General features: G+C 36.5%; 2 protein-coding genes across 5 annotated transcripts; one reads left to right on the top strand and one right to left on the bottom strand.

Annotated features, from left to right (window-relative positions):
• Positions 1-8,748: 8,748 nt before the first annotated feature.
• On the bottom strand, positions 8,749-34,269 carry BRD9 (bromodomain containing 9). 3 transcript variants are annotated; one of them, XM_057379053.1, is made up of 17 exons: positions 34,148-34,269; positions 33,101-33,321; positions 31,378-31,510; positions 29,658-29,718; positions 28,634-28,778; positions 26,627-26,737; positions 25,684-25,796; positions 22,570-22,702; positions 20,232-20,307; positions 19,127-19,222; positions 18,241-18,373; positions 17,341-17,452; positions 15,608-15,646; positions 15,110-15,181; positions 13,738-13,840; positions 11,881-12,048; positions 8,749-11,193 (listed from the first exon to the last, which is right to left on the bottom strand). In XM_057379053.1, the coding sequence occupies exons 1-17, from the start codon at positions 34,218-34,220 to the stop codon at positions 11,093-11,095; spliced, it is 1,890 nt and encodes a 629-aa protein (XP_057235036.1). In that variant the 5' UTR covers positions 34,221-34,269; the 3' UTR covers positions 8,749-11,092. The 3 variants fall into 3 exon arrangements, with proteins under 3 accessions (XP_057235036.1, XP_057235034.1, XP_057235035.1); XM_057379051.1 differs by having other exon boundaries at positions 8,750-11,193; positions 25,684-25,859; XM_057379052.1 differs by having other exon boundaries at positions 8,750-11,193; positions 25,684-25,799.
• A 41-nt stretch (positions 34,270-34,310) lies between these two features.
• TRIP13 (thyroid hormone receptor interactor 13) lies at positions 34,311-45,755 on the top strand. 2 transcript variants are annotated; one of them, XM_057379055.1, is made up of 14 exons: positions 34,311-34,435; positions 34,687-34,789; positions 36,378-36,543; positions 36,838-36,967; positions 38,233-38,288; positions 38,884-38,974; positions 40,210-40,282; positions 41,254-41,317; positions 41,571-41,657; positions 42,480-42,586; positions 43,223-43,376; positions 43,558-43,670; positions 44,855-44,924; positions 45,476-45,755. In XM_057379055.1, the coding sequence occupies exons 2-14, from the start codon at positions 34,698-34,700 to the stop codon at positions 45,569-45,571; spliced, it is 1,299 nt and encodes a 432-aa protein (XP_057235038.1). In that variant the 5' UTR covers positions 34,311-34,435; positions 34,687-34,697; the 3' UTR covers positions 45,572-45,755. The 2 variants fall into 2 exon arrangements, with proteins under 2 accessions (XP_057235038.1, XP_057235037.1); XM_057379054.1 differs by having other exon boundaries at positions 34,311-34,789.
• The last annotated feature ends 5,255 nt before the right edge of the window (positions 45,756-51,010 follow it).

Genomic DNA, 51,010 nt, shown 5'->3' with positions numbered 1-51,010 from the left:
CACACCAAAAAACCCAACACACAAAACACAAAGATGAGCAGCCAAAAAAACCCAACACACAAAACACAAAGATGAGCAGCCAAAGAAGCACTTTGAAATGGAGAATTATTTTCATTATTCTTTGTCTGAAGTACACACATTTACTGACATTAGACTCACAGACACRTGAGGGGCTTCATTTGAAGCAAGTGCATGAAGATCTGCCCAGGCTGCTAGAAAATTAAACCCACAGGGTTATACCTTACTCAGTTCAGTTCATTCTTAAGTCAAGCTACAAGGGCAACCTGAATTACAGCAGCAACACTGCTGCATAGCACAATGAGTCCCTGCAAGCCASTTTGTCTTGTAATAAACTTCAAAAYTGTTCTAGTCCCTGTCCATCAGCATAGGCCAGGAGATTATTTTTTTTCTGGAGCTTTTCATAGCATTTCTGGCAGCAAAGTRCATTGTAAGAACAGAATGCTAGAGCTAACTGTTATCTCAGTTGCTAAGTTGCTGCTTGAGTCAGGTAACAGTTCAAAGGCCAGTATAAATATTTATATTTTATTAACTGGCCAAGCCCCAAGACAAAGGAAGCACCTTAAAACAGAGGACCTAAAGAAGCAAATAATTTGAAACAGAAGCTACAYATTACTTAAGAAAGCCTGTGCACAAAGTAAGCATTAATTCATTCATTTTCATGAGACAGAGGATTTTGACTTTGGTTTAAAAGCAGGAGTGAAATGTTAATCCTCCAAAAGTTATTCAGTAGTTTCATTGATCAGGAACAGTGTTACAAGTTTTCTGTGTGTCTTATGTCAGAAGCAATTTAACCTGTATTGTGTGAGTTCAATGGGACAGGTTTCATTTTGTAGTTTATTGACCACAAGATAAGAAAACAAAACCCTCAGAACTCTGGCTTGGAAGTACCAGTATAAGAACAAAAAATGGGAAAGAACAAGAACCCAAAAACCTTCAGTAATATTACAAGCTTCAGACTGATTGTTCCCAAAGCACAGAAGAACCTTTGTTACAGCTTCATGTAGTACATAATGGGATGAAAAAGTATTAATTGGAAGATTTGACACTACTTTAGAAAAGCAGAACCTGTTTGTGCCTGATAAACASAGTGTAGTGTTTGTTGTCCAGAGATTTCAACCCTATGTATTCCCAATTACRACCCTATGTATTCCCTATAAAGGATGTGGATATTTAAGTTTGGGGCCATTTACCTGGATTAACCAAACTGACCAACAAACAGTAGACCTAGAAATGGAACCAGCTTTCTGCACGCTCTGTGGTGCCCACTCAGCTTGGCTAAATGCACAACATGAGCAAAAAAGCATAGAAACGAAGCGTAGAGGTCCAAGGAATCTCAAACATATTTGAGGAACTACCATTTCACTTCCAAGTGTCAAAATGCAAAGTCCAGTAATTTCAGCTCTGCCTTTGCACAGCATGGCAGAAAAGGGTCACTGTCCACTGTTACTTTACCAAAATGCTTACTTCTCTTCTCTCTCCCTCCTTCCTACATTTTTTCATAGCAACATCAATTACTTTCCACAGTTTTGCTCTTTGTTTGATTTTTCAAATATCAATCCTTTCAATAATGGTCAACCTACAGATTTTTACTACTTTAGACAACTGCTGCTTTCCTTAGATGGGGAAAAGAAGCAAGAGAGAAACACCATCTGGTTGTTCACAGGAAAAATGACTCAGACTAAATGTGAAGAGAAGACCAAGGCATATCCTGCCCTGTTTTCCCTATCACAGGTTCCTAATATGGTGTCTTCTCCTCTCTCCTAGATATTTTCAAATTCTTCTGACCAACTTCCTCATACTGTTCAAAGTTCAGCAATACATAGAACAGAAAAGAGCACTCTAGAAACCTGCAGCAAATTCTGCCTCCACTTAAATCAAATCAGCTTCACTGGGACTGACATTTTGTCTATCGTGTTGTTACAGAAAAAAAGATCAAACAAGGTACAGAGATACATAAGATACCAATTTCAACTGTTTTCTGTTCATACAAATCTTGCCTGTGAACATTTGACAGAATACTGTATTTTTTATTAGACTGGTATCCTTCGGTTAAGTGGAAAAAAAAGACAAACATGGCTCTTCAAAAATTATTTGCATAATAGATATAATAGATATTTCATCCAGATTAATATTTTAAAGAGTGAGCCCTGTATGTAGAAATTTTTAGATTAAATATCATGTGTACTATCAGCATAGAATACAGAAMATTTTCCAGTTTTCTCTATAAAAACCAAATATATACATGAAGTTACAAGCAGATGGTTTTAGCTTTGTTGTATAATATGCATTCAACACCCAGCTAACCCAGCCTTAGAAGTTCAAATGTCATATTGCTTCTGCAACCATGCTAAATGTAAGATTGAAAGGCATTTTAAAAAACTATCCTTGAAAACTTGCATGGCTCGAGGAGTGCTGTTATTATTACTATAATTATTATTTTAAAAAATATTTCCATATATGTTCCAGAAAATGAGACAGAACAAATATTTATATAGTGCAAGAAAAGTGCTCAGTGAGTGAAGGAGGTACATCCCAAACACTGCCCATTCAATATATTTCACACCCTTGTGAGTAACYCACACTGTTCAGAAATGGGGTAGGATGACTGTGTCATCCTGGAGCACAAACCCAGCAGAGTCTGTGCTGGTCCCTGTGCTTTCACCAGGCACTGAGCTCTGCTTAGCAGGGTGAACATGAATCCATGCCAAAAAGAAATCCAAAGCTTATTCCTATTTGCAGGACTGGGGGGACCAAGGAAAAGACAAGGTTTTGAATGAAAAGCTTATCTAAGAGAAGCAATTCCATTAAATCACTTTTCTTGGGCTTCCAAATAAGTTCTGYAGTTCCAGTTTTTCAGAACAATTGACTCCAAATTCTAATGATGAGTTAACATTATTCTAAAACAAATCAAACCTGTTGGTACCAACYTAAAGATAGTTACAGATAGACTAGAAACAAACTGGAAACACAGTAAGAGCTAAAAATTCCTCATCTTTATGTGGAAGGGAAGTGAAATTTTTGAAGCTGCTTTCTTTATAAACCACTGAAAAAAGGCTGATGGTATTGTTTGTTTTGCAGTGAATGTGGTTAACTCTGCCAACAAGTGTTATGCACAAAACCACTAGGAAGAGAGAGAGYGTCTCTCATTGATTGTAAAACACACATCAGTAATTTGTGGCTTCCACAGAGTAATTCAATCCCTTATTGTGGTCATCAAAGTCTGTAATACCCTCACTATAAGAACCTGGATGGCATGTGCTGGCTTTTGGCTGCCTGAAAATGGTTGAGGTAAAAAAAAAGCCCAACCTATATTTAGCATGTTGTATTTTGGTATAATATACAAATATCTAATGCACAGATCTCCTACAACCACCTGAAATGAGGTTGTAGCAAGGTGGGAGTCAGCCCCTTTTCCCAGGAAACAAGCAACAGRACAAAAGGAAATGGCCTCAAACTACCCAGGGGAGGTGCAAGTTGGACATCAAGAGGAAATACTTTGTGGAAAGGGCTATTAAACATTGGAATGGGCTTCCCAGGGAGGCRGTGGAGTCACCATGCCCTGAAYGTGTTCAGTAAACAACTGGACRTGGCCCTCAGTGCCATGGYCTGGCTGACARGRTGGTGATYGGTCAAAGGGTGGACTTGACACTCTCAGAGGTCTCCAACCTGATTGATTCTGTGATCCCAGAGAGTGAAAGATTTGCTTACTGTGCACTATATTATCAGTCAATCTTACAGTTAGCGACTCCCCCTTCTTCAGCTCCTCACCTAAATTTCAATCCCTATACAATGATCAGTTCTCCCTACTGCCTTGGCAAGCAGTAGGCACTGCTTCCTTTTAGTACTGTCTAAATCAGGGGAGRAAGTTAGCAAAGATTTAGCCTTAGTTTAACAAGTATGATAAAAGCATGACTAAATTTGACTAAGTTTCAAGGCAGATACTGACACTGCAGTGGCCTAATTCTACAGAGATGGCAGTGTGACAGACTTTAAAAAAAAATTATAGACATACATAAAATAGATAGAAACAGTGCTTTAATCAATTTCATACCTTGAAGCAGCCAATTTATTTTTAGAAGAGACTTCTAAACATTTAAGAGCAGAACACCTTCTCTCTGCTTGTGAGTTTGCAAATTGTAGTAAAAAGATGCTTTAATAAAAAATATGGAATTTTATAGATATAATGACAATATATGTATGAGCACTTATAAAGTTTGTTAATATGGTCAAGCCATCAAGAAACCTCAAATTCAGAATATCCCCAAAACCTGGAACTTGTTTTCTTAATCTAATAATTTATAAATTGGCTTTGCAGAGATAAAAGTGTTGATTCTTGATGATATGTGCATGTTTATTTCTGTCAAAGACTGAAGCAGAATCATTCAAGCTTTTCTTAGCAAATTTTTTACTGCTGGGTCAATTGTAGCAGCAACAGGTGATGACTGGAAAATGAGGTGATGACTGGAAGACCAGGGACGTGTTAAAGCAAGTTAAGAAGGCATTAAGTGTAGTAATGACAAACCCGCTCAAAGGAGAGCAAACTGTGACCAAGTGTGTGCCCCYTCTACCAGTTTTGTATCAAATTACTTAAAATGTCTGCCTTTTTGGTAATAGCTTCAGTATAATAAGGGAAAATGAAAAAAAATTACGTAGCATAGCTYAACTTCCTCTTGTGAAAGTTAGACCTGTTTGTTTTGCACCTTTCCTTCTCAGYTGGCATGAGTGGGTTTTTGATATTAAGAAGGGAGAATATTTTTTTTCAGATTTTTTATACATACTGACGGAAAGCTAAATATCACTCTCCACTCTTTCTCAAATTTTACGTAGCCTGTGACATGCCATGGAACTGYGTGGATTGAAAAATCTAATTATTAGTACTAGGAACTAATTCATCCTCAATTACAATATTCTATCACCTCTTTGAATCCTGCTCCCTGGAATCAAACCCAAATATGGTAAGGCCAGCATGCCTTCTTCAGAAGCACAAGTAAATCCACACTCTAAAAAAATCCCTCAATGTTCATTTTCTTCCCCAACTCAGTAGAATTACATCCTAAGACAATAGTTTACTATTAAATACTCCCTAATATGCAGGAAYAGATGAAGTGCCTTCTTCAGGTTTGGATGTTTCTGGGTGTTCTTTGCAATGCTTATAAGTTATTGTTGGCTGGTGCAAAGAAGGCAGAGAAAAAAATGCATTACCATTAAATTGTTATTGCAAAATCCCAAGAAAAAAGTAATATGAAAGCAGTGCACTCTTGGTTCATAATCCACCCTCATTCCTCACTAAAATGCTCCTCCATGCCAGTTTATTTCACCTTCCTTCCCACTGTTTTCTTGGCTGTTTTGCGACAGCCATCTGAAGAACTTTTTTTTCCTACAAGTTGCAATGTGACCACAACTTCCTGTGAAGCTCTTGTGGTCGTTTTGGCTTGGTTCATCTTTTGCTAAAGAATACAAGGGGTGAAATTGCCAGAGCCCCCAGAATTCCAGTGCCAACCCCATCCCAGCTAAAGAGGTGTTCAGAGTAGTGCAAAGAGCTACTAGGAGTAAGCTGATCACTCTGCAATGTCATTCCCCTCCCACCTGTAAACCTGCTGCCCATCTGTCTGAAGAAACCCTGACAAAACAAAACAAAACAAAACAAAACAAAACAAAATAAAACAGCACAAACCTCCACACACACCTGGACCATTGTTTAAAAAAAAAATATCCATGCCATGCTTAAGCTAGAGGACACCTCTTGTCCTGGTTACAAACTAGAGTGTTTTACAGCCAGGAGAGATATCACATGTGCAAAGCTGAAAATAGTTGCCACGCCATGTTTTTGTTTTGTTACCATGACAGCAATTACCAATATTTTGAAGAGAATGACTGCTCACTGACACAACACAAGGACTATGGGAAGGTGTGTTTTCTTCACCAGTCCAGGAAGTCTCATTGTGTGCCCAAATGCAATTATTTCCTATGATGTCTAGGCAAAGTTATTATTCATCAGAAACAGAACAGCAGCTAAGCTGGAGGAAAAACATCTGATTCAGAAAGGACCAATGCAGAAATACAGAAGTTTTAGGATTTTGCCTCTTCAAATATTTGTTAAGAGGCAGAAATTTAAGAAAAAAAAACTCTCAGTATTTCCTGTATTTGAATCCTCTGTCAGCTAGAACATASAAACATTTTGACAAATAGGTGAGAAATGCCTCTTTGTGCTGCCTTTTCTTCTATAGATTCGTCAGTGTTAGAATCACAACTTCTTACTACATTCTACAGCTGGTATGCACCAATTATATTTTGAAAATAGCATCAAAATGAGGCTTCACAACAGCTAGCAGGATTCTTCAACTCTTCCTAGCTTAGACCTATGTGCTCCTCCAGACAAAGGGATAAATRGGAAGTCCTCTGAATGAATGGGACAACCTCACCTGTCGTCTCTTCCAAGAATTCCTGAGCAAGAAATGCAGCATGGTACTGGATTTACAGGTCTGTGTCTTCCTTTCCTGGATCTTTCCAGCATTGTAAATGGTTATGGAACACAACACACTTAACAATAATAGAAAGGATGCAAACGATAGAAAAAGCAGATTTGCAGGAACATCAGAGCTTCAGCAAGGGTGTTACTCATGCATAAAGGCATGACATTCATCAGCAACCCATTTTTTCCAGTGTATGTTCAAAAGAAGCAAAAGCATGGACACAATTAACACTCTTCTTAAACACATTGCAGAAAACCTTAGGCATTAGACCTGCACTGGGTTGACTGCTCAACCTCTGTTTCAAAACGAGCTACAGTGCTGTCATAAGAGTGCTCCATTGACACMCTACCATTTCCTAGCAACAATCTATGTTTTGTACATAAAAAGTGAATGAAATACTGCCTATCAGTGTTTTCTTTCTCATTACACTGTTAAACCTTTCTCCCTCTCCCATGTAAAATGAAGAGTCTTATTTGGACATTATGCAGAACTTCAGACTGTGCTCTGTCATGTGCCAAAGGAGCAAACCTAATGCAAAACAAGGTGTTTCATGCTATCCAAATTGACCCCTCTAAAAATAAAGTTAGTTTTAGTTCATAATTCCACTGCAGATTCACCAAGTTTTAATCCTGCAATGTTGGACTGAGTGSTCCATAAACAAATGGGGAGTTAGGCATTCTGTAAGAACCCCTTGCAAAAATAACATCCAATCTTACTTTCTGAGATTTATAGTAATTTCTGATCAGTCTGGGAAAAATCATTCAACTGCAAAGCATTGCCCCCTGGCTTCCAAACAACTGTGGCTCTTCTCGATCTCCCACTCCCTGCCCCTTTACTTCCAATCACCACCTAGTTAAAGGATCTTTAAATACATAATTCAGCATATTATTTACAGAGTTACATACTCATATGCCTTCCTGTAAAACAAACCCAACTGATCGACATGAACTGAGTTCTGCAACGGTCAAGTGAGTGTTTAAACTCACTAGGAATAAATGCCATCCCTCGGAGATGTCCTCACCCTCCTTATGAGGTGGATGGGCTTTTCCTCCCCTCCCCTTATCAGCACACAGATCAGCATATATAATAAAATACATTCCAAGAAGGATGGCAGAAGGGTGGAACAAACCAAACCAGAAAGAGCAGTGCGTTTCCATCCACATCCATCCATATGGAAGTAATGGTGTGCAGACTCCAAATCCTACTGTAGCCAGGTAGATAAACAAGAGTAAAGCAACAAACACAAAAATAAGTGGCGTGCTAAGGTTCAGCCCTTCGCTCTGGAATGCAGGGGTGGAGAAATCAGGTTATTTCTGCTGGTCAGCTGTTCAAGTCTCATCTGCATAAATCTCTCATCACAGCAATTCATCTGCCAGAAAGCAAAAGAACTACATGACTTTAAAAATGTCTTTGTGCCTTTTCTATTTTTTTAATAAAGAGCAAGCGAGAAATATTAGAAAGATTTTTAAATTTTTTTTTCCAATATTTTTAGGTAAATTCTGTCCCTGTACTCGTGTATCTCTGACAGTGGAATAAAGTTGCCTCATGCTGTTCACAAAGACGTTTGCAATGTGTGCAATACAGTCTCAACATTCCCTTTGCTGTCACTGAAGATGACAGAACTAAAACATGAGATTGATGATAGACACACAAAAGAGAAAAGAATAATCAGTTATTTAGACCATTTTACATTTTCATTGATCTATTTCTACCCTGTGGAAGAACAGAACTAAGATTTCTCTTACCATTGCTTACATTCTTAGTCTGACTTTTTGATACAGCAGTCATTAGAGCAAAAAATAGAGCAAATGTATTTCATTTTCTCAATTGTTTTTAGAAACYCTGGGCTGATTTTACATAACCCCCTGGGAAATTCCCCTCTACTTCAATGGCAGCATCAAAAATATTCCAACTGATGGGAACTCACCTAAAGTTGTTGACATATGGTGCCACCTAGCTAGATGTTACACATCATGTACTACAGATTTAAATGGAGTCCCACAGACACACAGCCCTCTTCCAAATGAACCAAACATGAAGTATCTACCAGAGACACAAGAAAGGAATGGTGTTTATCTCTGATTCAACAAATAATGATATATGTTAAATAAATCCACAGAACTAAACGAAGGTTTTCAAAATCTTAATATTTAAATAGGACTGTAAGATTACAKGCCTTGACTGGTTAGTTCAAAGCTTTCCTTCATATATGAACTTACCCATCTGCAGAGACAAGAGCAAATAAGACATAGCTTAAGGAAATTTTTACCCTTGCTTCCTAAGGCTTTTTTCAGATAAACCAGAATCATTTGGAAAACACAAGAGTGTACCACTGGTACAAGCACAAGCACRTACACCAACAAGGAAGAGGAGCAAAAGATTCTCTCAGCTTGAGAATCACAGCTGCACTGTGACAAAAGTGACTGAAAGAAGTTACTTCAATCACTTTCTTTAAAATTTTAGAGTTTTTTTACCAGAGGTTGCCAACTCAAGATTTCCATTTTTCTATAAAATATAGAAGAATGAAATTTCTCAAACATGAAAGGTTTTCTTGAGGCATTTAATGAGCCCAATCATGTGTATGTACATTAGCAAACAGGGCACAAGTCAATGTCYGCCATTTATGAGAAGGCACCACAGCAAACCACTAGTATTTGCTTCTGGGAAGAAGTTTTGCCCTAAAAGCATTTTTTACCTGGGGAATGCAGGCAGTAGGCCTATTGAAAGGATTGTCCAGCACTCATGGAACCGCARCTGGAGATTGCTGTGCATAACTAACATTGCTCAAGGGCCAGATAGGCTGAATAAACATGCAAACCTTCCTTAGGCACAAAGTGCTCTCTGATACAGTAATGATGCAAACAATATCCATCCTTTYATACAACCAACTCACGGAGCCCATAAAAGCTGATTTACAGAATTTCACAGAATTTGAATGCATTCTGTCTGAAATCCAAGGTGAAGGCATCTAATAAGATWCTGCATGTTATTTCAGTTTTTCAGTAGCAAACATTGAGGTTTAAACAAAAAGCAAAACCAACCAGCACCTTCCTCTAAAGGAGTATTTTAAACATTCTACTGTGGAATTTTATTCAAGCASTAAGGCAGGCAATTTAACATCAAGTGTTTCAATAAAGATTTCCTCACCAATTGCAACTRTAGAGTCCATTACAGGAATCAATTTATATTTTCTGTATGAAAAATCAGACCTACTATAATAGATATTGAAACCACATTAGTTTTAAAGACACTTTTCGATTAAAATTGTTATGGAAGTTGCAGACCGACACAAGGCTGTGTGTCCATGCAAACCCTTTCCAACAGCACTGTCACAGTGCAGCAGATCATCCATGTCACTTCCAAGAACCCACAGTCATGATGAGTCAGAACGCAGCCCAAGCATGTTGCCACACAAATTCCTAACAACTCCCAGAAAAAAAAAAACCCTCGCCCTTGCTTTCTTTAGCACTCCTGCTTGGAACAAAACAATCTTCCTATTAAATCAAGACTTTGCTATCAGTTATCTGACTGACTTGCTTGATGGATCCTAAAAACTGACRGGTTTTTTTGTTTATAGGTAMATGAAATTAATGAAAATGGCATGATGAAATTAATCTTTTGAAGCAGCACATTAATTCAACCCCAAACATTTTCGTATTTCAGACTTAGTAAAGGCAGGAAATCTTCACTTGTCAAGAACAACATATTTGTTATACATCAAAACTGCTTTTCTATTTTTATTAATATTTACAAAATAATGAAGGTTCATAGCATTTGTTTGCTTGCACATAGTCATATACAAAACCCCTCAGTTTCAGCACTGATGTATTACAAAAGTTTAATTTTGAAATTATTGAACAGCATACTTTATCCAGTATTTTTTCCATGAGATATACACATCATATTAAAAAATATGAGTCTTTTCTTTTGTGTTTCAAGATACAAGGGAACACAAAAACATTCATCTTTTTCAAATCCAAGGCAGAAGTCTTGTAAATGAGCATTTTACTGCAGCTACCAAGTACACTTACTCTCAAATTAAGTGCTCTCTACTTAATCTCTATTGTGATCTAAAAAAATATTTCAAAATATGGGGAAATGTTAAGAAACAATTTCTACACATTATTAGCATTAGGAGATAGAAAACATAATAATGATCCCAGTTCATACAGCTCTTTGCTCCTCGTTGGAGACAGCAGGTAAAAACCTGAACAGAACTAGTAGACAATTGTACTGGAAACATTTAATGACTGCTGCCATGATTCTGGGAAAATTATTACTTTTCAGTTTCTATAAAATACAAATTTTTCTAACACATTACTTGCTGTTTTTCATTCAAGATTCACATACCTGGGGATAACAACCTCCCTTAACAAACAAAATGGAAAGAAGTTTTTGGTAAATTGCCAACAACATGATGCAGTAATTGGTTTGGGATTGGGGTTTTTTTAACATTTGCTTGTTTAATCCTGTATACATGATAATATTATACAGTAATCCTCATAGAAAAGAGGATAAAAATGCAGTTTCTGTCATGGACAAAAACTTTATAAAAAATAATACAATTAAAATACAAAATAAATACAGTTCATGTCCGATTAGTTACTTGTAGCATTTGATATTTCTGGAGACTGCAGAAATTCATAGGGATCATGAACCATGTCTTGCTGTTCTCCAACACTCAGATGTGAAGGGCTTCCTGCAGAACATGAGAAAAAAGTCAAAACCTTTAAAAGTACAGAAAAAAAAGGAGTGATATTTATACATATATAAACAGCATGGTTATTTTACATGTTCCTTTTAGACTTTTAAAGCAAGACAAACATTTAAATGATATTTAAACAGAAATCACAAGATTCTTAGGAACTTAGGTAATTTTGGGAAAAGTAGTCATTATGCTATTACTCTGAGTTGAAAAAATTATACAATGTGCAACTGAATATCATCCATCCAATGTATCCTCGCATAAATGGCACCAAATTATTATGCAATATGTCATATGCAGTTGTAGAACCCCACTTGTTACTTGCTGCACACAACTACGCTAAAGTAAAATAAACATTATACAGTCCTCAGTATTACTAAGGACATTAAATGCAAGTGTTTATAGTGATCTGCCAGTGAGTATCAATTTACTTCACAATTAATTAAATCATACCTAATCAAAAAATAGGAAACAACAATTAGTGTCCTTAATTCTGGAGGACAAAACTATGTCTTGTTAGTTTTCTTTGCCACACATACTTGAAAACTAAAACATGATCAGTCAGCACACTGTTTTATCAGAGTAGTTTCCCACTAAGATTTATGTACATCACAATGTAAGTTTAAACCAATTTCAATTAGAGTACAAGTACTGCAGCTTCTGCGACACAGCTAACATTACCAAGGTGATGTTGATCTCTTTCAGAGGTATTGGAGAGGGAACTCAAATTGGATGATGGGCGGGATCCCACTCTGTCAGCCTGAGCTTCATGAAGGTCCTGAAGCAACTTAGTTGTTTCATCCAGATGCAGATGGTTATCATCATGATCAAGCTCCTTCTTCACTTTCCCTAAGAGCCACCAACCAAAACCCATAATTAGCACAGGTACATTGACCCATGAATTACCAAGTCACTATAAAAAAATTCTAAACTTAATTAACAAAAGCACTGTCTATTACACAAATTACCTCAATCTTGCATTTTCCTTCACACTTCTAAAATGCAACAGCTGCACATCCGTGCATTACAGGAAGGTGACAGAAAGTCCMATAGGGAAATGAAACTGAACTGACTGACTCTGAGTATTTAAACAGCTCTAAGAGCTTAATTTATCCTCTTTACATGTTAAACTCCAAAAATGGATAGACTGGGTTCGAAGGGACCTTAAAGGCCATCTTGGAWCCAATTCCTTGCCATGGGCAGGGACACTTTCCACTAGACAGGTTGCTCAAAGCCCCATCCAACCTGGCCTTGAACACATCTAGAGATGGGGAACCCAAAACTTCTCTGTTCCAGTGTCTCACCACCCTTACAGTAAATAACACATTTAGTTTGCGGCTAAAAGAGGGTCAGCAAGATCACTTATATAGTTAACTTAAAATACAGTTAAAATAGAACATGAAATCTATGGAGACAAAGAAAACCCCATCACAGAAGGTTCTTCTCCAGCTACACTGATTTTGTAGTAAGCCAAATAAAATCGTGACATTGGAAAGAACTACAAGTATGTGCCAATATATGCTATTCTTTTACATGAAGACCTAAAAAAATTTCCTTCAACTTTAAACAGGAAGATAAAYTCCTTCCCTTCTCTTTTTTAAATATTAATTTTGCAAGGATTATAATAAGAAGTAATGCTGGAAGCCAACCAACCTAGAAGTATGACTATTTACYGAAAGGTCAAAGAAGAAAATAGCAGCAGCTTTTAGTGATGAATTTTCTATAAAATGGATATTTACTCATTTTTTACTGAACTAAAATAAACCTAAGGGTGTGACAGCACAATCAGATCTTATAATTGCTTTTTAAACTGCACCTAGSTGAGATACATGTAGGCATCTTTTCCCCCTTTAAGTCGTCAATTAGTTTGGCTGTTTTATAACAGGCACTTTGGCATCTTTCACATTCTGAATTAGAAGCATCTTAAAAGAGAAGCAGGTTGTTTACTTGGATGACATTTTTTAAGACATTTGACCAGCTCAGCTGCCTGCAGAAATGGCAACAGTACTTCTTGTGTCATTTGAAGGGTAACTATCACAGGCATGTATTTGAAACAGCATCTAAATTCTTCTACACAACTGAACATAAAGTCTATTCAAYAGAARTGTCTTCTGACTTTTATTCTAGCAWATTCCAAGTGGCAATAWGATCTAGTTTCACATATTTAGCTAATTCCCAAGTTATTTTAAAAGACATCATATGAAACAACATCATTTCTGAGTAAAAGCTTCACACTGATTCTTAAAACTTATGTTACTTAGAACATATAAAATAACAAGCAAAGCTACCAAAATAGTGAAGTACGAATACTTTGGTTTCTTCGGTTACACAGAAAAACTTAGCTTGCATAGCCCACAGATGTCTCAAATGAAAAAAAGAGCAAGGTTTCATTTATCAGCCCTATACTTTAACCTGTGTCAAATGTAGACCTAATACTACTTTTCAAACACTTCCTTTAGTCTTAGCAAATCCAGCTGTCATTTTGTCTAAATGGTACAGCTAAACCATAATTGAYGTCTTGTATATTTAGTTAGTTACCTAATGAACTCAACATAGAAATATCAAGAGATACATCTGAGTACGGCTTCATAGAGAGAAAGTCCAAGTCAGAAGTGTTACTGTCTCCAGCAGATTCTCCAACCTATTAAAATACAAGAAACAGAAAGACTAGCAAGAGTGACAAGCTGTCATAACAACTTTTCAATGTTTAAGGCACAAATCCATTATCTCAGAATTCTCAACATCTGAGACTGGAGCACCTATAACCATCTTGGCTAACCTGAAATTCACAGACAACTCAAAGAGGTTCCTGGACAGACCAGTCACATGAATGGCCAGGGATGTGCACAGCACTCCAAGTCTTTTACTTCATCATCCAGGACTGGTGAAACTCAATTACACACTCAACTCATCCATGTCTCACGGTAGAATCCTGGCAGCTGGAAGTATTACCAGTGTCCTTCTTCTCCATGTGTCAACACTGGATTTAYTGACATTTTTATCGTACCAGCTGGAACTGGCCTGTCTAGTATTTTTTCTATACATTTGGATAATGAAATACAACCTGCACAGCACAATTCCCTTTCTTTCCACACCTATTGTAATAYTGCCAAGGTAATGGCACAAATTAAGAAACCAGAATCAGTAAGTTTCAAAATCAATTCTAAGGGAAATCTCTGAGGATGCAGAGAGAAATTTCAGCTCTTCCAGCAGGAGAAATGAGACACCCAGGCAAACATGCAATCAGGTTTTATCTTTCAGAAATATGAACATGAAATGCAGCACTTTCAAGAAATAACCAGTCACCTTCCAGAGAAATCCACACCTTTCCACAAAATGTAATGAATATTTATAGAACTATATATATTTTTAGTTGCTATAATATGATCCACATAATTTTTCACTTGAATTGTCATGGAATACAATGCATATCTTCTGTTGTAACAAATAATTTGGAAGATAAAACCTGTACCACTTAAAGAAGGATTAAATTAATGCAGCAAAAGCATGAGATATGCATTATCTACCCATACTGTCTATAGACATTTTCAACACATGAGGTAAAAGTGATTAATGGTTTTTTTTTCCAATTTTGCAGCAGGCTGAACCTCAAATATCAGTCAGCAGATCAAATATATTTTTTGGATTCATATGTGATCTTTCTGCCAGTGAGATTTAGTTACTTATGCTGAAATAAACTGGAGGATACAAAACAATAAAGCCACAAACTAAAACAGACTGAATGTCAGAGAATTAATTTTCGGTACTGAAACTTTTTCCAGATACTGAAATTTTAACATGCTACCTCAGACCACACATGTAAACAAAGAAATGTCTCAATACTACTTTTTGTTTGTTTTATGTTTCTTTTTCCTGTTGTTTCCCTTCCCTAACCCCCCAACCATTTTACCATAATCTGTTTGGAAGAATCCAGACAGTTATTACGCAACTTGTGTTCTTCTTTTATAAGAACTGGCAGAACCTAAAGAACAAAGAAATACTTTAGATCTTAGCACTTCATAGCATATATTTACTGAGAATGTTCCCTGAGAATGTTTGTGTAAGTTACTGGTTTTTACCACAACGAGCTCCTGCACAGAAGACTGTCAAATTTTGTGGTGTTTGAGTAGAATCTTCACAAAAAAATAAAGACCAGCTCTTCTCTAGGGCAACCACATATAGCCATACCAACAATTTGTAAATAACCAGGGCAGCCTCTCTAGGAATAACGTAATCCTCTTCTYTGTCACATACTCCACTCATCAATCTTCTCTGTATTACCATACACATTAAATAAAATAAAGAATTTGAGTGTAGGAAGCTCACAGAACATCCCTTTCTCTACTTTAAATACCAAAATACTTTCCAGTTAACAACCCCAAACAAACTGAGTATCAGCATAACTTACTTTAACTTCATCCAGTGGTTTTACTGGGATGTTTCGCCTCTGGAAAGAAAGAATACCAACAATTGTTTATATTCAACATACGAGAAAGAGTTCTTCTTGTACCATTTCAAGTATATTCAAACTTCACACACAAAATGAGGCTAGAGACAGCTTTTCCACATATCTGTAATGCAATGACAATGTAATAGTTGGTTCTTAAATGTTTTAGTATTATGCATTTTAACTAATCTCTGAGTCCCCTTACATTATTTCTTCTGCTCACAAACTTTATATTCAAATGCAGTATCTTAGTCATTACTTCAGTAACTTCTGATCACCAAATCTTTGCATTTCATAGCATATATTTACTGAGAATGTTCCCTGAGAATGTTTGTGTAAGTTATTGGTTTTTACCACAATGAAGTTATCAAGTAACTTCTGATCACTTCTGAAAGTTGTACTTTCAGAGATACTAATTCTTACCCAAATACAGCAGCACAAAATGCCCAAGCATAAAACACCATGGCATGTGATCACTGAAACAGACTTAATTGTGTAAAATCAGTGGGTATCCACATATGTCACAACTTAACAGCATTTTCGAGTGTGAATAGCCATTGACCATTTGAYAGGTCTTCAGAAATTCTCACCTGGAACAATATTCATAAAAAAACATGGCAAAAGGCAAAGGAACATTTTATTTTAAAGCTAAGTTGCATATACACATTTCTATACGTAAAAGAGTATTCAAAATATTGGGTTTTAACTTTCTGAACTAATCCTTTACATTTCTTCCTGCTATATGCACAATCTTTCTCCCATAGGAAAAAAACAGCAAGAAAATTCTAAAGGATTGTCAGTATTTTTCAATTGTCTCCTTTTGTCCAAACACCACCCAAMCCTATTCCACATCTAAGTCTGCAAAGATTTAGCATAACCTCATTTCCACTGTGTCAGAAAGTCTAAGTACCTTCCATTTTCTCAACCTGCCTCCCTTTCTTTATTCTTCAATCTTTCAGAATGCTGGCATTTTAAAGAGCAGACAATTATTTCAAACTAAGAGTGGTTTCAAAGTGAAGATAACATGAAACCAGATTTTGCAATTTCTTGAAGCTTATTTTATCTTGGGAATGCAAACATCCTCACTAGAATCATACATATTTCTGAGAAAACTCTCTTCTCCAATCTTAGTATGAATCTCTTCAGGAAAGTGCTTTTTTAAGTAAGTTAAAGGCTTTTCTTGTAGACAYGCTACATGAAGGTAGAAGTTAGTACTGGGGGCTAACAGACACCTGTACAGTGATAATTAATCTGTTCTTTAATTTTACTTCCACATTCCAAAAAATTAATCCTTCCACAAGAAATATATTTTGCTTTTCAATTAGGAAAAACCCAAAACCTTAGCAAAAGCACTGCAATATMACTCAGAAGTAGGTACGTAAGCCATGACATGGAGCGACAAGGCTGCACCAACACTATCCAGCTGGTTGATCCCTGCTAAGTTGCATCCCCTGCCTGTTCCTTTCTGCAGTCACACAGGGATCCACACTGGAGAACTGATCTTGCTGGAGAAAAGAGCTTTCTCCTCTGTTGATTAATTCAATCTCCAATTTGGTTCATGGTTGCTTGTGCTGCTAAACTTGCACTGCTTAAACTGAGAGTGGAAAACAAAGCATCTCACACAGTATTAAAAAGCCAATAGAATCATTCTTATTCTGACAAATTTGTGACATTTCAATGCACCCAGGACATACCTGCTTTAGCTGATAAATAGTTTTGGAATGGTCACCACTAGTGATCTGGTCCAGAAGATCATCAACTATTTTCTTGCTGTAACTTCCAGCATCCTTCACGAATTCTTGTAAGCTAGCAGAAGTGTAGATAAGCATTACAGAAAATTTTTATTTTCATAAATACTTCAACTTAAAATATGGTTTACCCCAAATAAACTGCATTACACCTATATTTTCCTCATTCTTTAATTTTTTTTTTGCTTCTTCAGAAAAGCAATTAAGGCCTTCAGGACACAAAGTTCCTTCTTTTTTTTAATAGCAGAGTAGAGCTGCACCTTGTTTTTCAGAAGTACCAGCAAATTTTGACTTGAACTATCACTTATGGTGAYTTAGTGGGTCAAAAAACAAAACACAAGAGATAAAAAGCTTGTAATTATTTCCTTCCTTCCAAGACCAACAATTTAATGATAAGCAGTATTTTTCTTTCCAAGTAGTTTTAACTCTTTCAAAACTCCTTGAAACACATATATTTTGAAAGCCACTGAAATATATTACTTGCCTTTTTAACTTATTTAGTGCTGAGTTTAAAGAAAAACACTAAATCTGTAGCAACCTATCACAAACTATGGTTGAAGACCCTAACAACAAGATCCACAAAAACCTTGCAATAAAGTAGGATAGCTTAAACAGACAAATGGAAAAAACACCAAAACATTCCCCACCCCCAAAAACCCAAAAGCAAACAAACAAATAAAAAAGAAAAAAAAATCAAGAAATATTTCAAACTTTATAGTGTTTTATTTTTAAAATAAATTTAAGGAAAAAAGATCAGGATTTGGCAGCTCTTAGYTGACATTTAGTTTAAATTGCTTTGCACAAAATTGCTATGAGAAGTCAGACTTCCTATAAGGAAGCATTTACCTCAAGGCACACTGGATCCCAGTTTCATCACCATATGCTGAGTACAGGAGCTCCATCTCATCTGGTTTCAAATCATGAAATATAGAGTTGTTTTGCAAGGAAGGTGCTGTATTGGCACTTGTAAGAAAGGTTACTACACAGGCAGAAGGAAGACACAACAAATTAGCACAAGTGTAAAAGATCACTTGGGGATGGGGGCGGGGGGAACAGACTGAAACAGATACAGAAGGTGCCATGTATTTTTTTTTTCTCCAACTGAAAGCAAGAGCAGTATCTCAAGGACACTTCCAGACTCTAGAATCAGCCTAACTATTTTAACCATATAAACAAACATACTACTATTTGAAAAATCAAGAACTAAGTTATCCACCCCAGTCCCAGAAGAAGATTTATGGCCACACCCCCTTTAACATTTCTGCATTTTGTGTGCATCTACTTTACTGCTCATTGCCAGTCAGTTTCTGGAGAGCAGATTACAAACTATTAAAAACTGTCAATAATACCAGGAAAAAACACCACAGTCTGCAAAATCCCTGTCACATGATGAAAAAATGCAAATGACTCAAAGGTTTTTTTTCCTTGACTCTTAAGCACAGTTACTCCGGAAAAATGGTTTCTTCCAGGGGAAATGAACTACCATTACTGGAGTGTAGTTATAATATTAAGGTAAAATATTAATCCATAAACTGCTAATTAAGTTCTGTTTAATAAGAAAATTAATTTTATTTAAATAAAAACTGCACTCTTCTGTTAATGGAATTATTACATATTATAAAAATAACCAACTGAATTTACATATTGAGAAAATAACTGAAATTATTTTATATCAAGTAATTGCTCAAACATTTAAGAAACGCAAAGTCAAAACACAGTCTTTGGTATTTACCTTTATTTCTTCGTTCATCCTTGAAGCCCAGTGTAGTGAAGCCAGGTAATAATTTGCTTGACAGTGAACTTAGATCCACTGGGTGAGTTTCTTCCTCTAATAATTTGATTTAAAAGAAGGCTTAGAAAAGCATTTCATATTTACAATTTAWGGTGAATACTTTAATTTTGCTATTTTAGAGTTGTAAGTAACATAAAGATTAATCTATACATTAGGGGCTTTTAATCTATACATTAAGGGCAGGCACTGTAATTCAGGCTCCCCATTTAAATATCAAACACAAGCTAAAATATGCTTCCATGTCTTGTTCACAAGATCTGTGGCTTACTTAAGTTAKTTCACTTCTAAAGTATACAGCAGCATCTGTAATTATTTTAGTAGCTGATTCACAAATTGAGATACAGGTATCAATGAAGTGATAAAAGAAGTTTCTGATGTTGACTAAGTGGTTGTTTGCTAATAGAAATTCATTACCACCACTCTTCAAATTTTCAGCAGCATAACTTTAGAGGTATTAAATCTTTTTTTTTTTTTTTTTTTTTTTTTTTTCTTTTTTTTTGGAACAGTCTGAATTAATTTATCTTTTTAAATTTGTTTTGTTTTTTTTTTTTTTTTTATTTTTTTTAAGAAATATGTAATAGGCATGATAGAAGCCAAAACACTCAATTTCATCCCAGAGAAATTTACAACCAAATGAAAAAGAATTTAGACTATAATAGTTACAGGCTTGTGTCACCCAACATGATAGTCAAAAGCATTCATCGGTGAAACAAAGCAAAGCTGTGAACAAATTCTAATCTCAAAAGGTGCAGAGAACAAAGTGCTAAATCAACAGGATCCAGCACCAAAACACTACAGCATTTAATTTGTTACAAATTTTCAGAACTTCTGTATTCTGGGCTTGAAATTAAAACAAAGAAAAAGCATAAAACAATATAAATATGATGTAACAGTAATAAAACAAAAAAAAAACAAGAGAAAAAAATCAAGAAGCAATTTTAAAACTCATCTATACTACACAGGATGTATATCTACAGTTAAGACTTCAAAATCTGTTAGAACATTCAAGACTAGAAATCTTTGCTTGAAAGAGTATGGCTTTTACCTTCTGCTTCTGGATCAGATGAATTTACTACACTAAATAATAAGGTTCCATCTCCATTTTTTTTCAGATAACCAATCTGTGAATAGAACATAAAGATATAGGAGCAATCATTCAAACAGTTCATAACCAAAGAAGGAGTTTTCCATTTACAGAGAAAACTATAAAAACATTTTTAGCTGTATTGAGATCCGGCACTTTGGTATTCCCTTTTACATACAGAGAATCTTGGGTTACAATTATTTAACACCACTTAGGAAGTGTTTCAGAACAGAAGACTTAGGAGCAGAATTTCATGTATCATATGTACAACACCTTACTCATCTTTCTAAATCAGATCTAAAGTTTTCACCCAAGACAAACCCAATTCCATTATCATTAGCATGGAGCCAGCCTTTCTGACTGCAGTGGGTAGACAATACACATTTGTTTTAGAAGCAGAACTGTAACTCCTATCCACAAACAGAGTCACTTTATTTTCAAATCTAGATTGAACTGCTTGTTTTCATGTCWCACCCACAACTTTCTCTAATTAGAAGTACTTTTATGAACATRCTAGCAAATTCTTCAAGAGGAAGAAGTGCTGTGATTGACCGGTTGAAGCACAGAAGCACAATGCTAAAAAGGCAGAYATGAAAGACAATAGAGCACACCAGGGTCTGGAAAGACAGAGCCAGATCTGATGCAACAAGCAAAGCTGGTATCAGAAACTGACTACACATGAACTGAGAAAAAAAGACTGTAACCTCTCAATATAAAGGGAAAATGAAAATGGTTCTCTCCCTACAAAAGTAGTAGCAAATACTTCTAAGGAAATAAACCATAAATCTACCCTATTTTGTTTTTTATCCCATTCCATCTGAAAAAGTTTAGAACCCTCTCCATACAGGGGGCCAAAGCTRATATTGGCATACAATAAAAATAGAGGTGAGAGATGCTGGAAAGAGAATGAACCAGAACAATACCTTCAAGAAATGGCAAAAGTAAGCACTGGCTGAATTCTAAGAATGTGCCAGTGTTACCCAGATTCAGTAGGACATGCAGTGGGGCTGTCTAACAGCCTAGGCAATTAAAAGCTGCACACTTTGAGAAATTTCCTTGAATACTGCAAAACTCACTGCATCAGCATAAAAGACTGCTACTGCTTTGAAGAGATKTAAAAAACCACTCTCACTTTGGAGATTTCAAATAGCCTTCAGKCCTAGCAAGTCTTCTAATTATCCAAAGAAACAGAAATACACTGAATCTAAGCCTTCACCCTCAATTCTTTGCAGCTTTACTTCTTAATCAAGTTGAGCCTAAGATGACTCCATAATAAGGACYAATAAGCCAATCAGTGCCCAAGAAATAGACTTTTAAGTTTGAAGACAGAACACCACAAATGGTTCAAAGTGAAATTTCTTCTGCAATAGTTTTTAAAATAATAGGCAGCAAATGAAGGATGTGGCAATATCCTGGTTCTTTTCTCGACTGCGGTGGCCACTAGAGTGACAGATGAGAAATGGGAGCAAAGGTGGGAATAAGTCTCRACACAATTCAAGGGAGAATAAATGTATCTCAGCATAGATCTGTAGTGAATGCCTGGAGCATTCACTCCAATCCTAGCGTGAAGAAACAAGAGGAATCCAGCACAGAGCTAAAAAAACCCATTAACAGAGCTTTCAGAGAAAACAGCAACACCAACAGCATCACTGAGCTAGAACTTCTAAAATCCTTCAGGTTTTGTCTTTCTTCCTCTTGGAAGAGCAAAAACCCAAACACATGGAACAATATCTAAACCAACGGAAGACTGTCAAAYCTGCTATCTAAACCTAGTCAATAAAAGATCTTTGTATTTGTACTCATGCTACAGCTGACAGCTACTACTTGCAAGAACAAAACTACAAGAGGTTACAGACTTTTCTCATTAAAAATAGTAATTTAACACTTAAATATTCATTAATTCTTTGGGTGGGGTGGGAGATGGGGAATTCTAATAGCCCTTCAACCTATGCCATAGTTTGCTTTTTCTGAGGTTTCAACAATAAGAAGTGGGATGTTATGATAATCACTTTTAATGCTAGGGGCTGCAATTCAAGACAGAGCAACATTTCATTGTTTCCTGCAAGTGAGCTTCCAAAGATGTTCAACACACAATAGAACTTGAGATCCACTTAGGATCCTCTACAATGGCTTTCAGGGGAACTAACTGATAAACAACAGCCATATTGGTATTCCACACAGAACATACATCCCAGATGTTCCAGTCTCAGAAAGCCTAACAGTAAAGCCTATTTCCTAATGTGAAACAACTCAATAGTCAGGCACAAACTGGAATTGCAAACTGCCACGTGCAGTAGACCTTGCTGTTGGGTAGATATCGATTGATCCTATCCCGAGCTTCATCTGCTGCATGTTCCACTAGTGCCAGGACATGTTCTTCAGCAGTGCTGTCTGTCAGGCTGCACGCATTTCCCTCAGGTTCAAAAATGCAGCTAAAAAAGAGAAGAGGAGGAGGTGTAGAAATTAAAAAAATTAAATTAAAACAAAGGGCTGAAAAAAATTAAAACAAAACAAAGGGCTGAAATCAGGCTTTGCTTAATAGAACAATCGATCCCATTCTTCTCCCAGGGTCAATCTACTTCAGCATTTAAGTGGAATTATAAACATATGAAGTTACACAGCAGAAGCTGCAAACTACTTAACTTCAAAAATTTAATTGCTTCCGTACCTTGACAAAAAATTAAGCATAAAACAAAGATTGGGAGTAAAACTGCATTAATACAGGGTGAATGCTGTATGCATCCTTAGTCTCCCACATGCATGAATATGTTATTTTCAAGAATTCCAATAYGAAGATGCAGAAAAGAAATTACGTGAGGGATAGAAACAGTAGCTAATCAGAGAAAAAAAAAAACAACAGGTTGCATTTATGATGATTATGTCACTTAGCTGCTTGCAGAAGTACAACAAAACCCCCAGTCTAGCATGGAGTCCTTTAATTCCTATGTTTGTTAGTATTGGCAACTAGAATTTCTAATCTGTATCAATCACACCCCTGCTTGTAATTGAAATTACAGAAATTAGCATTTTATCGTTCAGTAGATCCATTTTCATCAAAGCACCAAAACAACAAACTCTTACAAAAAAGCATACCAAAGGATGCAACAGGACATAGCTATTACATAAAATCAGAAAAAAAAGTAGTATTATAAAGAGAAATGTGAAGATATCATAGAATATGGAAGTCTTCATTATATTTCATGTATCMAATAAATGTTGTACAACAAAACATTTCAGGGCATTATACGGACATTAGACACTAGGGCCAAACACCTTAGGTACTGGGTAGAGCATCTCCTCACACCAAATCCATTTCTTTCTCTTGGGTTATCTTCTTCCATTTGCTTAGCTAAGAATTTCTCTCTGTATAGATTCAGATCCAATACACAAGTAAGTTTTGCTAGTAAAGACAATAAAAAGATCACAGGATCATACTATTATGAGACAAATGTGTTATACGATTTTGTTTCATTGAAACTTTAAGAAAGGGTGTACACAGCAGGAAACTCCTCAACAACTGGCACTTTTCTATCACACTCCACAGAATATTTAAAGGACAAGAATTTTGAGAGAATGTTCAAAAAATTGCAACATCCTAAATAAAATTTTCAAAAACTATTTAAACATTAGGATGCTCAAATGATCAAGTCACTTTCTAAACTGAGGTCTAAGCTGCTTTAACACTTTCCGAACACTGACTTCAGCTCCTTCTCTGCTTTTAACCATGAAACATGAAGGCAAAAATATCTGCTATTAGGTCTGATTTTCCCCTTCCAAGGGTCTTACTGTTCATCAAAAATACASTATCAATCCTACAGATGCAAAAATACAAGTGTTTAAAAGTTCAAATTAATTGGAAAAAACCCCAAATTAATGCCAACTACTAAAGTTACATAAACATTGAAAAGAACAGGAAAGTAAATTTATGCCACAACTGATTGCAGAGAAACTGGTACCAGGATAAAACTAAAGGTCATGACTTTTACCTATCTGAACTGTTTGTTTGGGTAGATATTAAGACAGAGCAACAACGTAAGATTTGGCACTGTCAATTTCTCGCTCTGTGACAAAGTACAAAGTTATTCCTGTAGTAGAGTTTATGCAAGAATTAATCCTTGGCACCACACAAACCAAATCATTGTGTCTTCTAAAAAAACATGAACAATCAAAAACCAAAGCACCTCCTCCTCAAGTCTGGTTTACAATAAGGTGCTTTCCATTGATTCCTATACACAATGCATGAAACAAGGGACAAATTACACTTTCTTAATCCCTCATTATTCATTTCTGTATTTATCCTTAGAATGGCTTCCACAAAAGAAAATTACTGTTTAAAATTATTTTTGAAGATACATTTTGCAGTCTTCTATTTCTGAAAAACAACTACATTAGAGAACTACTTYTTCCATCAGATATTAAGGATTATAAAAATGATGAAAGTGTAAAAAATTAAAAAGTGGCTGATGAGAACTCTAAAATTGACTTTGAAAAAAACACAAGACAAGGTATATTTCACTTTTTTTGTTTGAAGGTTTAAAAAGGAATCTGTGGAACATATCTACAGGATCTACATATTGAAGACATGACTAGTGGTGTTCTGTTGCAGTATCTTTTCTATAAAATTCCAGCCGATGTAATGCTCTACAATGTAAATTCAGAATCTATCTTAGGATGTCTATGCAAGAACACTGAACAATGTAAGTTGCTTGTCCACATGGCTTCTGCTAAAAACTCATTAAAAATTGACTAAATTTAGATTTAAAAAAAACTTTACTAAAATAGATTTTAGCTATAAAAATATTAATTTGTGACATGAGGGTGCCTATTAGTTTGAAGATTACTATTTCACTAGCAATGTATTTTACAAAGAAGCTTAGTAAGATTTCATTGGGGAGATGTTATAATTTGCTCCAGAARTAATCTCCTGTACCTTCATAACCTGCCAGATAAGGTTAAAGTTAAATAAAATCATTCACTGATCTGGGGTCACTTTGCCCTCCTGGAAAGAACCAGTTACATTCTGATGTAACTTTTCTGGAAAGACAAAAAAAAGAAAAAATGCAAAAAGTATTTGTGGACATATCCAATATAAAATAACATTTTAAACTACCATGAGCTACCACAAGAAGAAACCACTCATTATTTAATATAGATATTAAAAAAGAATAGAAGTATCTATATAGATATTAAGTGTATAAAGGAATAAGTCATCTTTTGAATAGTTCACTTTAAGTTCGGATTCACTGGGTTATTAACCAAGTTTATAAATAAACAAATAAAATACAATAAAATTTCCCATTTATCCTATGAACCTCAAAGAAAAATGCTGAAAGGAGATTTTTTCCTCAGTTCTTTGCTGCTAATACCACAAAAGCTGCAACAAGCCAGTAAGCATGCCCATTAAAACCTTTACCTAATAACTTCTTTATTTTGCTTTTTGGATTTCTTGGTAGTCTCTGCTTGCACAGGCACAACTTCAGGAACAGGTTCTTCAACTGCTGTGTCTTCATCACCCAAAAGAGCTGCCTGCTGAGAAAAATCCATGTCCTGCATAAACGACATGCTGCGCTTCAAAGCTAACAGCCGTTCCTAGAATCAGAAAGGACAGAGCGGCAGGGACTTAACCTTTCCCTCATAGCCAAGATGCTATGATAATGGGATGGGATGGGAATGGCCATGGCCTTATTTTGTTCTTAATGTCTTGTTTCCAATGGCGATGCAACATGATTTGGTCATGGTAGCATGGCATCAGAATTTCTGCAGCCCAACTATCGAGAGAGAAACAAACAAACAAACAAACAAACAAACTGCATTTGCAAAAACAACTGCCTATTTTACACAAAACTTACCATCACTGTAATGCATGCAGACACACACACAAGCACATGCACACACGCAGCGCAGCTCACAAAAAACCGTTCATTTGACAAGCCAACCACTGCATTTGAGTAAAAAGTACTTGCAACACCTCTGAAAACTCCCTTATACCCAACACCTTGAAAAATTCAGAGTTTTCTTGTTTATACAGAAATAAAACTTAAATGAGATACTTTTTTCAAAGTTTCAGCTAGAATTAAGATTTTATAGTAGTTTGATATATGTGAATCTTAACTGCTTCCATTGAAAGAAGCTCCTACAGACTTCAGTGGTGCAGGTAAGGTTGAGAATTAAGTAAAAAGTATTGATTYATAACAAGAATGCCATCAAGCCATTAAATATAGCAGCACTAACTGGCACTGCTATAATTAATCACACATGGATGAAATAACATTTATCATTGTTACTATGTTCCTTTTAAGTATGATAACATAAGAACTCCCAATGTGTCTGCTTTTTGTTTTTAATAGGTCTCTTACTTTGCTCATCATCTTAAAGCCTGTGTGCAGTATCTTCTTGGCTAGCTTGTAGTAAACAGTATCTGGTCTGTTGTAAGTCATTGCATTATCACACATCAGTTTAAAATCTGCCTGTAAAATACAAAACAAAAGAACTTTAAACATTTCAAGTCCTTTAAATGTCTGGAAGATACCATTCCATCTTGTGTTCTGTGAAGAATAAGCTAATAATCTAGCAGCAGGCTCATGAATGCAAGCCAAAAGCAGAATTGCAAAGGCCTGAGCCTTTTTTACTTCTCCAAAATACTGAGTTTTCTTTGGAACTGGATTTTTGATTATAAAAAACATGCTCTTTCCTGAATGCCAAATGTAACATCTTCTCCTTAACAAAATGGACCAAACAGAAGAAATGGAGAAATCACCAGAAGAACTGAGCCACCAAGGTAATTTTTCACAGAATTTAAGCCCTATGCTTTCAATTAATGAGACCATCACAAAGACAATAATTGAGAGGGTGACATGGAGGAGCAAACTAAAGACCAAGAAGCAGACAAAGAAGTGCGTGTAAGCTACACCTCTAGTGATGGCCTTTCAAGTGCTGCAGAAAAGGCAGTCTTTTGCTTGTCCAACTTTGAAAAAGATCCTTTTTTCTGCAGCAAAATAAGTGAGTTTTCTGAAGCAACTGCCCCTCTTCTAAATGCAGGAAACAGTTCTTGCGGATTCCACTCTTAGATTATTTATTATCTTGTGACTAGTCTCAGCTAGTTATAAGAACTATATCAGAAATGAATGGTAAGCTTTAGAGCAGACCTTGTTTCAGAGGTTAAATACCTASAAACTTCATTTCTATATTAAGCTATTGCCTTTGTAGTTCTGTGTAATTAGGTATCCTCATGTATCTAGAAAGGGAGTCCCACTAATTTTTCACTCTAACATGGGCAGACTTTTAGCAAACTTTTATTACTCCTTAGACCACCAGCAGAAGCTAAGAACTTCAGAAAAAAACCCCAATTTGTCAGTCTAACCAATACTGCAATTTTAATTTTTTTTAGGCTTCTATCCCACCAGTTTCAATACTGCATCACTGTCAGTAACTAAAGTCACAGAGCTCCCACTCAAACTGCCCTTTCAAGTTGAATTAGACAATCCAACAAGGCAGAATTTAGACACCTGAAAGGATTACTGGTGGCAATACTATTATAAATATTTTTTTACTATTTCCTATAAATTTCCATAGCATACCTAACAGAACAGARTAAGTTTTGTCAAAGCATCTGTAAGAAATGCAAACCATTCTTTGCTCACCTTGCTGGACCTTTCAAAAGAAGAGATTAACCCTGAGAAACATGCCAATGCTCTCTGACATCACTCTAAGAAAAAGCAGTTCTGAAGGCASATTATACATCTTCATGAATCATTAAAGGAAAACTCCTCTCCTTCAGGAGCTGGTAATACCATGAAAATATTTCTTACTGTATTGTTGGTAAAACCATGGTGCATCTAATAAATTATTACATCAATAACAATGCATTAAATAACTAAGTTAAGTCACAAATAATCTTGCCAAGTTTTCTGCCAGAAGAACATTTCAAATGAAGTTATATGAAAAACGGGATAATTAAAGATAAAAAAGATGTAKTTGTTACTGACTTTTACACAAGATGCTTCAATATATCCACAGTTTTCTTGCAGACAAGTCAAAACCACATTTTAATCAATCTAACCACGTCTAGATTTAAAAAAGAAAACAGGTGAAAAAAAAAAGAGCTCAGTGGTTTAAGTCTTTGATAGTCTTACTCCTGTTTAAGTTTAGCAGTGTGAATTCCACAGAACTTCAGAACATGTTCTTGGTTTCCACAGTAATTTATAGTAGATTATAGTAGAATGTGACAGAGTATTTATACAGACACTGAATATACAAAAGTGCTCAGTTCTGAAAAAAGAAGAGTATAAGAMAGGCTTCCACAGTTAAAAAGAATATTCAGTTTCTTAGTAGTTGTGGAATATCTAAATCTTTATTAAATTCACCTTAAATTCAGTGACTGATTTGTATTCATTTGCTGCAATTTTTTCCTTCATTGTACCAAAATCCATAGGGTGTTTTATTATCATGGAATATCCTGGAGCAATAGCATCCGTGACAGGAAAAGCAAAAAACCCATGAGGATCTTTCCTAAAAATAAAAACAAACATTTAGATTTATAGCAGCGAAGAAAATGGTCCTTGTTGCTATTAATGACATAATAGTACTACTTAAAATATAAAAAACACTAAAAGCATTCTCGTAAAACAGTTGCAGGCTCCTGACAGAAGACAGCATTTTGATTTCACATTTGTAGACTTCTGGAAAGATATTAAAAATGTCTTTCAATTCAGTATCAATGATCAAATGATCAATTCAAGCTAGTTCTTGTATTTCTTAATTAATTYTCACATGCTCTCTGTATCTCTACACTCCAAATTGGTCTTTTTGCTTCACTGAGTAAACATATCAATTCTTCTCGTTCATAAGGCCTTCTACAAATAAATACAATGTTTAATTCTTTTTTAATTAGTTCCAAATTCAGCTTACTGCTACATAAGAAAAAATAACGTATTTTTTAAACATGATGTGCAGGTTTAAGAAAACAGTAAAAYAAGCCTCTCCAAATTAAGAAGATTATCAAATGACCAGGTCTAAATTTGCCTTGTRTCTGACAGAGGACACTGAATAAAASAAAATTTAATTAACACAGTTCAATTTTTTAAAGTATTATAGAGTCATACCTGGCTTTTAATCCCTAAACTAAGTCATTACTATTGAATAAATTTATAATGGCAATGTATCCTCTACCCAAAACACATCCCTGCCAAATTCTAGAATTGCAAAGTTGATAATTTTCCTCATCTTTAAAAACTATGAGGTCTATAGTGGCAAAGGTTAACAAATATATCAAAGTCAGTCTCTAGGCCCTATTTTCAAATAGAAAACCAGGATAAGAAGCTGTAAAGTAACACATATAAATATGCATTAAACCCTGCCAACACAGCTGAACACAATAAGGTTTACTACCTTTGGAGCTGGCGAAGGAAGTGTTCCAGTAACTGCTGGATCGGTGTACTCTCATTTTCAGCTGCATTTTGAGATGAAACCACAGATAAGTACAATGAAACAGAATACAGGTATACTTGTTTATTTAAAAATACAAGTATCAGAGAGAAAATCTTACAACAAGTACAGCTTGTACTGACCTGAAGCTGAATGTGAAAGGATTTCAAAGCAGAAGCACATCAGGTTTCTAAGCATACAGTACCTACTTCTTCTAAGCTTTTTTTCTGAGCTTTTTTTTTCATTACATTAAAACATAGTACCTATTAAATCAGACGTAGTGCTTAGTCTAGTAGATCTAAGAATATGTATTGATAACAKTAAAATAAGGTATTATATATTTTTGCAGGGAAAGTGAAACTTGGTTGCTCAGATACTGCAGTTGGGAAATCCACATTCTTACAACATGTTAGCCATGCAGTTTTAATGGTTTATTTACCATAAACCCCATGCAATCAGCTTCTCTGAACCTTTAATCATAGAGTGACAAAAAGATGCAGATTTGCTGGCAAAAGAGGTACTGATTACAATTTCACTTCCTGTGCAGATTACACAATAAACACTGCGGGTTAATTACCTATTTCTTCAGAGACACTGGCTTTAGTGAAGTTTGAAACATTAAAGAAGCATCTAGAATTARAACTACCACTCTTTATCATGAAATAGCAGAGACATTTCCTTTCTTACCCAGAYTGGGTCAGGTAATTTGTATGCTTTTCCATACCATTTTACAAGCAGATGAGAAGAGAATAATAAAGGGACCAATTGTTAAGGTTCCTGACTACCCAAAGAGTTAAAACTCTGACCAGAAAATTTCAGTTACCTTGACAGTTGATGGCTACMATTCCTGTGTGCAGTTACAATTTAAAAATTGCTTGGAATTACAGTCAAAGGGCASTATTGTATTTCAAAGACAAGACTCACAGTATTCCTGAAGACACAGTTTTTTGCTACTAGGTTCCATGTCTAGGTTTATGCGTAACTAAGATCATGATGTAATTGAAAATTCTCATCAGTAAAGGTTTCCACTGAGTAATGCTGGATTTTAATAATCAAGCAATGGCTACAGGTAGAAAAAGCATGGCAAAATGTGAAAGGATTAAACATGCAGAAGTTGCCACACACAATTGACAAATATTTCAGYTGGTGATGAGAATTAAAGATCTGTAAATGAAAAACAGGGGTGGCAGGTGATACCTACAGTCTTTAAAAGACACACTATCACAACTTCCTTTTGATGAGAATAGAGATACTAAAACTCCACATAGGTTAGARAACACAAAAGAAAAACATAACAGTACCTAAGAAGTTTCCACTAGAGTTTTTTCCTTTGAACTAAGCAAAACTTGGTTTCAGACATTCTGATCACTGTTGTGTAAATGCTAAAGAGAAGGAATTAGGGCAGCACGATGCACAATAATACTTTTATAATTACGTTTATTCTGCCAAGTAACAGAAGCCAGAAACAGATGTCCTTGGCAACATCAGTCAATAAAACCTGGAAGCACCAAGAGGAATTTTGACTTTTCAGATAGCAGAAAGTTCTGAATGCTGGAAAAAGTAAAGTCCCTAAATTTCAGAAAACCTTTGTGAAAATTCTACATTTTGGTATRTTTGACAAAACTTTTGTTTTGTATGCTTTTAAAAAGAATCAAACTTATTTAATTTTTCACATTGTGCTCACCTGGCTGAGTTCTGCATGCTCTGACAGGACGATCTGGAGGAGGCTCAACCTCCACCTTTTTCCCAGGATCAAAGTCATCAGTTTCTCCTTCAGTGTCACACTGTTCTTTCTCCCTTTTCCTCTTTTTCTCTTCCTAGCATCACAGAGAAAAGACATATTTTCAAGGGATGTACTTGAAATGTGCAATCCCATACACCAAAAGGTAAGAAACAGTGATGTTTTTTTATGAGTCAGAGTATTCAACATCTGAGTCATAATATGGTTTAAACAATACTGCACACATTTTCACTATCACTTTTTCAATTTTTTTCTCCAAYTGAAACTACTGTTCATCTTTTGCTAATTTATACTTGCTATAGTATTGTTCCATCATTCCTGCCCTTTTAAGAAAAGAATGGTGAACTCTGAAGCTATTCATATGTAAAACTGCACAATAATAATCTACACCAGAGAAAAAGAAAGTTAATTTACTCTTCAGTAAAGATCAGTCTGTAGCTCTGCTCTCATCAATACATTTTTGTTGTTTGGCGCATAAAACAGAATTGAGTAAAATATGTGACAATTCAGCCAACAAAATAATCGTAAGAAATGGTGATGGCAATTAATGATCTCTTCCTGAGTTTCAAAGCAAAGGCATGCCTAAATCATTTCAGAAATCCGGCATTCGTTATCCACATTTGTACAGAAAAGCATTTTCACTAATCTTCCTTAGACTACAGTTTGGTTATTTAGCTATCCATCAGCTTATTTTGAACGCAATAATAATGAAGTTCTGGGAAAAAAAATCCAAACAACCCCCACCCCACAACTTAGTAAAGGCAGCTGATACTGCAAAATCTTGTATGAAGGACAGCTAGTTTCGCTACATTTCAAATCCCAGCCTGAAACAATTATACTAAGAAAATTGTGCTATCGTGCTGTATTCAAGAGCTTCTGAACAATCCTACAAGATATATCACTTTCTAGTCATACAAGCCTAACAAAAGAATCAACTGAAAGTGACATATGTTAGTTACAAAAGCACACCAAGAAGCACCGAAACACCTGTCACAGGAGAACAGCAAAACTACATGACAGGAAAGACTTAAAAAAGCAGAAAGGTCAGCGAATCATTATTACATGAAAGAAAATACTATTAAAATTAAATTGTACAAGCAACTGTACTGTCAATGCCTTCTTGCTGATTTTAATCAAACTCCCCAAGGTTCAACACAACTAAGCTGACCACATCCCTTGCTCCCAAMAAAGCCACAAAGCCTAGCACACAGGTTATGCCAAGAGCCAACCAAAATAATGCGTCACAGTACTCAACAGATCAGATGTTTTGAATAAACATATCCATTTCAATATCCAATAATTTGGACAAGAAGAGAAATGCAACCCAGATTTATTTGAAAAGCTGAAAATACCCTCCCTAAAAGGGTAGCAAAACCTGGCTAACATACAAAACATCCAACTGAAAAACAGAAGTATTCATTCAAAGCAAATAAATAACAAAAATAAAAATATATAACAGGAAGCTTWTACTTTGCTCACAGAAAATATCTCCTTTAAATGGCAGAAGTACACCAACTCACGCACAATGGTTTTTCTACGTATGTGATGTGTTTCCTCCAGACAAGTTTATTGCAACAGTGATTTAAACAAAGTTCTGCACCAGRTTTTAGACCTGATAAGCACACATGAAGGCTATTGTGTCTAAATTCTAAAAATCACAGCTTACCTTTCTCTTTCTTCTTTCTTCGTCATCTAGATGCTTTTCTTTTTCCTTCTCTGACTTTTTCTTCTTTTTTTTCTTCTTTTCTTTATGTCGTTCTCGCTCATGATCTGATCTGTCATCATAGTAACTAGAATCATGCCCCGACCCAGAGAGTTCGGTCACTTCACTGCCACCAACTTTAAGAACCAGCTTYAAGGGTTTTTCCAAAGGCTTATCCACATAATCTAAATATTAAAGAAAAAAGTAAAAGGCACAAGGAGACAATAGCACACAGCAGTTACAGAATCAGACTCAATTACTTTGGAAAAGACATCTGAAATTGCAGCCAATCTATGACAAACACCACCATGCCAACTAAACCACGGCACTATGTGCCACATCCAGTCTTTTCCTAAACACCTCCAGGGAGTGTAACTCCACAACCTACCTGGGCAGCCCATTCTAATACATAATCAKCCTTTTTGTATTCTTCCCAATGTCCAACCTGAATTTCCCCTAGTGCAGCTTGAGGCCACGTCGTCTCGTCCTGTCACTGCTGACCCCCACCTGGCTACATCCTTTCAGGYAGTTATAGAGACGGATAAGGAATCCCCTGAGCCTCCTTTTCCCCAGGCTAAACAACCCCACCTCCAAAGCTTCTTCTAGAACTATTGTTTATAAGAATTCGTTGCAAGTCAAAAATATACACAATACATTTTGGGAAGAAAAACAATAGCTAAAGCTAACAAATCCAAGCTAACAAACAGTCGTTCAGCACATCTGACGTGATTTTCCACAAAACTGCAACGCCTTAGAAACCGATTCTTCGCCCTCCCCTAAAAACGGTGCACGACCCTTGTCAGAGCAAGTTGAAATTAAACATCACTTAAGCACCGCAGCGACTGCATCCCCTCAGGATCAGCCGTGGGAAGCACGGAGACGCTCGGGCTCACCCTCCCCCCCGCCGCCAGCAGCTCCGGCACTTGGAGCAGGAACGCCGGAGCCGCCGACAGCTGCGCCGGGAAAGGGGTGGGCGCGTCCCGCCTACAAAGAGCCGCTCCCCGCCCTTACCGCTGTAGCCCGTGGCGGGGGTCGAGTGCCACTCTGCCTTCTCGGCTTTGTGCTTCTTGTGCTTCTTCCCCATGGCGGAGCCCCAGCCGACCCGCCGGAAGCGCCGGGGCTGACAGCCCCTCCCTCCCTCCCGGCGCGGAGGAAGATCCGGGTGAGGGGCCGGCCCGCCTTGCCCAGCGCGCCCTTTACAAACAGCGGCAGCCGCGCTGTGTKCCCGGTGCCTCAGGCTCGCTCCGCGCTCCTGCCGCTGCTCCGGCGCGTCGCTGCCGAGGCCGTGCCTGCCGTGAGGTGATTCCCTGTTCCCAGCGCTGAGGCAGGAGCAGCCCGCCCGCCCGGACGCGCGGCTGCGCTGGCGGCGTGTCCCGAGGCTGCCGTCTCCATCTCCTGAGGGAGGGAAGTGCCGATCCCGGTCCCGTTCCCGGTGCTTGCGGTGGGCGGTGTGCAYGTGCACGGGGCACCGGGAAAAGGCTGGCTGTGTCGTGGGCGTGTGTGCGGCAGTCKCTCTAAGTCGCTTCTCCTTGGCATCGCTTTTCCCCTAGGAGCGGGAAAGATGGATGACGCCGCTGGGGATTTGAAGCAAGCGCTCCCAAACGTGTGTGACAGCGTTCAGATCCATGTGGAAGTTCACCAAAAGTCGAGCAGGTCTCTGGTCAGAGCATTACTTGCTGCCACTCGTGCCTGTTTCCTTTCGGCTTCATTCTGTGCGCCTACAGGAGCTCGCAGCACCCAGCTCCGCCTTCCCGRTGCTCTCCCAGGGGTTTCCACACCTGTGTCTCTTCCTGAGATTGAGCAAATTAAATTCTCTCAGTTTCACCTTGTACGTCATGTCATCCAGTCTCATAATCAAGTTGGTGGCCACATTCTGAGCTTACCCTGCTTTTTTCTTGTGTCTCTTATAGCAGAGCTCAATACTGCACACARTACTCCAGACGTGGTCTCACAAAGCCAGCAGATGGGAAGAGTCACTTTCCYTAACATCTGCAGTCTTGGTAGCACAGCCTAAAATAAGGTTGTCCTTGTTTTGTAGCAGGGGCATAGTGCTGATTCATTGCCAACTTGTCCACCAATAACCCTGGCCTTTTTCTGCAAAACTACGTTTCATCTAGTTGGGCTGTGACCTGTTCTGTTGTCTGAGCAGTGGGTGTAGAGATAGGATTTCATGGTTACTTTTGTTGAACATCAAAAGGTTCCAGTCAAGCTGTATTGTCAACCTGCAGAGGTGCCTCTGAAGAGCAGCCCTGCTCTCCAGAGTACCAAAAGCTCTCCCTGCTTTTGTGTCATCTATAAACTTGATGCAATTACTTTCCATCCCATTGTCAAGGGTTTAAGCACAGATGTAAAAACAGTGCTGGTCCCACTATTAATGGCATCATCTCACCTTTACCACCTGAGTTACTGACAGCTCTACTTAATCTTTGTACTAACCACAGCCCTCTGAGCTGGTCAGTCTAACCAACCTTGTCCATTTATCCAATCCTTATCTCTCCACTTTGGATATCTGGATGCTATGGGAGAGCTTGTCCAAGGTATTAGGAAAATAAAGGTGTAAAAATATGCACTGTGCTATTTTTGTCAGGCTTAAAAAACAAAGATCTGAGAATTTGCACTGATTATACATCACTGAAATTTGCACTGRTTATAMATCACTGAAATTGCAAAATTAAGTCTTCAAATGTATTTTTGCTGTATTTATAGGCTCTTCTGGAATTCTTGTGTCCCCATTCTGAGGTTTCAGCTGTTCTGAAAGTATAATAGAGCTTCCAAGCTAAGCTCACCAAATTCGGTCTACTAGCTTGGCTTTGAGGTTTTCTGTTTTTCCTTCTGAAACACAGCCAGACTGCATAAGAAGATTCTTGAAATCTCCTAGCTGTGTTATTGGGTATCCTCTGATACGCCCTCAAAGCAAACAGTATTATTTGGATTATGTCTTCTAATGCACAAATAAAAAGCTTGTTGCTTTTGCAAAAAGATTGAATTTTAYAGGTTTTTCTTTTCCTGCTGAATGTTCGAGGAGGATTGAGTGAGTTTTGGGGTTTTTTGYGTTGGTTGTTTGGGGTTTTGTTGTTGCTGTTGGGGTGGGGTTTTTTGATTTGGTTGGGTTTTTTGGTGTGTGTGAGATGGGAGCTGTTTTCCGTGAAGGCCTCCTGTATGAAATAATGCATTCTGACACTAATTCAAATKTCCTTATTAATGTCAATGCCTTAAAGTAATGGTGTTTCTTTCTTGTTAGTGCGGCCAAGGAAGAAGATATTAAGATTAGTGTCTTAAAGCTGTTGAACAGACACAACATCGTGTTTGGTGATTACAAGTGGACAGAGTTTGACGATGCTTTCCTTAACAACAACGTGCAGTCTGTGTCAATTGTGGATACGGAGCTGAAACTGAAGGAGAGACAGGTATTCCCAGTCAGGAATGTGCAGCTCTGTTCATGTGGCCTTGARCCAGTTGCAGGTAGACTGGTGGTACCCTAAGGGCAAAAGCAAGACAAGGTCTTTAGGACGATGTGGTATCTTTTATTAGTCTAGTATAACTAGAAGGAGGTGGCTAAGTTTTTTTTTTTACTGCTTAGTAAGATCTGAAACAGAAGTTTTGAGCTTCAGAGATGAATGCCAGCTGAGAATTTTYTTTTGTTGTAACTAGCCTTGAGTGAGAAATATGATGCATTTCAAGTATTTYTATGTTCATTCTAGCCTATTGACCTAAGCAAAAGCAGTCTTTCTATTCATATTTTTCATCTGAATGARGAGGGACCAACCTCTGAAAACCTGGAAGAAGAGAATGAGGATATCACTGCAGCTCACCACTGGGTGCTACCAGCAGGTACCTATGTGATATTTCTGGAAGCTCTAGAGCAATTACAATGAAAGAAAATATTGCAAAGGCTAGAAGTACGTAGAGTGTTACCTGTTTAATGGTATTATTTACATATGTTGTTTTTCTATAGAGCAAATATGTTTGGACATTTTTCTTTATGGAATGAATATATTTGGACCTTTGTGGTTTTGACTGAACTGCTGCAGGTGATTCCAAAACACATAATTTATTTCTGCAATATTTGTGAATGTGTGGAAATAACTGGTCTTTTGGTGTAACATGTACAGTCATAATGAGAAGCTTGCAAGTTTTTAACCCTGCAAGCTGAACTCCAAATTTTATTCAGCTTGAAGGCCCACAAGAAACTCATCACTTTAAATAATAATTTTCCAGAGCCCACTGCTGGCTTCCAACCCCCAAGACAGTACTGCTCATATATGAAACAGACAAAGTAAAGAGATTAAGTCTTTAGTCGTTGTCTTCCGGAGAGAGATTTTGCTCTGTGACAGAGCAATACCTTCCTGTTACTGCCTTGTACTTGGGGAAGCTGGATTCTCTGCCTGGAAGGATAAGCACAGATGTGAGCTTAAGCTCTGAGCGACCGTAATTCTGAAACATTTCCTACTCCTTCCAAGTTGTGAAATGCCTGATTACCCATTACATTTATTTTCAGGAAGAATTTAATCTGATACATTGACATTATTCTCACAATTTTGTGGATTATAGTTGTTCAGTCTTTTTTGCTTTTCTTTGCTGAAAGTTGGAAACTAACAGCTAAGAATGATTGATACTCAAATGTCAACTTTAGTTTTTTATGCATTATTCAGCTACATGCTTTTTTTTGTCCTCTACATCTAGATATTTTAAAAAAGAAGCAAGTTGAATGATTAAAATCTGCCTCAGAATCCTCCTCCTACCACAATTTTTCATTGCTCCCTTGGTGAAATGTGAGTCCATCCCCTACTGAGGATGGAAGAAATTATATTTTTCATTTCTTATTAAGAAATGAACATTAATTTATCATCACAATTATTTGAGGCAACAGAAGCTGGGAAACTGCTGAATTTGTCTGTTAGAAAGTGGTGCTTGCATTTTCAGAAAAATAACTCACTTTTTTTCCCCCAGGTGCTTTAATTGCTTTTGTATATATCTGCTCTCAATTCTTTATTTTAGTTGAACATAATTTGAAAACTGTTTTGTTCTGCAATGATGACTTACAAGTTTCAAGACTGATTTAGCCTAAGCAGGTATATAATACATTGCTTTTGCAGCTGAATTCCATGGCCTTTGGGAAAGTCTTATCTATGACACTGAAGTAAAAGCAAACGTAAGTTGAAAATGAATACCAATTAAGGTTGCTTGAGGGGAAGTATAGATTCACACCTGAAGATAATTCTAAAATGAARTGGCAGTATTTTTAGAAGCAAGCATTCAGGGAAATACATGCAACTTCCCATATTTGGAAGGATGAATAATCTACAAATTCTTTGCAGTAGCTGATACAAATTCTTCAGCACAAAGGAAATAAAATGTGACAGGAAATGCTTTGTGTGGTGGGCTGACTACAACTGAACAAATGTATAGCTATACAACATCTAAACAGGATCCAGAGTTTGCATGGGGGACAATGGAAAATGAAATTAATTTATCTTCCTTTAAACATTTATTTTATTCATTTGAAACTTCTGGAACTCCATTTGTGCTGAGTACATGCATGCTGTTCTTATTCTTGAGGGCAGGACAGAAATTAATTCCCATGTTTTGCAGAAATAAATTTGCCTATGATTGAAAGACATGAGYGTTTTTTTGGTTGTTGTAGCTATGAGTACACAATAGATATGATTRGGAAATTGATTTTATTTGTAGTTGGATTTGCTGTTATGTCTCTACTTTGTTTCTTTCCTTTTGTTCTCTCCAATTAGTTACTCGATTACGTGACGACAACATTATTATTTTCTGACAAAAACGTTGACAGCAACGTGATATCGTGGAACAGAGTTGTTTTGCTGCATGGTAAAAATGACCTGTTTTAAACCAAGTTGATTCACTGGCTGTCTGTTTATGCTTTCCTTCTGCAAAAACTTGTATTGCAGCCCTGTGTAGGGAAATGAGGAGATATGAAAGCAGCAGAAAAGTATTCCCTYAATAGTACAAATTTAGATGAAATGTAACGTCTGAGTCTAATCAATGTTCACATGCATGATTTTAAATTCTAGAGTTTACAGTGCAGTGACAACTTTGGTTTTCTTAATTTTTAAGTGATGTTGTTTTTTCATGAAGAGCAAAAATAATGCAGATACTGAAGATACTAGGAGACACATGTTAATTACCCTTCTATCACAGTATTAAATATTTTGTTATTTACAGGTTTAGAAAAGCTTTGAGAAAACTGGGAAATGGATCTGTGTATTGTGTTGTTGACACTGTTCTGTTGCCAACCCTAGCTAGTTTAGTTCYTGTTATTTCAGTGAAGCTGAAGTCTTCAGTCAGTGCTAGCTTGCTGTTATAGCACAAACAAGATTAGCATCAACTGARTCCATTTTCTTGTAAAATGCATCTTTGCCATTTTTTCATCAAGACTGTTATTCAAAAATAAAGGTCGTGGTGGAAGTAGTTTTTGATTGTACTTACATTACAACTGTCAATTTARAAGTTTGAGGATGTTTTTGTTTGAAATACTATTTCAGACTCATACTCTGATAACTGTGCTTGTACTGCATGTTTGGAGAAAGTCTTTGTGGCTTTTTCCACAGGGTATCAAGTTAGATCCAAAAGATWTGTCCCAGAGTATAGTTCCTAAGATGATCTGGGTTGCCCCAAGGAAGAAATTCCTGGGAAAGTGGACAGAAGCTGAATATTATATGTTTCTGTTTTTCATGTTAGAAGAGTACACTTCAGGGAGATAGAAGTTTAAGCAGTTTAAGAGCACTGATTACTGAGAATGCTGTTAACCATTCGCCCTGCTTGATGATACGCTTTGCTTCTGCAGCTGTTGAGTGTTTTGACTTTATTTGTCTGCATGCAAACTTACACTAACTATACTAATAACTGAAAAGTGTATAAAATCAAACATTAGCTCTAGGACTGCAGAATAAGCAATTTTCTCAAAAAATTCTGGTGTACACAATCATTGGCTGCTATGTTTTTACTCTACAATTAGGGCTGTAACGTGACTGGTTAAAAAGCTGTTGGATGTTATTAACAATCTAATTCAGACTGTGTAATGTATGGATCTGATTTCAAACCAGGCCCACCTGGAACTGGGAAAACTTCTCTCTGTAAAGCATTGGCTCAGAAGCTGACAATTAGACTATCATACAGGTGATAATTCTTTTGAAATTTTTCACTTCAGCTTACTATACTTAGTTGTTCTTTTTCACTAGCCCAAGTGCATTTCATRTTTGATTTCAAGTAACTTGTACCTAGTGCTAATGTGTCTTCTTTTTTTGTAGTGCACCAGGCTAGCAATAAAATTGATCTGCTAGACTGCTTAGGGTATTTTAGTGCCTTTTAAAATGTGTAATTATTTGTACCCAGATGTGTAAAAGGAATTCCAGTGGTGGTACAGTACTTTCTGCTCACATTGCATATCAATGAATATTAAAGGACAAAGGATCAAAGAATATTTGGGGTTTTATATCTTCATGTTTGATAGAGCCTGGTTTTTAATAAGTAGCAATTTTTTAATTAATTGCTTTTCTAYGTGGAGTGTCTGAATGCCACAATCCGCAGAAGTCAGTTTGCGTATCAGACAGGTAATAAGAATTAGCCTAAAAGTTAATTGCAACACAACAAATTTACACTAAAAATAACTTATATAAAATACAAGGCATAGCATAAATAATGTGTAATTATTGACATGATCTGACTCTGGGCCAAGCTGAAAGTCCTGGGCTGTATAACGTGTGGTTGAGATACTTCTTGCTATACTGAGGAAAATCTTACAGGAAGAGAAGAATGAGGCAATTATCATTGAAGCTGTTACCTACCCTGTTCTGATGAAGGAATTCGAATAGCAATTTAACATACAGAATTCTGTAGTGAGACATGTTGCTAGAAATGACAATTTCCAGCAACAAAAGTAATACTGATAAAACATGTATTGTGTTTTGAAAGATAAGTATTTGAATTTCAAGTATTAATTTCAAGTATTTGAAAGTTTTGAATTTCAAGTATTAATTGACAGAATTCCAGGATCAGAATGTCAGGAATGAGACTTTTATAGAAGTTAAAGATATCACTGATTTTTATTTGCAATAGAGTTGATACTTCTTTTTCCCTTTATACTTTAGGTATAGGTATGGACAGTTAATTGAGATAAACAGCCATAGCCTTTTCTCTAAATGGTTTTCTGAGGTATGTATTGATGTAGCTAATTAAATTAACTTTGTRTTTTAGAAATTGCACTGTAATTATTCTATTCAGCTTGTTTCCTAATTACGTGCACCAGAGATTGTTCCAAATRATTAATGTGTTTGAAAATGCCTTAATAGAAGTTATATTAGAAAGTTATTTTCAAACCCAGATGTTTCCATCTTTAAATATGGTAAGCCTTGGAAACTTGTGTGGTAAGGAAATAGGTAAATCTATGCATATGGTGTCTTTCTAGAGCGGCAAGCTTGTAACCAAGATGTTCCAGAAGATCCAAGAATTAGTTGATGACAGAGACGCTCTTGTGTTTGTACTGATTGATGAGGTATGATTCCAATAGCATCATTRTACATAAAATTTAGCAGAAAGGAAATTGATGGGAAGGAGCGGAATAATTTGAAAAGAACAATAAAAGCACAGTTATGCTACATAACTCTGCAGATGAGTGAATTTTAGTCTTGACTGCTGCAGATTTGARAGATTTGAAAGGAACATAGCATGACTTAGTAGGCATATTGCAGCTGAAGATTAACTGAAACCTTCCTTGGTGGAATTTCCCTTGTTGCTGTTTGTTTACAAGAGGAATATTATTTTAAACTTTAGAGTAGCCCGGATTTGTATTATTTCCACTCTTTCATTTGTTGTAAAGCTCAAAAAAAACCATGAATATGGTTCTGTGGATTGTCACTAGATTTTCTTCAAACTTGCATACATAAGCAACTTAGTAAATACCTTATTAAGTACCTTATTATGCTTTTTACTTAGTAAGTATCTTATTAGCTTTGTCATATTGGAGTTCCTGTAGGGAAGCTCACTCCACATTCAWTCTATTCTTTATTCTGGTGGTGTGTCCCATTCCTTCCACTCCCAAAATTTAAAATGAAAAACAGCTTTTGTTCTGCTGTCTGAACAGGAATTTCACACACTAAGTTTTGYATCCTTGACATGCCTTTCTTTCCCCCTGGAAATTCCTATTTAACAAAGGATTTTGAYGATGAAGTTTTAGATAGCAGGCTAAGGGATCTGAAGGTGTATTGCATAGATTACTTGTTTGCTGCCAGGACTCCAAATGTGCAATCTTTTTGGGTTGTTTGGTGATTTTGTTGTTCTTGTTGTTGTTTTGGTTGATTGGTTTGGTGTTTTGTAGGTGGAAAGCCTCACAGCAGCCCGCAGTGCCTTTAAGGCAGGCACAGAGCCTTCAGATGCTATTCGTGTGGTAAATGCTGTACTGACACAAATAGACCAAATTAAAAGGTATTATTTGCATATTATTGCAACAGCAAAAGATAATTGACAATTTCAGTATTCTTATTCCTGCTAAATTTCAGTCCTGTTTGGAATACTAAACTAGACTGTTTAGTGAGCTATTCTTTGTTAATTATGCTAATTTTGAAAAGAAATAGGAGWAATCCAGCAAAATATTTTACATGTATCTGGATGGACAATCAAATCTGCAGACAGTATGCTTCCCTTAAAGATARGGAGAGGAAAAGGACAGATCATCATGATGTCTGCTTGAAGAACAGACATCAAAATTGAAATGGAAAACATGTTAATTAAAGGTTCAAATTTACAATTCCTCTTTTGATGATTTTTTTGTGTGTGTCAGAAAGTATCCCAGTAGGCTCTGACAGTTAATGTATATCACTTCTGAAATAGGGTTAGAGGAGCTATAGACTCTTGAGAAACAGCTAAAGGAAAGAGACAGCATTGAAATAGTCTGGTGATAGTCTAGCTTCAGATCATTTAATGTAATTCCTAGTTGACAAGAGTGCTGTCATGCTTATTGCATAAAATGACTGAATCATAAGAAGGAAGGTCTCAACCTGCCAGTTGCAAAAGGAGATAAATCTTTCACATGTGACCTAAAAATCTGTTTTTGTCTTGAAGGTATCCCAATGTAGTTATCCTGACTACTTCAAATATTACAGAGAAAATTGACATGGCCTTTGTAGACAGGGCTGACATAAAACAATACATTGGACCTCCATCTACTGCAGCAATATTTAGAATATACCTTTCYTGTTTGGAAGAACTGATGAAGGTAATACTTGAAAACAAAACTGTAAAWTGTCATATTTTAGTGAATTTGACATTTTAATAAAACTTCCTAAGTAGTAGAAGTACTTAAATTTAATTCCATCTCTGTATTTCCAATCTTACTCTAGAATTTAATTTTGAATGCAYTGAGTTTTCATACAACAGTGTGTACCTCTTCTTTCTAGTGTCAAATAATATATCCTCGACAGCAGCTTCTGACACTAAGAGAGCTCGAGATGATAGGCTTTGTAGAAAATCATGTGTCACGGTTAAGCCTTGTACTGAAAGAAATCTCAAGGTAAGATTCTGAAATTCTACTTTTCTCAAGTATATATATATATATATACTGAATTGTGGAATGATGTATAAAAGTAACCAAATTTCAAAACAGCTAAAGATCTGAAACATCTTGATTTTTTTTTTCTGCTGGGGATGGGCAAAAACCTTCAGGGCACAAAAAGTGGAAATGATCCTAATTTCTGWCATTTTTTAATTTCAAATCTGGCTTCGCCTAGTACTGTTTCTGATTTCTGYTCTGCCATTTGAAGTCCTTTAGCAAATTGCTGGCTGGATTAATGTTAGGTTTTAATGGATGTTGGGAGTTGTAATGCAGTTCAGCAGAAATAGCATGAGCCTTAGGTCTTGCTAAGAAAGTGTCTTGAAATGCCTCACCATCTGCTAGATCACTATTTAGCATGGAGACACAAGTGGGCAGAAATAAGGGGGAAAGGAGTGGAGTGTTATGGTTTGTGAGTATGTTGGTAAAGCAAATAGTTTTTCACTGCAGCAAAGCAGTTCTTGAAACAATAAAAATGATACCCACAATATCAAGCAATTTTTTTTTCCTAAGTGCTGGTCCCTATGGGACAAAATAATATTCATAAAGCCAGGCAAGTGTGGTTTTTTCTGTTCCTGAAGTATGTAGTCTTAACCAGTGCAGAGTGAAGTAAAAGCAATTGTTTTTCCAGGCATAGAGGTTTGCATTTTACATACATAGAGTGGTGCTTGGAGAAGATGGAAACCAAGTGGGTGAGGTGAAGKAAACTGTGTAAAAGGTGGGAAAAAGGTGGGAAAAAAGGTGGGAAGACAGGCAGTACCTGTAAGATCCAGCCTTCAAAATAGTTTTGTCCYAGTCCTTCCAGAAGTGGTGTCTGTACGGTGCTGTTTCAGTGTAGACATTCCCCCAGTTCCTGAGATGTGGCACAACAATGTGAAGGGCCTGGTGTAAGCACCAGCAGGCAGCTGTACCTGTGCTGTTTCTGTACCTTGCTGCCTTTTCTGTGCTATGCTCTGTAGCCTCCCATAAGCAGAATTTGTCTGTTCAGTGCCTGGCCCTGCTAAAAGAGCTGCAAGTGACCTGCTGAATTGTGATCTGAGGTTTTTTTTAGAGCAACTTAATGGAGAAACACAGAAAAAGGAAAGGCCTTCTTTTAAGAGTGGATATTTAGCATTTGAGCAGCATTTGTCTCTCTTTTACTGTAGAAAAAGTGCAGGTCTTGGTGGCCGGGTCCTGAGGAAGCTTCCTTTCCTAGCACATGCACTTTATATTCAAGTAAGTTGATTCTATTCATTATGTTTTGGGCTGGGTTTGAGACAGRCAGGATGACATTTGAACACTCCCTGAACGGAAAGATTGGCCCAAACCCTTTTAAACTAAATTACACTTGTTTCTGCAGCTTTGTAGACTGAAACAATTATGTGCTTTCCATAATTTTGAATGGGAAGAAGACAGGTGGGATTGACCCGCCCAGCAGCATTCTGCTTTTAACTAAATTAATGAACATTGATATTTGTATTGATACTCTCATAATTTCTTGCTGAATAAAAAAATCTTTCTGCCATTTCATAAATAATAGTAATTTGTTAAACCCCTTTTTTTAGCAAGTATACAGCAATTGTGATTGACTCAAGACTTTGCATAGGTTGACTTTGACTTTGCTATGCTAGCTGGCTTAAAATAAACCTAGAGTTTGTTTGGTAGCATTTTTGAAAYTTTTGTAATGTGGAAGTCAAATATTCCTCTTTTAAATACTATGATTTGTATGTAAAATATTATGTCTGCCTATTGCTGTGGTGAGTAACAAAATTTTCTCTTCTTCTCAGTCTCCCAGTGTTACAATGGCTACTTTTCTTCAGGCTCTTTCACTTGCAGTAGACAAACAATTTGAAGAAAGAAAGAATCTTGCTGACTGCGTGTGATACTCTACAGTTTCACAGTTGACTGTATTGTTATATTTTTTCATATAAGTTGTGCTACATTTATGAATTTGTAAAATAAATTGTCAGCACCTTAAAAAACCTGGAATGCCTCATCTGGTTTTAAAAAATATTCCTTAATAAACAGTTAAGGAAGTTTACAGCATATTTTTCGAAACCTTTATTTCAAATGTCAATAAAAGATACTGTAAAAAGTTTTTGGTTTTGTCAGTTTCCATCTTTTGTCACTAGTAAAAGTGGGCAGGTTTCTGWTCCCAGTTTCTTAATTAGCTTTCTATTCATGCATCAGTTTTTATGTTTCTGATTTCTTTTTAGGTGTTTAATTGCAATAGGAATTCAGTCTTTAATTCTGACACTTCTGCCATACAAACAGTATTTGTTATTGTTACTGTATTCTGAAATAACAGCCATGAAACTGGGAAGAAAAATTCAAAGTGCTCAGTGATGGACCAGATCTTTTATACTGACATCTCTATTTCTTGAAATTTGGTATAAATYATTACATTTTTAAATTACAGCAGATTCAAAAATTTAAAATCGAGAGATCATGTAATTTTATTTTGCAATATTGGGCGAGTTTTGTTTTTGAAAGGATGTGAACCTTTGTTTTTTTTGAAAGGAGTGCACCATGTTTTGTCCATGAAGTATTACTACAATATGTACAGTTCTTTAAAATGCAAATTTAGTTTGGTTTTGTTTTATAAAATGGACAGGGACTTTTGTACCAGCGTGTGTYRTKATAGGACAAGGGGTAAGAATTTCAAATTGCAAGAGGTTAGGTTCAGATTAGATATTTGAAAGAAGTTTYGCTGTGARGGTGGTGAGACACTTGTACAGGTTKCCCGGAGAAGCTATGGATGCCCCATCCCTGGCAGTGTTTAAGGCTGGTTTGGATGGGGCTCTGAGCAGCCTCGTCAAGTGGGAGGTGTCCCTGCCTATGRACGTGGTGGAAGTTCAAACTACAGGGTCTTTAAGGCCCCARCCCAAACCATTCTATGATTCTGAATGTTGAGGGAGTTTCCAGAATARTTTTTAACAGAGAAAATGGTGAGATTTTAATTMATGATATTYGGTTCAGAGATGGCTCCTAGCTGTTGGTGTTGAAATAMTTTAGTGATAGTGCRTTTTGTTGCTTCTTTATTTGTATCTTTTAAATCAATGTTGTATTGTACTTTCATAAAATGAAATATGTTTATTCTGGGTTATAGTTTTTAATGAACACTGCTATTTTATGTGGARCTTGCCAAGTTCTATTGAATTTTTATTATGGCATCTACCTGTATGTAAAAAAAAGCCTATCCATTAAGTCGAAGTGTCTGTTAATTATATTACTTTTGAAAATGACTTGTTAAATACTATTCTGTGTCCAGCCCCCGAAGAATAGAAGAGAGGTGGGCAGCAGAAGAGGGCTCTGCTTTGGTTGTCTTACGGATTTCCAGGACTGCTATAAGACACACTAGGTATAAGGGATCCTCCAAGTAACCTCCTCCCTCAGTCAGTGCAAGTCCGTGCCACACTCTATTGTAGAAACCTCAGCTGTTCTTTTCACAGGAGTCTCAGTGCCCACACACTGAAAGAAAACAGAGGATTAATGTTAGTGTTCAGTTAATGGTTACATGGAGGGAATAGTCTTCTTTTCCAGTMATAATTAATTTGTTCAGACGTAAATTAAAACTGCTGTCTTTTTTCACAAACTAATTTTCAAATTTGTTGTTAGCAGATTTCTTTTAATTCTGCTCAAAGCCACTAGATGGCAAAAATGAATCCTTGAGATTTAGCAGGTCATGGGAGAATGGGAATGCTGACTGAACTCTTCAAAAGCCCTAATGAAAAAGACTTCTACCGCAGTGAAAATCCCTCTTCAAGATTTAGTATTAGCTGTAATGTAATATAACACCATAGAAATTCTTCACTTAGCCTTACAGAAAAATTCTGGGATTTAAAATATATATGTTATATATATTTATATATATATACTGCCAAATAAAAGGAAACTGGCAGAATTTGATCCAAAGATGAAAACCAGTAAGTTCTCTATGCTACTCCAWGCAGAAGTTACTTTGTAGTGTACTTTTACCATCTCATCCACTGGTTAGTGGCCTTAGAAAAATACCTGGGATCTAGGTCACTTTAAGCATAGACTATGAAATATTGAGCCAGTTCAATGCAAATAATTCCAGCATAAGCACATTAAAGTGTGGGATTTTAGAACAATTGAGTAATCCTGAAGTAGAAAAGTAAAATATTTTTTCTTTTTCTTGGAAAAAGCAAATACAGACTCTTTGCCAAGCTGAGCACAGCTTATTTTAGGAGATATTTCCGTGACTAATGTTTTTCCAAGCAGTGAAAATAGTTCATTTCTGATCCAGATCTTATGACATGATTTTCAAAATTGGGGTAGAGGAGGTTGAAGAGGGAAGGTCTTTATTACCCAGTTTATTCACTGGAAATTATGCAAAGACAGTGATTTTTCTAAACTGAATCTTAAAGGTTAAATAACGGAAAGTTTGGACCTGCAGAAATACTAATTTCAAAGGATCCTACTTTCATGGCTCATTTTCAATGCAGTGTTGCAATTTTTAATTTTCATTAAAAAAAGGATGAGAGCCCAGACAGAAATTGAAAACAATAGGATGAGATTAAAGCAATTTTTTTTTAATCAGCATAGGCTTCATATTATATTCAGCAATATATATTCAGCAGCAAGCAAGGCTGGGGAAATTCTGTTTTTCAATAAGCTTTTCTTTCTCTCAGAACTCTTTTGTTATGGCATAGAAATAAGCTGTAGTCATTAGAACTATAAAAATATTTGTACAGTAGTTTGCTCTGGAGTTCCATCTCTGAGAAGAAGCAAAGAACTGTCATGGAAATATCTTTTAAGGATTTTTGCTGCTAGAGAGAATTTTCATCAAATTAATCCATCTGAGGTAGTAATTAATCACTAAATAGGGCAGTTGCTTTACTCCAATTGATAATCTTCTAGGAATAACATTAGGCTGGTACTCAGCCTCCCAAGCAATCCAGATGTGAAGCAGTCAAAAACCWCTCTACTCCCAGGGAAGGCTGTCATCCTAAAACAACACAGCTGTATTTCCATTCAAAAGGGGCTGGAGAATCATTCTCCTTATGTCACCTTGGCTTAGGATCATCACAGCAAATGCTGCCTGAGGGACTGTGGGCTGCCAATTTCACATTCTGACAGAGTTTGACATCATCTTAAACCCACCTGCAAATATGTGGTGCTGATGTCAATCTGGTATGTGGGCACCACAGCCTGGGGAGGACCAYGAGCAACGCAAAGCAAACCACCAGTCAAGGTCACTCAGTTGCAGAATTGTCTGGGTCTGACCATCTGCTATCAGTAAAGCTGCAGAACCCCATTTTTTCAAACGTCTTGACATTACATAGAGACAGTAGTTTGCTATATTTCAATGTAAAGATGAGTTTATAATTTCAGACATACAAATAACCCAACTTCAGTAGCTCTGATCTTTATATATATATTTCAGACTGTTAGAGGCTTACTGGCTACAATAACTATTAATCAATTTCCCTGTATACTTCAAAGGTTAGGATATTCTTTTAAAATAGGGCAGTGGTGGTGAGAAGTGCCAATCAGTGTTGTCACTGCTCATGGTGAAGGAGTTGGACTGGATGACCTTTCCACTCCCCTTCCAACACAAACTGTTCTGTGATTCTCCAGCCTGATTGAAAGACTCTGAGCATCACTGCAAGGCTTCAGTCCTTTTGGTTTCAAAAAGCTTTGGGGTAGGGCTTGGTCCTTGGAAAGGATTTAAGAGCCCAAGGTAGTTTGAAACTACCCTGTACTTGTTCACTGCAGCTCCTCAAGCACAGTAACTAAGAAAGAAGAATCTTTGACAGGTTCCAATTCAGAAGAGCACCTATTTGGRGTGCTTCAGCATAATCCTTTGCCTAAGTCCCTTACAGATGCAGGAAACTATTTCTCTGCTTAACATTTGGTGCCAAAGTTAGGGTTTTTTAAGACTCTGTCTAAAAGAGTTTTTTTGCAGCATATTCTCTTGAAGCAGCTGTTTCATCTACTTCTGTAAAGCGTCTCATCTGAGCTGCTCTGCATTCTTCTCCTGCACTTAGTACAGGGAAGATGAGTTTCTAACGAAATCTAAATGACAGTGGAAGGATTGTCATGCATGCACAGAGAAACTAAGGTGTTTTTCCAGCTATGGACTTATTTGTGCTGCTTTTGTTGCTTTCTGTTTCTTCAGTTGTATCCCCTGACGATTCCAGATAAGTTGTATGGCCTTATTTCTGTATTTAAAGAGCTGTGGTACCACCACTTGGGTGCCAAATTAAAAATTAATTTCTGGGAATACCAAGGTCTGCAGTATTGAGAACATGTTTACAAATAAAATATGATAAAGGGAACTTTGAGAACATTTCCTCTTCCCAAAGATATAAACATGGCTGAACTGAAATATTAAAAAAAAATATTTCTTGAGCTTTCTAGGAAGGTTCTTGCTGAGCCCAAGGAATTATGGAATGTACTATCAGCTGGATGGATAAAAAATGGTATAGCAGTGCATCAGAAAGTTGAGTAATGTCATTGGAAAGTGTAGGAAAAAAAGTCTGCACTGGTGAATAATTCTTTGAAGCAATAAATACTGAGATCATTTGTATAAATAATTACTGAGATTGCTGAATCAAACCAGCAATTTTCCCATGAAGGTGATAATTGGGCAAGAAATGCATTGACACAAACATATATATGTATATGAGACTGTTTTATTGTGGTAATCATACTGTGCAAATTAAATTACTAACTGTACAAGGTTTTTCAATGAGAATTTATTTTTATAAAAACTCACCTACTCAAACTTTGGATAATTATAATTATTATCCTTTCTCAATAAAAGAATTTGGAAACTTGACAGGAAAAGCAATTTGACAGCAAGGCTGGAGTCTTAGAGGGAATTATAATATTACTTTGAGAATTTTGAGTGGGAGGTTTCACATTTGCTCTGCTTTCCTCTTTTCTCTCAGGAGTATAAAACAAATATTGGGAATGGTGCCATGGGAACTAGAACAGCATCTGCTTTCCTGAAAGCCTTATTTTCTGCATTAACATKCTGCCAATTATCATTCTAATATTCAATCATTTGTAGATTGAATGTTAAATGCAATGTAGACTAACACTTCTAAAACATAGCAGTAAATCATGTGAAGTTTTCATAYAGCTAAATCGCTGAACCTTTGGGGAGTGTCATCTATGGATGTCTTCCATCTCTCAATGGAAGAGAAAATTAATGTTGACTAATGGCTCCTTTGACCAGGAAACCAAGAGTCAGATGCAGTTATTCTGAAGTTTTCATATCCCAAATCTGAATTTCATTTTCCACGTCAGGGCTTTTTTCTTTTTCAAGACACTGACTATGAACAGGTTTC

The sequence above is a fragment of the Malurus melanocephalus genome, unplaced genomic scaffold (genome assembly GCF_030028575.1).
Source record: "Malurus melanocephalus ecotype Western Australia unplaced genomic scaffold, MMel_1.1 scaffold_383, whole genome shotgun sequence".
Taxonomy (NCBI): domain Eukaryota; kingdom Metazoa; phylum Chordata; class Aves; order Passeriformes; family Maluridae; genus Malurus; species Malurus melanocephalus.
Note: the sequence above shows the minus strand (reverse complement) of the source record. Positions and strands in the feature narration are given on the sequence as shown.